The sequence below is a fragment of the Alligator mississippiensis genome, chromosome 2 (genome assembly GCF_030867095.1).
Source record: "Alligator mississippiensis isolate rAllMis1 chromosome 2, rAllMis1, whole genome shotgun sequence".
Taxonomy (NCBI): domain Eukaryota; kingdom Metazoa; phylum Chordata; order Crocodylia; family Alligatoridae; genus Alligator; species Alligator mississippiensis.
Window position 1 is genome coordinate 170,541,605 of NC_081825.1, and position 71,608 is coordinate 170,613,212.

The window sequence follows — 71,608 nt, forward strand, 5'->3', positions numbered from 1 at the left end:
GTTGGGGCTGGGACAGTGGCTGGAGCTGGAGGGTAAGTGGCAGTGGGGATGGGGTAGAGGGGTTCAGGCAACTTGGGAGGGCAGGCACAGTGGAGGGCAGGTGCCAGGGGGTGCAGGTATGCGGGGCAAGTAGCAGGTTGGCAGGCACCCTGGGGGTGCTGGGGTATGCAGGCATGAGGAAAGGCAGACAGCAGGGGGTAGAAGTGGGGAGGACAGGTGTCAGGGGGCAAGGGTCAGGGATCAGGCTGCTTGATCCACTGCCTTCCCAATTTCCTGCCCACTTGCCACTGCTTTCTCCATTGCAGTGAGGGTTGGGGGGTAGAGGAGGAAATGCTATTTTTCAATGCCACCAAAGTCATCTATGGCCCAAGCACTCGGACCATCCCCCTTGAGACATAAGGATGGAAGAGACCGGATCAAGGAAAGGGGAGCCATCAATGTTCATTGGAAGGAGCATTTTGAAGACCTTCTTAGTTGAGGTTGTTGTTGACTAGTGTCTTCTCAACTCCATCCCTCAACACCCAGAGAGGATCTTGGAATCCCTCCAGCCCCTGATGAGGTGAGGAAAGCCATCAAGCAGATGAAGAATGACAAGGCATCTGAAACTGATGGAATCCCCACCAAAACCTTCAAGCAGGAGGGAGAGGAGTCACCATCACAGCTCCATGTCCTCATCTTAAGGATTAGAATGATAAGGAAATGCCAGATGACCTCAAGGATACCTTGATTGTGACAGTTTTTAAGAAGGGATACAAGTCAGACTGTGGAAATTACGGAGGGATCACCCTGCTGTCTCACCATTGTGAGAACCCTTCTGAACCGTCTCTCCGTCCACTTGCTAAAGAGCTCCTTCTGGAATCTCAGTATGGGTTTTAAGGCATCAAGAGGCACAACTGACATGATCTTCACCAGCTGCAGGAGAAATGCCAGGAACAACATAAGCCTTTCTACATGGACTTCTTTGAACTTATGAAAGTCTTTGACTCTGTCAACCAAGAAGTACTGTGTTTGGGCTGATTTTTAACAAGCCATTTGGCCAATACCAATCCGACTGCTGACATGCAGCCTGGCAGCTTGGAAAGCAGCATCGGGCTGGTAAATCTGTTGTGGGGGAAGAGGTGGGGGGAGGGAAGGAGTCGGGGGTGAGGGCAGATCTAGGCACAGAGCAATCCTAGGCACCTTCTTCTGGAGGCTGGATCCATTGCTCAAGAGTCCCAGGGCAGCATGGAACAGACAGGATGAACATGGGTTCATGCAGAAAAAATCTTAGGCTGTAATTGCTTGAGTGGGTGGGGGAAGGGAAAAGGAGAAGAGAATGACATGGGTTTCTGATTCCCTTGGTTCAGCAGCTGAAGGGCATGGAGTGAGCTGCTGTCCATTATATATTCACACTCTGAATTTTGATTGGCTGATGGCTAAGACAATGACAGTTTTTCCCAATATTCAGTCCAAAACTACCTTGTTGCAATTTCAAACCATTGCGACATCTCCTATTCACTTTTTCTCCACTGCTTCAGAGTTCTCCATCTTCTTTATTGCAGTAGTCTTCAAATATCTGAAGGGCTATCTTCTCCCCTCTTAATCACCTTTTCTGCAAGCTGAACACATTTATTTCTCTTAACCTCTCCTTATATGGTTTACCTTCCAGGGCCTTTAGTATTGTCACCTAGTTTAGACCATCTTTAACATCTCCACATCTTTTTTAAAATGCAGAGCCCAGAACTGCACACAATACTCTAGATCAGTGGTGCTCAACCTTTTTGGCCTGTGAGCCAAAGGAATAGTGCTTGATCCCTTTGCAGGCCAGATCCAGCAGGTGGACCCAATCCAGCGCCCTGGATGAGCACGGCAGGGCCCCATCCAGCCACACAGAGGAGAGCAGCCCAGCCCTGTTTCAGCTGTGCAGAAGAAGGGGGCTGGCCTGGCACAGTCCAGCTGTGTGGGGGAAGGGGGCTTGGCCTGGCCCCATGCTGGGAGCAGGGAGGGGGCATGGCCCAACCCTGCAAGGGGAAGGAGATGGGCCCTGGCCCCAACCTGACTGGGCAGAGGGAGCAGGGCATGGATCACCCCCAATGTGGCCTGGTTCCTACCTGCCTTGCAGGACTTAGGATTTTGCCAGCAGTGAGGGGTGGCAGTACTACTACTAATCCCCCATTGCCAAATTGCCTGACCCAAGGAGAGCCCTACTAGCTGGACTCCAAGGCCGTTTATAGACATGATCCAGGAGGCAGGAGGGGGGGGACTTTAATTAGGACAACTCTAAGAGCCACGCTAATTACAAGCACCCAGAGTATCACATGTATCAGTGTCCCCACACTGAAAAATGGCAGCAGGGCACTTTGAACTAAAGCTTGTCAAATGAGGCTTAAAGTCCAACACTATTTTTCAGAGTGGGGATGCTGATGCACATGACACTGGAGTCAGCTGGAGCATGTTAATTACCATGCTTCAGCAAACTTGATTAATCAAGTCTGCTCCAACGCACCGTAATTACAGCACATCAGAGCAGCCTCCCTGCATGTGTATAAGATCCCCAAGGCTCTGTAGGCCGTGTTTGGCTTGTGGGTTAAAGATCTACTCTAGATTAGACCTAACCAGTGCCAGGAAGTATTATCACCTCCCATGTCTTACATCTAGTACTCCAGATGATGCAGCCACAAATACAGTTGCAAAAAAAAAAAAAGGCAAATGCATCACGTAGCCAACTCATATTGAACCTGTGATCAATTAAGACTTCAATCTCTTTTCCCACAGGACTACCCTTCAGTTACCACCCATTCTGCATTTGTTCATTTTTGCCTGTGTAGCACCTTTTCATTGTTGACAATACCTTTACCCTTTTCATTGTTCCTTTTCAATATCATGATCCTTCTGTATTCTACCCTATTGTCCTTTCTGTTTACAAACATTCCCAGTTTTGCATTGTTTGCAAATTTGCTAAGGAAGCTCTCGATTCTGGCATCCAAATAATTAATGAACATACCAATTAGAAGTCTTTTACACACTACCTGGAGTGCAAAGGCATTGGGAGTACACATCTGAAGTGCTTCCTAAAGCTAAAACCACCAAGAATGTGTTAGAAGCTCCGTCTCTAGCCAGGCAGTTGAGAAGAACTAAAAAGCAGGAAGCATGTACCACCTTTTATCCTTTTGGTACAGAAGTAGAAGGAAGGGTAGACCTGAGGCATGCTCTCTAGGTAGTCAGAATGCAAAAAGTCTCCAGTCAAAGCAGAGGGTGGGAGATGCATCCAAAATTGAAAATGTGTATGCAGACAAAACTTGGAGAACCAATGGCTATATTAATAAAAATGGAGACATCTCTTCTGAACCTTGGGACTGTGGAAAGTGCATGGCTAAGTTAATCAAGATTCAGATAAGCAAGAAAGAGCCAGAAACTTTAAAATGGCCATTTTATTATTTTTCACTCTAAATTAACATAGTGGCAAGAAATTATGTGGTCCAGACTAAACGAACAGATGCTTTACTCCTCAGGTAATGCTATAAGTTGTTTCTAACGTTGGTTGAGAATTTTCTTCCACCAGAAAGTAAATTCATACATAAAAAATTAACTGAATTTAAACAAGATATGGAGAATTATAGAAAAGAAAGATACAAAAAGCACCAAGACAATGACAGTTGATTCTTCCAAGTTATTTTGTTGCTTTGATTATCATATTACAAATCCGATTTCAAACACCAGGAATTAAAAAAATTTAACGGAGTGTGACCAGCTCTTCTGCTGAAGTAGGATGAATGGCAATGGTGTTATCAAAGTCAGCCTTTGTTGCTCCCATTTTGATAGCCACTGCAAAGCCTTGCAGCATTTCATCACATCCCAGTCCCTGCATATGCAGTCCTACCACCTTCAAAGAATAAGAGAAAATTTGTATCCATGAGTATGCAAGATCAGTCATAAGTGAAACAGCTGGGGAACCTATACCAGAGGTGTCAAATATACCACCTGTGAACCAGATTCAGCCTGTGGAGCTCCTCTATCCAGCCTACCAGGCTACCAGAGGGCACTGAAAGCTGGGCTTCTGCCCCCCACCCCCTCCCCAGGTCCTATGCTTCTGCCACCACTGGACCACGTATGGCCCCAGTCCCCACCACCATCGGACCCTGTACTGCTCTGTTTCTGCCCCCCCCCCGGTGCCTTTGCTAAGGCAGCCCTCATGCCCCAGGTTGGATCCAGCCCACAAGGAGCCCTGCAGTGTGGATCTGGCCTGGGGCCCCAAGTGAGTTTGACACCCCCAGACCTATACTAATTAGCATTCATTTGAGCCTTCTAGCCAAAAGGTCTTCACAGAACAAGCATACAAGCCAATAAAACTTTAAAAACTTTCAGCAACCCTGACTATATCTGAACAACGCTTCTCTTCTAGAGTGTAGAAAATGGCTAAATTTAAATCTCCAGAAATCAGAAGATACACAGTTGGAAGCAGATGTTGTACCTTCCCTTGTCCCAAACACAACTTAAACTGTTTTCCTGGCAACTCTCACTGGGAATTGTGCCATAAATGTGGCCCAAAGGTTATAGCTGCTAAGGGAATTTGTAGATTCTCAAAACCTACAAATGCAGACTGAATGCCTTTCTGGAAGACAGACTTTGGTTGGATAAGGAGACTGCATTATTATGTAGGAATAATGAGAAATATGATACCTCATTCTACACATGCCAGGCTTTTTGATCTAATGCCCCCTTCTGGTTTTAGAACGACATGGACCTACATTAAGTAGATGTGAAGAAGAGCGAAGAATGTGACACTACTGTGTAGATTTGACTTCCAGTATGTATCTTCATGCCTGCTAACTACTTTCAGCATTAATTAGTGATCAAATTAACTGACCTGAAGCAGCTTGCCAGAGTCGTGACTGAGGAGAGGAGCATGTGAACTCTAAGGAATCAAGTATGCCTCATTTCCGTGCTCAGTTTGTGGGGGCAGGAGTATGATATTGCCCCAGGGATTGTCAACATGGCAGTGGTTTTGAGGGCTTAATAACAGCTTCAGAAGGAATTTTCAGGATCAAAGTGAAGGGAAAGAAATATTTAGCGAGTCTGGGATGGTTTGTGTGTTTAGTTTGGATGGCCATTATTAACTATGCCTTCATAGCCTCAAGGCTAGACTACTGCTCTGTTATCTACATAGGGCTGCCCCTAAAAAATGTTCAGAAGCTGCAGCTAGTGCAGAACATGGCTGTCTGCCTTCTGATGAGGTGGGAAGCTGAGGAACAACTCCAGCCCTCCACCATCTGCACTGGCTCCCAGTATCTTCTCAGGAGCAATTCAAGTTTTGATGATTAAGGCCCTAAATGGCCTGGGCCCTACATACCTAAGGGACTGCCTTTTCCCTTGTACCCCATTGTGATCCTTAAGGTTAGCCAAGAGCAACCTCCTATAAGTACCATCAGTATGCAAAGTACACTTGGTGAAAATACATGGGAAGCTGTTCTCAGCAGTTGCTCCTCAGCTCTGACACTCCCCCTTGAGGCCCTCCAGAGCCCAAGCCCGGACATCTTTTGGAAATACAAGACCTTTCTACTTGGGCACACCTAGCTAGACCCAGATGTTGTTCAGTGGATTTCTGCTTTATATATTACTTTATGATAGGTGCCCTTTTACAGTGTTCTGTTTCTCTTCCTGTAAGCTGTCCTAAACCTAAGCTATTAGATAAAAACACATAAATAAATGCTTCAAAAATATTTGAGTACAAGTCAGACGCAGGTAGCTCCTGAAGTTTGTGCCTTCCTAAACCCAAATTTGCATTAGGAATAAAAAGGTGTACTAGATTTTACTACATTAGTCATCTGCTAACAGCATTCTGTAGCATCTGTAAGAACAGAATACTAGCATGTGTATTATATATAAATATGTGCTAGATTTTTTTTCAGTCAGACTCTTCTGTGGTGTTAAGTCAAACACTTTACAACAGCTGAGGTCTGTTTCATCTACACCAGAGCTATCCCAACATACGGCCCACAGGCATACGCTTAATGATACAGTTTGAATAAAATAAGCATGTGCTATTTTTATTTCAGTGTACAGGTTAGAAGAATAAGGGAGTCAAATCCATGTTGCATGCTGATGTTTTCTAATTTTGTGCATAACTTTGCAATCTAAATAATTTTCTGTAAACATTCTTTTAAATGTAATATATAATATACATTATAAAAAGATATGGATTTATCTGGCCCAGCAGGCTACCAGAAGGCGGGCTTCTGCCACACCCTCCACCACTGGACCCTGCACTGCTCCAGCTCCTACTGCCACCGGACCTTCATAGCAAAAGATAATGTATGCATACAAACATATATAACTAAAATAAATGAGAGGGCTGGAATTAAACTTTCTAAATCAACTATTTTACCTTACACTAAGGGTGTGAAACTCACTTTGCACCCCAGACTGGATTTGGACCATAGGGCTTCTTTGCAGGCTGGATTTAGCCTGGGGCACAAAGGCTGCTGACAGATGTAAACCACACCCCAATCAAAAAAGCCCCAAAAAAACAAGCCAAAACCCTAGCATTTTACCGGAAGAGGAAGCACTTTAGTTCAACCCAGCTCCCCAGCATTTGTATAGATCAGGCACTCCAGCAGGGCGTTGGCATTTTTATCTAAAGCTGATTCAATCAGCTATCAGAGAAAAGTGCCAAAAAGCCCCATTGAAGCGCCTGATCTATACAGACATTGGGTGAGCCAGGTCAAAATAATGCGATGCTTCTTTTGGGCATGCACTGTGCCAAGCTTAAAGTAAAGCATTGTTTTTTTTCATGTCTGTAAAGCAGCCAATGTGTTTCCAGCCCAGGGCACATGGTGGCAGCAGCTTTAGCTTTGACACAGGGCATAAAGTGGTGGCAACAGCTCTGGCAGGGGGCATGCAACACAGCTCTGGCTTCCACCATGTATCCCATGTCAGAACTGGAGTTGCTGCTGTTGCTGTCCTGGATCAGAGATGTGTGACCTGTGCTGTGGAAGAAGCTTTAGCTCCAGCATGGGGCCACAGGCTGAGGAGGCGGGGCTGTGGCAGTGGCAATGGGCAAAGTGGCTAGAAGGTGATCAGGACCTGATCAGCCATTGCTCACCCTCCTTCTGCCAACTGAAATGTCCACTAGAGCCCAAGAACTTTGGGTTGCCTATATGCATGCTCCGACTCATTCTAATTAGAACGTGTCAGAGCAGACTCAATTAATCTTTTAAATGTAATATTTAATATAAAAAGATGATTAATCACCCAGATAAATCATTAAGTCTGCTGGACATACTGCAGTGTGTCACATATGTTCAACATCCCACATTTCAATATGGTAGTGGGCAAGCTTTAACTAAAACTTGTTGAACAAGCTCTAGTTAAAGCGCTCCCAGGGCCATTTTGAAACACAGGAAACTGAATTCACATGACACCATGGTGTTTTAATTAGAGCAGCTGTCTCGGAGCTGTTGAAATTAAAGCGCACCCCCCCCATGCCCACAACATGTGTATAGACATCCTTGGATTCTGCAACCCATCCCCTGGTGACACCCCTCAAATTCTGGTGACCTGCTGTTAGACCAGCAGGTGGGACAGAGTAGCTCCATAGGCCAGATCTTGCCAGTGGACTGTACATTTTCCATCCCCCGCTTATACCAAACCGACTTGAATAAGAGTGGAAAACAGCATTATCCACAGGCATCATTAAGTGTTTAATATTTTAGTTATAAGCTCTTATCACGTGTTTCTTACCTTTTCTTCTCTGTCAGCACAAACCAGTTTCATTACACACTTAGTTTTTCTTTTGGTTACTGCATGATACATCGGAATAAAGGAGGTCGTGTAGATCTTCACATTCCCTGTTCCATACATAGAAATGGCTTCCTCTGGAACACACGTAAGAGATGCTGGTCTTTGAAAAATAGAAACATTACATGCACTGCAGGAACTTAAAAAGGAGCAACAAGAAGAACATTTTATGAACCTGAGACAGGGACATTTTCTGTACATTTCATTGTAAAGAATTTTATGTAAGCGATAAAAAAAAACAGTTAATCATTAAGTCAAGTCAGGGCCCAAGAATATTTTTAATGACTGAAATACTACATAGTGTAAAGAATCATACCCAAGATTTTAAAAGGTAACTAGTGAATCTGGACCATCAACCAGAAATATTTTAGAAAAAAATGATGCTTCAAAAGATGCCACCATCTCCTATTCGAAAAATCCTTTTATATTATTAAAATATAACTCCTAAGTCACACAACTTTAATGGATTTTCAAGAAAGAAAACAAAATACATCTTAGCTAGTAACTCAGACTGCTCATAGACATTAACCCCCACCTCCCAAAACCTCCCCCACACTTTACTGGAAGAAGCAGTGTGTTAGCTTGACCCAGAGTCTGTATAGATTGGGCGCTTCAGTGTAGCTTTATGACACTTTTATCTAATAGCTGATTCAATCAGCTGGTAGATAAAAGCGCCAAAAAAGCCCCACTGAAGTGTCTGATCCATACAGATATTGAGCGATGGGTCTAACTAATGTAATGCCTTTTCTGGGTATGCACTGGGATCGGTGTGGGAGCACATCAAGTTTAAAGTAAAATACTTTTTTTTTTAAATGTCTTGAAGCAGACTCAGTTACAGTGAATTAACAGCAGCCACTTCAAAAGAAAACTAAGTGTATTAAGGTTAAGAAATGCAGTTACGGCCAATCACTTTAACCCAGAGGCGGGCAATTATTTTGGGCAGAAAGCCGCTTACTGAGTTTTGGCAAGCCATCGAGGGCCACATGACAGGCAGCCAGGGGCAGATAAACATTAATTTTCTAAATTTTTTAGGGGCCCCGCAGGCCGGATAGAATGGCCTGGCGGGCTGCATCCAGCCTGCGGGCCGCATTTTGCCCACCCCTGCCTTAACCCTACCCTGTGAAAGACTCAGAGTATGAACAAACATTCTTTTGAAGTGCTTCAAATCCTACCCCATTTCAAAATATTTCAACTTTGGAACATTTTAGTCATAATGACTTACAGGGCCCTCCAATGTGAAGTGCTAGGAAATAGTCACAATGCCATGGTGCGGCAGAGCTCTGTAGTTAAGAACCTGGAGAGATCCCTGCGTGCCTTTCAAGCCTTAAAAAGCCCAACCCCCTTTTCCCTAGGGTAGTGGTTCCTATTACAATGCTGACATCTTCCTGTGTACACTCCTGCTATGCATGCAGAAATCCACCCCTAAAAGGTCAGAGCAGGCTTTGCAGCCATTAATGCCTCTACCACCTCTACCCCACCCAGAACCTGCAAGAAGTGCTCTGCCCTGGGGAGGGAAGGAATGTTGCGAGGAACAAGCAATAGGTGGGGAGGAATTTGGGGTCTCAAGGGGAGGGGGGGGGGGGAGGGGGAAAGAGGTCCCTAGGAGGGAGTTCCCCAACACACTGTCTCAGATGCACACTACTCTCCCCCTTATCCCTACAGCACACCCAAAGCTGACTACCGCTGCCCTCTACCTTCAACATATAGAAAGGAACAGTTAGGTCTTGGGGGAGTGTCTAGCTTAGGGGTGGGCAAAATATGGCCTACGGGCTGCATCTGGCCCGCCAGGCACTTTCATCCAGCCTGCAGCACCTCCCAATGAATTGTGCCCTGCCCAGCCCTTCTTCCCACGAGGATGGGAGCGAGGCACCTAAGCCTGCCCCCAGCAAATTCTATTGTGCCTCATTCCCACTCTCGTGGGTGGAAGGGCCGGTCCGCCAGCATGGGAACAGAGCTACTGCTGCAGGCTTCCCTGGTGTCCTGTTCCCTCCAGGCAGCAGGCAGGGGAAGGGTGGGGGTGGACAGGATGGCCTGCAGCTGGGCTGGAGCGCAGAGATGGGACTGGGGCTTGCTGCAGTGTGGAGCCTGTGCCCAGGGGGGTGGCAGCAGCACAGAGCTGGGGTGGGCAGCGTGTGAGGGGGGAGGGGGATGGGAACCCCCCACACTCCCCTCTCCCTCCATGGTGCACAGCCCTGGAAGGCACTAGAGGTAGCAGCAGCAGGGGGGAGAGGGGGGGAAAGAGGGGGCGGGCCTCTGCTCGGTGCCTGGCTCCTGCCCCGCTGGGCTGCTTGTTTCCCCGGCGCTCCCCGCACTCCTGGACCACAGGAGGGAAGCCCCAGGAACTGGAGCAGGCTGGGGCAGGGAAAGCAACTGGCTCCCGTGCCTGGGGCTTCCCTCCTGTGGCCAGCAAGCACGGGGAGAGCTGGGGAAACAAACGGCCCAGCAGGGGCTGTGCTCCTTGCTGCAATGTGCAGTGCTGGCTAGAGCCAAGTATCAGTGCCCCTGCCTGCTACTGTGCCATGAGGGGGAGTGTGGAGGGAGGGGTCCCCATGCATGCTCCCTCTAAGCTGCGCAGCGTTGGTGGCCACACAGGTGCACCTGGCAGTGCAGCATGAGTGAGCCTGCGTGGCCGTGTGTGCCACACAGCTTAAAGGGAACACTGGTCCTCATACCCTCCCTCATATCTCACAAACCACACAGACACAGACCACTGTTGCCTGCACTGACTGCAGGAGAGGACAGTGTGTTCCAGAGCCACACACCCACACCCCACAAACACCACACAACCCTCCCCAACATATCCTGTGCCCCCCACACACAGCCACACCCCCTCACAAGTTTCCCCACACACACCCACCCACACCTCACCATAAACACCCCTACATCCTCCACCATGCAGTAGCTGCCCTAGATAGTTATCTTGGCATGCATTATTCATAATATTTATGTAGCCAAGGGGGAACGCCTTTCTGGAGGGCAGAGGAAGCTCAGCACCCTGAGGGCTGCAATGTACCACGCAGAGGCTGAGACCCTGCAGCACAACTGTCAGGGTGTTCCACCCTGGCAAACTACTTTAAGCGGTGCCAGGGTGCACAGTGGGAGAAGGGCATGACCAAGTAAGCAGTAAAAAGGTATGCAACACAATGTGGTTGCTTTGTGAACTTACAAAAAAAAAAAATCTATCAAATAGTGCACATAATCAAAAATGTCTATGCTTTCTTTACTGAACTAAGAAAAAGCACATTACAAATTAGGGATGGGGATGATGTATGTCCAAACTGTGGTCTCTTGATTCAAAGCATCTCAAAGTGTGCCCAGGACGGAAAAGGGAATCCTCTGGTGTGGAATGACAAGGTAGCATGCCTTCACATTGACCTGACGGATCAAAGGGCATTGAGTCCCAGGCCATTGGCCCCTCACTGGAGAAGAACTGACCTAGGACCTGTGAAGTGGAAGGGAGCTGGCTCCCTGACTCCTCTGTAAAAGGTCACAGCTCTAAGACTGGAAGTTGAGTCAGAGTAAGGGATGCCAGTCCTGGAATAGGAGAATCAGGTTGGGGCAGGGTAAGAGGGAAGAATCCGGTGCAAGTGTGTAAAAGTATGACCAGGCTACAGTCATGTGCCTATACCTACTAGGACTTGTCTCAGGCCTCCCACAAGCTCAGGAGAAAGATCTAAGCATGGGAGCTTGAGGACCAACCAGAAAGTGGGACTGGTAGCAGTGTGAGCTGAATCCCAGGAAGCAAATGTATGCAGATGAATAGGAGTTTGGGGCTGGGAAGAACCCTGAGATAAAGAAATCTTAGGTGGTGGGGGTGGAGCAGGACATAAACACTACTGTTGGGGATCAGCCTTAAGCTGGGCTTTAGTGCTGTGGGGCAGCTGCTGCCCCATCCCTTGCTGGAGCTTAATTGAGCCTGTTGCTGGTACACATGGACTGGAGGCTGTGCCACTAAGGTAGAGGAGGGCCACTTGGGCAGTTTTAGTGAGTTGCTGTGGGCCGACTAAGCCCCTGTCCCCCAGCCATGCCAGGTCAGTAGCCTGCCCTTCTTTCCTGCCTCCCCCACGCAACAGCTCACCAAAACTTCCTAAATGGCCCCTGCGCTCAGCTGGGTGGATGGGATGGGGCTGCAGGCAGGTTGGCAGCAGCATCTGGGAGTGGGATGGGCAGGCAGGGCCAGGTTTGGGAATCATGACAGCAGGGCAGTAACAACCTGGGGCAGAGCCACGATCCGTTCCCCACATGCTCTTGCCCATGGAAACAGCACCCATTGAAGGGACACGTGGGCAGCGAATCGCAGCTGTACCCTGGATCCCGGTCCCATGCTGTCACCACCCCATGATCCTGGCCCCACCCAGCTATCCCGCTCCTGGACACTGCTCCCCCCACCTTGCCCACAGCCCCATCCCATCTGCCTGGCTGCCCTTCCTGTGGGGGTCCTGGATAGATCCTCCATGGAGATCCTGCCTGCCCAGGTAAACCCAGCGGTGGGTGCAGGCTGGGATGCCAAGGCAAGAGGGCCAGGTCTAGTGGCTATGGTCACACTGGCAGCGGGAGCTGGAAGGAGCCGCCACTGTGGGAACCTCCAGGAAGCAAATCCAGCTGCTGTACTGCGCCAGTCCTGCTGTGCCACAGATCCACTGGTGGGCCAGATCTGGATTATGAGCTGTATTTTGCCCACCTCTGCACTAAAGGCTGGAAAAGTAACTCTCTGGCAGAGGAAGGCTTGTCAAGATAAGTCTGACCCTGCTGAGATCTAGTGTAGGCCTTAACTAACACCATTTTGTGCCTTGCATAACAAATGCTATTAGCTGAATATTTGCAAGGCAAGCATGTAGCAGCTTAGGGCTGACCTATTTAGCAATAAGAAAGTTGAAGGACAGAACATGGACAAGAAAGTAACGGAGGAATAACCGGGGAATAACCATTGTGAAGGGGTGATTGGTGGAAAACCTGTGGCATTAAACATATGTGGAAGCTTGTCGATCATATAGAAAAAAGGTTGTAAAAAAATTATAAAGCAGCCAAAGCAGCAGCTTAACACTTGGGAAGTGAGAGAAACAAACAACACCCCATTACTTTGACTGCGACTCCTGATACCGTGACAATGCCTGGCCAGCTGAGTCGTTTGAAAGGACTGTGTAAGAATACCATTGTTGACGATTAGGATTGTTTGGGTCAAGCGTTCAATAAATTAGGATTTGAGACCAGAATATAGTCTCATGGATCATTTTATTTCTGTTCACACCCACACCTTGATCAAAATTGAGCCCAACACCAGATGCAGGCTGAAAGGGGTATCCCAGGCTGTGGTGTCCCAGGTACCCTAACCATGCTGAGGGTACTACTGATGCAGGACCAGGGGGACTATGGCTGAGGCTACAGATGTAGGTCCTACCACACACACACACACACACTCTCTCTCTCTCTCTCTCTCTCTGTGTTTTCCCTCTGCCTGGTGAGCATGGCTACAACAGTCCTTTGGGTATCTCCCTCTGTCCCAGAGGATGTCAATAATCTGCCTCGCCATACCATTGCCTCCCCAGTGGCCTTAGCATTCCTCTTGGCCTGAAACAGCTGTACACCTTGCCTGAGAGATATCCTGCCTCACTAGGTCAGCACATCAGTCCTAGTGAAACTTCATTCTGTCTCTCCATTCATCAACAGTGGGATTTTTCCATTTTGATGAGTCGTTCCTGCATCTTCTCCTCTTCTACTACCTGGTGAGTCTCTGAGCTGTGGTATTTGGCTGTGGTCTTGGGACCTCCATGACTACTGCCACAGAAGCTGTACTTGGAGCAGGTACAGACCCTGAAATTACAACAGTAAAACAAGCATTTTTTTTTTAGTGTCGTTAAGATAAAAGTGATGTACTTCCCAGGCAAGGTTCTTTGGGTAGATGTGATATCTTTTATTAGACTAACCTAGCCAATAGAGAGTATGCCTGAATAAGGGTATTTGTGCCCAAAAGCTTGTAAAGAACAATTTTCCCAACTATTTAGTTGGTCTAATAAAAGATATCACACATATGCAAAAAACCTTGTCTGCCTATGTCCTTAAACCAAAACAGTTGCAACCAACGACCCTATGTACTTCCCAGCACATCTCAGCATCCCATTTGAAGAGCCTTTACATTTTTCTCCTGGTTCCTGAGATGGTAATTTCTGTTGCCCAAATGTTCCAGGACAGGGGAAGGTATATGCCTACATGAGCAGTATATCGACCTTTCCCAAAATCAAGCAGGAAGCTGGCATTTGAAAGAAACATGAACTCTTGTGATAGTGGAGCAGGTGGGCACTTGTTTGCAACTTTCTGGGGCGTTATTGGTGGGGACATGGGGTGCCAGATGAATTCTCATAGCCAACTGTGACCAGTGAGAGGCAATGACTTTACCTGCAGTTCTACTGTATCAATTTCTTTACCTCATGTTTACAGGCTTATGTGCCTGGTTGCCCTGGAGAGGTGCGATTCAAAGTGCCCAAGGGAAGGGGTTGGGGGCCAGGTATTAGTGGCCAATCCACATACCAGTACACAGCAATGGGAAGATAAATGGGGCAGTGACCACAGATATGGACTCACCGACCTCAGCCCTCCCTCCACAACTGACGGAGTCCCTGGGCTAGAAGTAGGTAGGAGCTCCATGGTTTTATCGCTGTCTGAGAGTTGAGGGATGGGAATGATCAGTATTAACCCCTTCAAAAGGACTGAAACAGTGAAGTGCTAAGCTGCCCGTTCATGAAGTACGTGACAAATGTCACTGAAGTCCACAAACAACAGCCTGGAATGAGCAACAGAACTTTCCAGAGACCCCCATTGTCCTCCCCCAGAAATCTGAGCTTGCATTGCTCACCTTTTCAACACAGCTCTATACTTTGATGATTTTGTAGGGAGATATTAAATTCACCCTGGTGACAGGCCCCTGTGGACACAGCAAGAGACAGCAGGAGAGACTATAAGTTATAATATGGACCCCTCATTCTGCAGGTAGCCTTATGATGCAAGGGATCCATGGGGAGGGTGCGTATGGAAAGAGACCAGGACTGTTGCATACTAAACCACTGAAACTTACCAGGCAGTCAGGGGGCTGTCCATCACGTCCACATTGCCAGGTGATTTGGTCCTGGGTGCTGGGAGGAAGAGGACTGGCTGGTCGCAGATGGCTGTAGGGGGATTTGTCAGTAATGGTGGTAGGACAGTTGGCATGAGTAGAGGTGGTATAGTCAACAGGAATCTGGAAAAAATTGCTGGCTATGATGATGAGGGAAAAGAGGGGCATGATGTTGAGGTCCTGGTCTGGTGTGAAATCAAAAGGATGATCTGCCATGCTGTTTGACATCAGTGGCATAGGAAGTTTCACATACAGATGGGTGGTAAGACCACCCGTGAGTGATCCCAAAAGAAGGAACAACTCTATTTCTTCTGTGCCTGCTTCTTTGCTGTGATGGAGGCAAGGACTGCAGGGTCTTCCCACTCTTTCGGGTCAGAGCTCTCCAACTCCCCAGTAGCCTCAGGGCTGGCTCCAGAGTCAGCAACATAACAGAGCTCTGCTGAGTTGTCTCCCACAAGAATCCATGACAGCTCCTTGTAGGCACCAGCCACCTTCCAAGCACCTGACATCCAAATGGCATCTTGAACCTTGTTATACCTCACCATCAGAACTTTGTCCTTGACCTGGTACTGGTGCCAATCACAGTTGTGCCTCTGAGCAGCTATTTTGGAGGCAATGCACTTAGTTTGGTTGTGGTGGACTCCCCAGGATGAATGCCCAGCATTCTCACACCCAGATGGCAAGAAGGTGCATTATCTCTGCCCACTTCCGATTGGTAGATCACCTCAAACAAAATAGATGAGAGTGGCACAGACATTCTGGGTGTAGGCTGCCAGTGACGTGTTCCAAAAAAAATCCTCAATCCATAACAGCAGAGACTGAATCCTTAAGGCGGATGTTCAACAAAATGAGGTGTGCCAATCCTGTGACCTCAGAGCAGTAGAGTTTAGCACAGGGACGGGCAATTATTTTGGGCAGAGAGCCACTTACCGAATTTGGGCAAGTTGTTGAGGGCCCCATGGGTAGCCCCACCGGTAGACAGGTGCCCTGCCCCCTGGTCGCCATCTTGTGACTGGAAGTCCCGCCCTCTAACCCCTGACCTTTCCCACCAAAAGTCCCTCCCCTTGCCCCCAGAGGTACTCCTTTCAGCAAGGGGTTTTGCCATCTCAGAACCAGAAAAATACCAAAGTATATTCTAAAAAGCAAACATCAAACCATTCATTAATTTGATTTCCAAAAATATTTTTGTCCTTTCACATGCATCTGTGTAGTGTACACAGAGGTAACTGAACAATAGCTTAAAATGAAGTCTTATTCTTGTATATCGTGAGAGATGTATATAGGTTTGTAGGGGGCTGTGGGTGTGTGGGTATATGAAGCATGGGTGGGTATGGGTTTGTGGGGGGCTGTGTGTGGGGAGGGTGGCTGGGATGTATGAGGGGGTGTGGGTATGGGGGTCTGCATATATGGCAGTGCGGAAAGAGATGTGGGTGAATGCATATGGTGGGGTGTGCATGTGGGACTCACCCTATGAACACACACACACACACACACACACACACACACACACACACACACACACACACACACTGCCCCTGCCTGCACACATACCACACTGCTCCTGCCTACACACACAACGCACATAATGGTGGGGCCTCGTGCTCCCCAGTCTCGCAATGAAACCAGAAGCTACAGGGTGCCAGAGCAGGGTGGGGGCAGGAAGAGAGTGAAATGGCTGGGGGTGGACTGCTCAATTCTGCTGAGGGCTTCCCCTGGGTCCTACTGCCCCTGCCTCCTGTCAGCTTTGGACAGGCATCCAGGAGCAAATAAATATTAATTTACTCATTTTTTTTAGGGGCCCCACAGGCCAGATAGAATGGCCTGGCAGGCCGGATTCAGCCTGTGGGCTGTATTTTGCCCGTCCTGGTTTAAAATAATTACCAGAAGTGCTATCTTGGAGCAGTAGGGGGTGGAAAGCAGAGCAATGTAGGATGCCAGAGGGTCAATCAACTCCCTATTGCACCCTGCTGGAGGGTGCAAATACAACACAAAGCTCTTCAGAGTTATTCCTCTTTTTCCTGGGGTTATTTTTGAAGTGGAATGGCTATATTTCAAATGCTTCATTGACTGAGTACATCTGTACCTTCTCTTTTGGAGTGCTTTAAAAGATACTTAGAGCATTTCAAATGTTACATGTTATACCCATCTGTGCCCTCACCGTCTTCCCAGATGTTTAAATGCAACTAATAATAGCATATGCACAAAGGTGTTTTATTTTGTTTTTTTTTTAAAAAGGGATAAGTGGCCATTTTCCTGATAATTCCTCATAACTTAAAATATTTTCCTTCAACAGAACACATAACTGTGCCCTACAGTAACATCATAAAAAAAAGTTATGGTTTGGGCATTTTAAAGACGGCTGAATCTTGATCAAACATTTTCAGAGAATACTTCCCCCCAACTTCTTCCCCCCCCCCCGAGTGAAGACTGTATTTCTTGGTTGAATTTAAATTTACCATTTTGTACGAATGTCCTGGATGGGATAGCTCCAAAATCCCTGTAATGTAGTTTGCCCTATGTTACTGAAAAGTGCACTAAATTTTAACATATTTTTAGCTTAATGTAATTTAAATGCCAGCCTGAACAATATTAGATAAAGTACAAATGACACCCAACTGCTCAGTAACAACTGCCTCCCAAGGAAGGAACCAAAACTCCTCTCCCTCATACAGAAACAAGCATGTTCAAGTAAGAAATCAATTTCACAGCACACCGCTGTGAGATAGGACACTCAATAGCATAAAGTTTAGACATGATCCAAAGCCTAGTAAAGGCAGTAGGGGTTGGCCTTTAGACACACAGCTGGACAAGTTAATGTCATGGCATACCCTCTTCCCTACGTGGAGGGCCTGCCTGGCAGGGCGAGTAGAAAGTGTCACATCTCTGCTGAGACTGATCAAACATCAGTTAACACCAAATTATAAGGGTAGATTGAAACATAGCACTAACTGAACTGAGGTCATCAACCCATTCCAGAGAAGTCAAACAGTGTCAAAGAACAGCTACATAGAGGTAAAGGGTTGTCATCTCTTGTTATCTCCCTGAACCCTTAAAACAGATCTTATTTAACACCAAGTTATTCTGTCAGTTATTGGAGCTAACACTGACCAATATAAGGAATATTAAGGATAAACTAGAGCAGTGGCTTCAGCTGGGACTTACCTTCTGTGAGACCCACCGTTCCAATGGGTGGATGACTGAAAACCACAGTAGGAATGTTGCTGTAGTCAAGCTTGGAATCCTTCTTGCCTTCAAAAAGTCGATGAGCCAATTTTCTTCCAGCTGCTATTGCAACTGTAAGTAAGGAAACAAAAATTCAGGCTAATAGTCTATTACAAACACCACTATGGGCAGTACAGAATAAAATCAGTTATGTACCCAGTAAGTATTTGTATCTAATGTCAGAAGAGGCTCCAGCCTTAAGGCCTGGTTACATGTTGCACTTTGAACTACTCAATGCTGATCAGTGTTACTGTTAGCTTGAGTTTGGAGCAGTCACACGCAGGGGCCTGGAGGACTAAAACACAATAAACAGCACCTCCTCCAGTTTCCTTCCAAGCTTCCCCACTGTTCCTTGCTCCCCACCCTGAGCTCCTACCCTGCCCCCGGCTTGCTTGTGGCTGCCAGTACTGTCCTGGGGAGCAGGCAGGGAATGGGACCTGGCTGTCTGGCTGCTGCTGCTCTTCTCTGGGGTGAACCCAGCCCAGAGAGTGGCAGTGGCAACAGCAGCTGGGCAGGCAGGTTCCCCTTCCCTATTTACTCCCCTAGGACTGCACCAGCAGCCATAAGTAAGCCAGAGGGCAGGGGACAGGTGAGGTGTTTACATTAACATGTAGCCTACGACGGCCATACATTAGTGTACCACAAGCTGGGTAACATGGATCAGAGATAAACCTGCCATGGATTGGTATAACTTTAGCCCTCCTAAAATAGGTGTTAAAAACTAGTCTCGTGTGTTAATACATGGACAATCCAGCTACCTAAAATTAACATGCAACAAAGCCCCTATTTTCATGCTGGGCTGGACTGTGGAAGATAAAAGCACAGGAGGATTATAACTTAAGGGGAAAGCTATATTGCATCAGTTTGGTACAAATACAATTACAAAAGGTAAGACCAGGATGGAGTTTCACCACTATTTTCAATAAGGATGTCATTCTTTTCTCATCAGTAAGTAACTTGTGTTGATTTTATGAGACTTAGAAGCCTAACTTGCAAAACTACTTGGGAAAATAGGATTTTGGTGTGGTCAATGCTTACATGATACGAGTAGAGCCATATAGGTTAGGAACACAATACATTTTTGTTTTTATGTACATAACTATGCCACTATAAAGACCTCCTCTAAAGGCAGTTATACCAGCATAACGGTGTTTGTGGGATAATTTATGGTGGTTCAGGGCCAATGCAATTACATAGGTGCGACTTGACCCACACTAGCAACTTTTGCTGATATACCTGTACCTGAAAATCTTGCAAAATACCTGAGACATGTCTCCAGTAGGAAAGTTTTCCTTCCAGACTTTGCAATGTAGTTAATCACATCCAAAACAGGATGGTTCACTGTTTGTGTGCAGTGCCTCCAGAAAGTGTTTTCCTGCTTAAAGCTTGCTCTTTGAACCTCAGAATGCAAGTCATCCACATAAAAATCGTTATGTTGTTTGTTGTATTACAAGTCACAGTGACAGCTATATTGCATCAGTTTGATACAAATACAGGCAAGACCAGGATGGGGTTTCACCACAATTTTCAATAAGCTAGTCATTCCTTCCCCATCTCTTCTGCAAACTTATTTGCCATTAAAACATCTCTCTCTCATATTTTTTCCCTCTTAAGTGAGATTGCACAGGACTTGGGTACTACAGGGCCTTTCTTTCTTTTACTTCTTTGTTAGGGTTCTTAGGAATTTGTTTTGTTAGTTGGGGGGAGGGGAAGGAATTTGGTGTTTTTGGTGGATGGGGAAGAAGAGGGAAGTGACAGTAAACAGCCCTTTTGTGCCATAGGAGGTTCAGGCTTTCAAGGCATATTGGGAGAAAGCAGAAAGAGATTATTGTATTTTGTATCTATATATGAGTGGTGGTTTAGAATTGGTACGAGGGTTTGCTTGTGTTGGGGTTTGGGCAGGGAGGAGTGGTGGCTGGGGGAAGGAAGGGAGTTAAAGGTATCAGTTTTTTTGGTGGTGTTTGAGGAATCCTATCTGTGGATTGTTCGTTTAGTGTTAGCTGCTCTGTGACTGTCAGATAAAGAGAGAAAAAAAACTAATACATAAAATAAAATATTAGTACTCCAATATAACTACTAATCTGTATAACTCATAGGGTGCCCATTCTGTACAGCTCCTTTGCATACATGCTCTGCCCCTCTCCTATTCTTCTCACTGTCTAATATGGACTACAAGTCTCCTGCTCCCCCAGCTCTTCTCACTATCCCTTCACTTCCTCACCTTACTTTACCTACAGCTGCAGCTCGTTTTGTTTCCTTCCCCAGAGGCAGAGCATAAAAATTGTTAGCCTAGGGTGGCAGAAGAAGAGAGAAAGCCAGTAGCAGCTGTGGCTCTTACAGGACAGAAGCAGTAGCAGTGGTTTTGTAGAGGTAATTTATGTAGGGGCAAATGGAATGTCAGTCAAAACAAAAAGAGAGCATGTGTTTGGTAATTAACTTGTTTTAGTGCACATGCTCGTTTCAATATTAGTCACACAATAACAACAGGAAAGGACATCTTAAAAAAAAATATCTAGGAAAAGGTGACACCACAAAAATGTGCAAGGAGGCTCTGGGACAGGTATAATATTTTAATACAAAACTAAGTCCTATTGCATTGATTTTTAACATGTGCCTGACTTGAGATGTCCCGACTTCTGTAGCATGGCATCCCAGGTGGCTGTCAAAAGATCCAATGGCAGGAGAAGAGCTAGAAGGTATAACATACCATCTCAGGGGAACTGACTGGGACAGGTGAGGTGGATTTTCCCCTATACACAGACTTTAAATAGGAGAAAGGGAAGAGATTTCTATTTGTTTGTCAGGTTCCATTTTTCATTCTCATTCAGATAAAAGCTGTTTGTTCTTCTCTCTGCCATCACCACATCGGGCTAAATAGTATAATGTAAGTGAACATACTTTATGTACAGGGGGCTCCATAATCAAATACAATATACACACGTTACCTGGTGTAAGAAGAGCTTTTCCACAGACATCCCCGAGGGCGTAAATCCCTTTCCTGCTGGTGTTCTGGAACTCATCAACTATAATGTGGCCTCTAGCATCTATTTGAACACCCTGATATTGGAAACAGCAACTGTGTTGATACATGAACTAAGCATTATGAATAAACAGGAGAATCTTAAGGAATGTCTGGTGGTCAGGTATGCCATTTAATGTGACATGCACATTCTTAGTCAGGTTACTGATCTAAGAACTTTAGAAACAAAAAAACTCAGGGTAAACGTAAATCCTTTCCCTAAATCAAAACTCCCAATTAGTGAGATAACTTTTTCATGCCTGTGAAATAGTGAAGAAAATGGTTTTGTCCCATCTTCTGTTTCACTTGCAACATTTTTAGCACCAATTTGGGAACATTTATTCAAAGACAAAATCTTCACATGTAGACACTGTGCTGTTTTTAATACAGAAATGTTTTCGCTATCAGAAGCACTGAATTGAACTATGTAAACTGAGTTAGGGTTCTACCCAGTCTCCAGCTAGTGCTTGACGATAGTAGTAAGAACTTAAATATCTTTGTGCATGAAATATGATATTTTCAGGCTACCCTCACTCTACCCAAGGGTTTTTCACTTTCACAAAATTATGCAGTTTCCTATATACCATGTTTTCCTGCATACCTCCCCCACAAAATAAGACATGAACTTTGTTTAAGGAAGGCAGAATGGTGGCATCTTTTCTCTAGACATTTACATGCCATAGCATGGCTGACTGCTCCCAGCCAAATGTAGGAGGAGTGGAGTCCAGTTCCCAGTGGGCATGTCTATACATGTGCTTTACTGTGCAGTAGACTAGACTAATTTACTGCATGGTAAAGCATCACCATCTATACACGCACAGCAATTAGTCTGGTGTAGACTAGTTTACTGTGCCGTCGGATAGTCCCGTCAGACACAAGAAATATCCAATGGTAGAATAAATTATTGTGCTTAAATGCACATGTAAATAGTGACATCCAGATTAGTTTACTTTGGATCAAATTGCGCTAGAGTTTATTCAGTTGCATTGATTGCACATGTAGACGCACACAATGACTAGCCAAAAGTTGCTCTCAATGTCACAGCTGCTGCTTAATTGAAGAAACAAGGCGAAAACTGGACTCTGTCCCTCCTGCACGCAACCAGGAAGGAAGCACAGTCCCTAACAGTCATTCCAGCATTCTAGTTCTTCCATTCTAGCATGGAAATCAGCTTCCTTGCTTCAAAACTAAAACTCCAATTTTAGATAACTAATTTTGTGGGAATGGGGGCGCGTCATTTGTAAGTGAAATACAGTAACATGCACTGTAATTTCAGTTGTGATCCTGCCATTAGGGAACAAGCAATCCCAGTGACCTCCTCCCACGTGGCTCAGGGCAGGTCTGGAGTTGTATGTGCAGAACACAGATGCAACACACATTCCAATAAGTACCAGGAAATAAAAATGTTTTCATCTCACCATTTCATCTAGACAAAGCTTTTCAGTATTTGGGTCTCGTCCAATGGCCCATAAAAGACAGTCAACATCCTTAATCGTGCCAAAAGTGGGTTTTTGACCAGGAACTGAGGACATCACTTTTACCTCCAGCAAACCTGAAGGGGATTTTGTGACCGATTTGACCTATTGATAACCACAAATTGTAGAACTAAAGATTAAAAGTGTGACTTTTGCAAAGAGATGTTGTAATCACAAATGGTTTAGAATTTATTTAACAAAAGGATTATCCAACCCAGGTCTTTGTCACTAGAGCAAACTCCAACTGCAAGGCTGTAATTCCAAAGCCTGTTTGTTCTCATGCACCAAAATTTTAGAATATGTGAGCTTTGACAAAGATTACTAAAAACACTTAACTTTTTATAACAACTTAAGCTGGTAGCAACACTGAAACTGCTGAACATCTTCCATTATAGATAGGCTGACCATAAATCTGGGATGTCATCCGGAAAATCCAAGATATTGCCCCCAGCTCCCCACCCACCATGTTCTCACAAGTCAGTGGGAGTGGGGCTCCACGCCAGGCACGCAGAAGCACCTGCCTGCTCACCTGCAAGGTACTTCATGCCACTTGAAATCCTGACCAGACTGCACCCCACACCCTTGCACTTCCAAGCACAGCCCCACCAGGGCCTGGGACTCAAGAAACAGACCAGGCCTAGACAGAGGACCGGAGTTGGTGAAAGCCAGACAGGGCCAGGGGTCCAGCAGCCCAGGAGGAGCAAAGGCCAGGGCCAGAGGCCTGAGAAGGGCAGAAATCAGGACCTGGGACCCAGGAGGGTCTGAGATTGGAGCCAGGGGCCCAGAGTAAAAGATACAGGGGCTGGAGGCCCATAAATACTTATGACTAAGGGCTGAGGCCAGGAGAGCTCGACCCAAATCAGTGGGCCAGGGCTGAAGGCTTGCAGCCAGAGAAAACGGGTGGTAGAAGATGAAAAGGCCAAGGCCCCAACAAGAGAGTGATTGTGCAGTGATATCTGTGAGGCATGAATGTGGTGTAAGGGGCAGTTGGAGCCATGTACTAAGCCCTTAAGGCACTGAGTAATGAGACCAAATCTCAGGAGTGAATGAAATCTCACTCATGAGATCCCAAGGGCAGCCATCAAGGTGTGGCAGGAAAGGAGAAGAGGAATGCTGAAGGGACCAAGGACATAGCAGAAGCAGGGTGACCACCAGGGGGCATCATGGCCACCGCTGGGGTCCTTGCCTGTTACAATATAGCTTTGGGCAGGACTGTCTCAGTTTCCCCATCCATAAAAAGTGGGGAATATATTAATACTCAACACAAACTTCCTAGGCTATGGTCACTCTAGCACTGATGTCAGTGCTGCACATCAGGCATGTCTTCACAAGACGCTACTGTACAGTCGTTACTGTGCATTTGTTTAGTACTTGTGTAAGCAAGTACTAAATAAAATGTGCAGTAACCTGAGTTACTGCACAGTAGTGCCAGAGAATGCCCTTTTGTGACACTACTGCACAGTAGCCTAATACTACTGCCCAGCAGCATTGCGTCAGTTTTTGCCACATGATGCTATTGTGTAGTAGCTTGATATACTTCACAGTCAGCATCTTGTGTAGATGTGCTCACTGTGGAGCAGGGGTGGGCAATTATTTCAGGTGGAGGGCCGCTTACTGAGTTTTGGCAAGCCATCAAGGGCCGGGCCCCACAGGCCAGATAGAATGGCCTGGCAGCTCACATTTGGCCTGCAGGCCGCATTTTGCCCACCCCTGCTGTAGAGTAACTAAGGCATGTGAGAAATCACCTTTATTAAATGCACCAAAAAATGCAACACTTGGCCCCTACACCTACCACAGCAGGTCCCAGTGGATAAGGCCCAACAGAATAAATCCTTTTCTGGGACAGAAGCTAAAACTAGGCTGTGTTACAGCTGCCCATGATGGATAGAGGGCCTTTAAAAAACAGGCAGGGCTTGAAGCCAGAGATCAAATGCTTGGTCTTGAGGTGGGAAAGAGATGCTTTAGAACAGCATGCTGCCAACATGGCAAAAACAATATGCAGAAGGCAGGGTAGATATGCACCTTAGAAAATTGGGGTTGGAAGGGACCTCAGGAGGTCATTTAGTTCAATCCCATGCTCAAAGCAGGACCATTCCCAACTAGATCATTCCAGTCTTTATAGAATAAGATATATAGAGACAGCACAAGCTTTCATGAGCTGAAGTTCACTTCATCAGATGCTTTGAAAGGATGTGAAAAGAAAGAAAAGAAAAAAATTAGAATACAAAAGACAAGAGATTGGGGTGGGGGGAGACAGAGAGGGAGAAAGAGATGGGGGTATAGAAGGCAGTGCTAGTAGAGACAAGCAAACAGGCAGCAAACCTATAGGAACAAAGTGGTCACAAAAACTAATCCAGTTAGTGAGATAAATATTCATAGTCCCTATTTACACCATACTTAAAGTCCAATTTGTGGATGATTTTTTGTTCTGCAAGTTCCTGTTCAAACAATAAGCAACACTGTCAAGCAATACAATACAAATGAGTAGGCTTTTTCCTCAGGAAGATCTGCTAGAGGGGCACAATTAATGCTGCTAAATTAACATTCACTGCCACTTGGACAGCAGAGAACTGGGGGAACTGAGATTGTACTACTCTGTATGTTCTTGGTTGTCAGACCAAAAGGGAAGTCTATGCACTGTATCTTCAATATCTGCTCTTGGCCAGAAAGCTCCAGACCAACTGATGAGACATGCATGAATTGTACATGGGCCATACATATGACTGACATGAGGTATACATGAACTGTACATATGGCATAAATACAAAATACTCAAAATAGGCATTTTTTCACTGCATATCCAATGATGTCTCCTCCCCCATCTTGTATTAAAATAAGCCAGTTATAAGAACCACTGTGGAATTATGTAGGAGGGAATGAAAAGCAGATCCTCAAAGAGACTGAATCTCTGACACTAGTGCTGTAATGTACAGACTATGCCCACAATCATACACCACAGGAAGGCTCTTGAGGAAAGCCACAGAATTCAGCAAAAGTGAATCAAAAAAGCTGATCAGATCACAGTGCCATAAGAGAGACCCTCAGAGCCACAGGTCAAAGTTGAATGTGCACGTGTGGTTATACTGTACCAGTGAATTCTTCCAGATGTTTATGCCAACATTTTCCAGTTCTTGTGTGCAGTTTGAACTGATCATGGAGTCAAAAGTTCTCAGTACCTGCATAGAAAGCCATATAATCAATCAAGATCTTATGCCATAAACAGTGGGTCTGACTGAATGGTACATCCCTGGTCGCCTCATCTTTCTCTCTTTATATTGTTCTGTTGCATCCAAAAAACCAAAAGAACCAGAATTCTTTGAAATATGCTGTCCATATACACCCCATCATTTTGGGAGCACATGCACCTCAAGCATTCAAGCTTAAATATTTTTTGCCCTAGGAATACCTATGTAGTGTTCCTGCACTTGTCTTTGTGTTCAGTGCTGAAGACAAAGGGTGGGCATGCTTCCCACACCTCTATTTCCTCCCAACTTGCAGAATCCAAGGCTGCTGACAGATGCAGGGGGAAAAAATGGCCCTTTACTTTCAGCTCAGTGCACCCCCACACCGAGCACAGCACATGCCCAGAAAAAGGTATTGTGCTAGTTTGACCTGACATGCCCAGCATCTGTACAGACCACGTGCTTCAGCGGGTCTTTTTGGCACTTATCTAATAGCTGATTCAGTCAGCTATAAGATAAAAGTGCCAAAAAAGCCCCACTGAAGCATGATCTACACAGCCACTGGGGAGCCAGGTCAAACTGATGCAGTTCCTCTTCCGGTAAAGCACCGTTTACTCCTGCTGCCATGTCTGTCAGCAGCCCAAAAATATCAAAGATTCCAAAGGAGATGGAAAGAAAGATATGTAATATACACAAAGTCAACACAGCTTAAAAGAACTTCAGTCACTAGTAAGTAATTTCTTTCTTCTTTAAAGTTCTTGTCTATACACAGATGTTCACTGTGGGGGGCTCAAAAAGAGTGCCTAGTTCAGCTGGAAGGGAATCTTGGAGTCCTAAATGAACTATGACTGTAAGACTGCACCCATAGTGCACACAGTTAGGGTACTGGCTAAGACAAAAATCTCTGGGATCTAGTGCTTGAATTGCACAGTATGACCACAGTGGGAACATTCATACAAACAAAACATTCAAAGGAGAAGTCATGGTGCTGGTCTATAATGTTTGTGACTTTGTACCTACCTACTAGTAATGGCAACTTTTATTTGATCAAACAGAATGTGCTTACTCTTTTGAGATTAAGCAAAGAAAATATGAACTCAAAGGTATATACTTCACTGCATGAGTGACTTTTCAAAAGTACACATTATAGGTAAGTCCACATGCAATTGTTCCCCAAAATGTTCCAGTTTCCACTGGGCAAGTCCTTTGTGCACAATCTGATCTTTCTATCCCATAAGTGGCAGTAGACATGTACTGGTTCTGCTCTAACTGAATACAATGCCATCACAGAAGCTGGAACATAGTTCTTCCAAGGCATTTGGAGCAAAGTTAAAACTTTTGTTCTGTATCTTTACAATTGCTACCTTTTCTAAATTTCTGATCCCATTTTCTCTAAAGACAAGACAAAACAAGACAAGACAATTAAGGTAATGTTTCTGTGATTCTGTTCATCCCCCTTCTTTCAAAGGTCACTGCTAGCTGCCCCACTGGCAGATCAGGGCAGGGGGCTGGGACCTACCCCAACCCTGCAGCTCTTTCCAAGCCCTGTACCTAGATCACCCAATCAGGGCCCAAGCCTGGAACCTGCCCCTGACCAGGACAGCTCCCAGCCCTCGAGCCACGATTCCAGGGGGCAGGGTGGAGAGCTTGTTCCCCACTCCGTGAGTGTGGAAATGGGTGGGGAACAGGCTGAGGAGGTTGTTCCCCACCCAGCTCCATGCTCATGGAGCGGGGCAGGGAATAGGCTCCCCAGCCCCCGCCAGCAGGGAGCTCCCAGTGCCTGTTCCGTGACAATCCTCACCCAGACTCCTGAGGTGGAGCCTGCCCTGGCAGCAGGCAGCTCCTGGGAGTAGGGAGCAATTTCCTACCCCCTGGCAGATGGCTGACCAGGAGCAGATTTATTCCCAGTCAGGCGTCTACACGAGTGCTACTGCGCCATTACTAATCTCAAGTAAATTTGCGACTTGCATTTGCATGCATAGATGCACATGCAACAGAGCTAATAGCATAGTGGGATGCATTAGCTGATGCATTGTGAGCAGAGCTAAGGAAGTGATACTTCCTCTCTATTCAGTGTTGGCAAGACCCCAGCTAGAGTACTGTGTCCAGTTCCAAGTGCCTCACATCAAAAAAGACATGGAGAATCTTGAAAGGGTCCAGAGAAGGGCCACAAAAATAATTAAGGGCCTAGAGGACAAACCTTATGAGGAAAGACTAAGGATACTGAGACTCTTCAGCCTAGGGGAGAAGACTGAGGGGGGACTTGGTGGCCATCTATAAGTATGTAAGGGGTGAATAATTGGGAGCTGGGAGAAAAACTGTTCACTAGGGTGCCCCAGGAGAGGACAAAGGAGCAATGGCCATAAACTGTTAGAGAATGGTTTCAGGTTGGACATAAGAAGAACTTGTCTATGGTAAGAGTGACCAGAATCTGGAACAGATTTCCCAAGGAGGTGGTGCAGTCTCCAACCTTGGAAGTCTTCAAGAGGAGACTGGACAGACACCTTGCTGGGATCACTTGATTTCAGCAGTATTTCGAGGTCCCTTCCAGCCCTTAATTTCTATGATTGTATGAAGCTAAGCAGGCTAAGTTCTAGCCTGCAGTTCCAGTGGGGTGAACTTTGGGGGCTCAACATGGGCTGGCTTTACTATAAATAGTACTCATAAACAATTCCTTAAATAAGTCATCTAGATGCCCTTTTCACCCCAGGGGCAGATCAGAATCTAGGCCTGACAGCAGGCCACTGGGACTGCCTGCTGACTGGTTCCCCAGGACAATGTTTCATTGTACAGGTACTCCTCACCTAACGTTGTCTTGGTTAACGTTGTTTTGTTATTACATTGCTGATCTATTAGAGAACATACTCTAAAGTCTTGCAATGTTCGGTTATAACGTTGTTTGGCCCCTGCCTGCTAATAAGTAACTAATTACGACATAATTGGATTTGCTTAACATTGTTTTGCTTAAAGTCACATTGTTCAAGAACACAATTACAATGTTAAGGGAGGAGTAGCTATATTAGACCAGTGTTGTAGCCAAGTCAGGTTTTGTAACTGTTTTGTTACAAGTGTGGACAAGCCTGGAAGCAGCCTTCTTGGTGAAGTTCTGCATTTAGAGCTTGACTCAGGGCATGTTCAGACTCCCTCAGGGCCAAGACCCCCCAGCCAGGCCCTTAGACACAATAATCAGTGCCATAGCCTAACTGAGCTCCTATTTGCTAACGCATGATTTCCCAGACTCTGCCCTGACATTTTTGTTAAATTCTTCAGGAATCATCTGGCAATATGAGAAGGAAGCACAAGTTTAGGAAAGGAATTTATCATTCGTTCAATACTAACTCTCGAACAAGTACCTGAACATAATCCCCCCTCAAGCTGATCTGAACATCTGAGAGTCATGGGTTTGCCCAACTCCTTAGCTATCTGGCTTCTGCTGATAGAACAGCTGTCCATCACACAGAGAAACCTCCTTCTGTCACTTCTCATGCCCATGAATTTCCACTGGGGAATTTTTCTGATCCCTTCCCAAACCTAACATTTCTCCCTATCAGCTGCTGTGAAGACAACCCATTCAAACTTAACAGCCCAACTAGTAGAACTTCATTGTTTCAGTCATCAGAATTTGTTCAGTGTTGATAGCCTGTAACTGCTCTCTCTTACTAGACAGTCTGTGCTACACAATGGAGAAGGATGATTACAACTATAAATCCACAAAACAAAATGGAACTCATAATATGACAGACATATCCCTTCCCCTCACCCACAGACTTGACACGTGGCTTGATATGTGGGCGCTGTTAAGCTAAATAAATAAAAAAACACTCAAACTGGAGCATGCCTGTACAGGGGGCAACTGCTAATGTAAGTTAGCAATTTGTAAACCCACCTATTTAAGATGGTAGAAAGCATATTTTTTTAAAATATAGCAGAATAAGATCACAAGAATGAAAGAAACAAACATGGAATAGCTGACAAAGAAGGGGAATTGTAGTCAGATGGTTAGCACTCTTTACTTTGTTAATATCTATTTAACTCTAGTACCTAATGAATATTTGTAAGGAAAAGTCTGTAAATATAATGCTCCCAAGTCCTTCCATATAGTGCAAGCACAAACAATGTACCTCTCCCAGTAGTCCCAACAAGACTTTCAGGAAAAACAGGGTAGATTAAAAATAAAAGGCATGTCATGTCTAAAGTAAAATCCAAGAGAAAGGAGGAAAAAAACCTGAAACTCTGAGAAGCAAAAAGAGCACAAGTGCAGAAACAGGGCTGGATACCATACCTTGTCATGACGGATCAGTAGGGATGACTCCGAGCCCAGTGTAGAAAGGATTCCAGCAATCTCCACAGCAATGTACCCAGCACCAACAATAACGCTGCGCCTGTGAAGAAGAAACAATACCAGCACAGCAGAGCTTTAGCATAGGTGTGTCTATACCCTGTATGAAAGCTTGAAGGGTCTCCTGTTAAGCCAGAATCACCCTGATTCCAGGGCTACTTTAGCTGCGACTTTCTACCCCATGACTAGTGCTTTTTTGTAGGTTCTTTCCTATTATATTAGAGCAGGGGTGCTGAAACCCTGGCCCATGGGACAAATGCAGCCCATGGAGCCTGACCTCAGGTGAGGGGATGGATCTAGCCCTGGGGCGGGCAATTATTTTGGGTGGAAGGCCACTTACTGAGTTTTGGCAAGCCATCAAGGGCCAAATGAGAGGCAGCCAGGGGCAGATAAATATTAATTTTCTACATTTTTTAGGGGCCCCGGGGGCCAGATAGAATGGCCTGGTGGGCTGCATCCAGCCCACAGGCTGCATTTTGCCCACCCCCGATCTAGCCTCTCTCTTTTGTTCTAAGCTCTGCCCTCATGACATGGGGGCAGGGGCTTAAGCCAATGTCGCTCCAGTAAGTAACTGTGATGTTTTTCAAACTGATTGGCTGGCATCAAATAACACCTGTCCCTGACTGGGTCCAGGTGGTATGGACAGGAGGGCTATTTAAGAGAGTCTCTCCAGGAAGAAGGAAGTTTGACATTTTAGAACATACACACAGAAGTGTGGACCTCTGCAGCTCTCTCTCACACAGGATGCAAGTCAGTGACTGAGCAGAAACCTAACCAGAAGTTTAGTTTAATGTACTCTAGTTGCATATCAAAAGGCTGACAAGCCACCTAGATTTGCTCAAGGTTGGTTTTCTTTCTATATTTTGCTACTGGCATTCCTTCCCAAACCTATCCCTCTTTGATCAATAAATCTATCTGTTTTAGCACACCTAGTTGTGTATGCTTAAGAGGGAAGGGACCGGCTAAGGTAGGCTCGGCTATTTTAGTTCCTCCTACAAGGGAGGCTGCTGGTGAATGCTTCAGGCTAATAGAAGCACCCCAAAATCCCAAGGTCTACAGGGTCTGTGTATCCTGGGTGGCACAGAGCCCAGACAAAGACATGAGTCCGGGTGGTGACAGAGGTACCCCAGGCTTGTGTGTGTGCTCCAGGAAGGGGGCTGGTCATAAGCTGGCACCCCTGGGGAGGCATCCAAAGCCTGGTTTTTGGCCAGGTGCAGCGAGGTGGGCAGCTCAGTACAGAAGCACCCCCGACCAGCCCGCCACACCCTCCACCCTTACAGCCAGATCAGGGCCTGGCCATGCCCCTTCCCTCTGTGGCAGCCCATTTGGGCAAGGCCATTTCCCTTGCCCCTGTCCCCCATCAGCCCACGCCTCCTCCTTCGCTCCTCCTGTAACCTTTACCGTAACCTTTTGGCTAGGGACAGAAGGTACACATAAACTGGTTTAAGTGATCAGAAACTGGTTTAAACCTGTAAAAGAACATAAGTTCAGTGCATCTACACCAATTTCAAAATGGCCAAAACTGGTTTAAGATAAGCCTGGCTGAATGTAGTAATCATAGATTTCATAGACATTAGAGCTGGAAGGGACCTCGGAAGATCATTGAGTCCAGCTCCCCGCCCAAAGGGCAGGAAGTCAGCTGGGGTCATAGGATCCCAGCAAGATAAGCATCCAGTTTGCTCCTGAAGGTGCTCAATGTAGGCGCTTGAACCACCTCTGGTGGCAGGCTGTTCCAGACCTTGGGGGCTCGGACAGTAAAGAAATTCTTCCTTATGTCCAGCCTGAAACGGTCTTGTAGTAGTTTATACCATTCAACCTAGTCGTCATCCCTTGGGGTGCTCTGGTGAACAAACATTCCCCCAGATACTGGTGGTCACCCCTGATAAACTTATAGGTGGCCATCAGATCACCCCTGAGCCTGCGCTTTTCCAGGCTAAAGAGCCCCAGGGCTCTCAGCCTGTCATCGTAGGGTCTGCTTCCCTGACCTCTGATCATGCGCATGGCTCTTCTCTGGACTCTCTCAAGCTTCTCCACATACTTTTTGAATTGTGGAGCCCAAAACTGGACGCAGTACTCCAGCTGCGGCCTCACTAAGGCCAAGTACAAGGGGAGAACGACGTCCTGGGATTTGCTTGAGAAGCATCTATGGATGCAAGCCAGCGTTTTAGTCGCTTTACTAGCCGCAGCATCGCACTGCAGGCTCATGTTCATCTTGTGGTCAATGATGACCCCCAAGTCTCTTTCTTCCATAGTGCTAGCCAACATAGCGCTGCTGAGCCTATAAGGATGCTGCGGGTTTTTCTTCCCAAGGTGAAGAACCTTACATTTATCAGCATTGAACACCATCAGATTCTCGTCCGCCCACTTGCTGAGCCTATCCAGGTCAGCCTGGATCACCCGCCTGTCTTCTGGTGTGGATGCTTTGCCCCAAAGTTTGGTGTCATCGGCGAACTTGGCCAGTCCGCTTCTGACTCCAGTGTCCACATCATTAATGAAGATGTTGAACAGTATGGGTCCAAGGACAGAGCCTTGGGGGACCCCACTGGTCACAGGACACCATGATGAGTGACTTCCATCAATTACTACCCTCTGGGTCCGACCCCGGAGCCAATTTTCCAGCCAGTGGATCGTGGAGGACCCAAGGCGACAATTGGCCAGTTTCTCCAAGAGGTGATCATGGGACACCAGATCGAAGGCTTTTTTGAAGTCAAGATATATGACATCAATCTCTTCTCCCTTGTCCAGGTGATAGGTCACCTGGTCGTAGAAGGAAATGAGATTGGTCAAGCAAGATCTACCCACAACAAACCCGTGCTGGCTATCCCTTAAGATGTTGGCATCGGCCAGTCCATTAAGGATGGCCTCTTTGATAAACTTTTCTAAGATCTTGCCCGGGATAGAAGTCAGGCTAATGGGCCTATAGTTAGCCGGATCCACTTTCCTCCCTTTCTTGAAGATAGGCACCACATTGGCCTTCTTCCAGTCTTCAGGCACTACACCAGAGCGCCAAGAGTTTTCAAAGATCCGTGCTAGAGGCTGGGCTATGATGCTCGCCAGCTCCTTGAGTACCCTGGGGTGAAGATTGTCAGGGCCGGCTGACTTGAAGGTATCCAGCTTCTCAAGATGTTCCTTCACGAAGTCAGCATTAATGGAGGGCAGGGGATCACCCTCACTCGGACTTCCCTGACCAGTAGCGGGCATGGGCGTCCCATGGGGCTGATGAAAGACCGATGCAAAGTACCTATTTAATAGGTTGGCTTTTTCCTGGGCGTCAGTTGTCAGTTGCCCCATCTGGTTCAGCAGGGGTCCAATGTTGCCCCTGCTTTTCCTCCGGCTCCCCACATATCTGAAAAAGGACTTTTTATTGTCCTTGATGCTCAAAGCTAGTTGGAGTTCAGTTGCAGCCTTGGCTTTCCTGGTCTGCTCCCTGCAGGACCGGACCAGTGCAGAATAATCCTCCTTGGAGGTGACTGCCATCCTCCATCCTTTGTAGGCCTTTCTTTTTAGCCTCAGGAGGTCTGCTAGGTCCCTGGAGAGCCAGGGGGGCTGCTGTGCCCTCTTGCTGCCTTTCCTCCGAGATGGAATAGACTTAGTTTGTGCATTGAGGATCGCTCCCTTGGGGAGCAACCACTCTTCTTGAATTCCCCTCTCCCTGTGGTCATGGTCCCTTTGGGCCTCACTGACAAGCCTCCTGAGCTTGTCAAAGTCGGCTTTCCTGAAGTCAAGGACTTGCATGTTGCTGACTGACTTGCCAGCTTTTTGGCGGATGGTGAAGGTGATCAGCTCGTGGTCGCTGTCACCCAGCTTCCCACTGATCACTAGGTCGCCGACTAGGTCATCCCCAGTAGCGAGTACCAGGTCGAGCAGCGCTTTGTCTCTCGTTGTCCCATAGACTTCTTGAGTCAGGTAGAGGTCATCCACGCACGAGAGGAAGCTTTGCGACTGCTCAGATTTTACTGAGCAATCCTCCCACGAGATGTCCGGGTAATTGAAGTCACCCATGACAACCATGGTCCTGGAGCATGCCGCCTCAGCCAGTTCCTGGGCAAACTCCTGGTCAAGCTCAGGACTTTGGGTGGGAGGTCTGTAGTAGACTCCCACCATTGTGTCCCCTGTGCCGTGTTTCCCACAGATTTTAACCCAGAGGGTCTCCAGTCATCCACCCTGGTCGCCAATATCGGCTTGCAGGGACGTGTAGCTTTCTTAATCGACTTAACTGATTTGGGTCAAACTGGTTTATGCAACTTCTGTCCCAGACCCCTTCCTGGTTTAAGTTAAACCAGAGTCCTCCAGCATCCCAGCATGCTCTGCAGCCCCAGTCTGGGCTGTGCTCTCAACTCCAGAGAGCAGGGCTGGACCTACCCCCTCTGCTCTCTAGCCCGAGCAGGGGTGGGGGCATGGTCCCATTAAGGCAGAGTGGACAGGGAGGGGTTTAATTTTTCACTCCTTCCCCCTCCCCCCCCAACACACACACACACACACACACACACACACACACACACACACACACACACAGCTGGGGTCTGCCTGTGTGCAGACAAGTGGCAGAGGAGGAGGTGGGGGCTGGGGCTACCAGACTCTAGCTGTGGTCCCAAGTGGCAGAAGGGAAGGAGAGAGAAATTAACCTCTTACCTTAAAGGGGCCATGCCTGGATGGCGGCTGGCCACACCCCTGGTGCTGAGCAACAAGGAGAGAGGAGGAGGGTTTTTAATCCCCCACCTCCCTGCCCTGTCCCACTAACAGGGACCACAGCTATCCCAGCATGGCCCCGTTACAGCTAAAGGAGCAGGGGACCACAGCTGAGGTGAATCAGCCCCCCCTCCTCCCTCCCCACCACTGCAGGGCAGTGAAAGAAAGCTTGTCTTGGAATTAAGTAAATATAGTAAATAATATGACACTTCCCACACGAACATGAAAAACAAGCAGCAATGATTCATACAGTGTCATGCTGTCCAGAATGTAGTTACTCAAAAAAGGAGAGATCCATTTTAAAGGCTGGTGTGAATCCAACTCCTCCCTATTCTTGTGCAATAATCTACCCTAGTTCCCATTCTACTTTGGCTGTGTTTTCACATCCACATTGTCCAGGAGTAACTGATTTCAAAGGGACATGAAAGGAGTACTCTTGAGTAGCTAGGCTAAGAGCAGCCTGAGGTACTTAATTTTGGTAATGAGAGTATTTTTCATTTGTTACCTGGGCAACTCTTCAAGGTCAAAAAAACCATCGCTGGTGATTCCCAAACTGGCACCTGCAAAACAAAGCAAAATTTCAAATGCAGCATAATACTTTATCTCCTTGTAAAAGTTAGCATTATTTTACAACAATCATGCATATAAATTTCTGCATTTCAGTTCAATGTTTGGGTTACAATTTACCTTTCTTGCAATTAAAGAATATTAGCCTTATGTACAAAGACTTCCAATACATACAAGTATTTTACTAATTATAAAGCACTTTTTCCCACTAGAAGAATGGAAGTCAAAGTGCATCATTTGCTTTGCAAAGTTGAGTTTTGTAGTTGTTCAAAATAGAAAGAAAGTAATGTTATAATAAGGCTTAAAGAACTTCACAGATACTTTCTTGTTTAAGGAGGCTACACCTGTGAGTTTGGGTGCAAGGAGTCATGCATATTTAATTGTCACTGCCACATCTTTACTCTTTCCCCAGCAATCACTTCTTGCCTTATTCAGTTCAACTCATTACTCCACCAATCCAATGAATTCTGCCTCAAATAACCATCCCTTGAGAAAGCCACTTCCACTCTCGCTTAATCAAAGATGTTTTCTCAGAAGTAAGCTAACTCTGCTTTACTTCCTTCTAGGCAGTGCTGCCACCAACTCTCTACATCCCTCTACGCACTAAGAAAACTATCTAATAACATGCATTAGTTAATACACTTTAAAGCAGAACATGCAATTCACATTAAAATCCTAGCATGGATAAGGCATATTATTGTTATACCATGCTAGGGATCTTCTCAATCTCCACTCAACCAAAACTAAATCTTACTCCTAGCAAGTTACAGAGTTTGCTTTGGAACTCAAGGTTTTAAGTAAAAGTCAAAGGAAGGATAGGTAGAAAAACTTGACAAATATTGTAACTGGAAATATATATAAATAAATCCACTTGACATTCGACCCTATTACATGCTAGAAAAAGCGAATTTAGGGTATGTCTACACTGATATTTAGGGTTGAGCTTGAGGTTGTCCTCAACCAAACTAAATCACAAAAGCTGGCCTTCTCTGTCTGTGTCACACCTTGTAGCCCACACCACAACTATCCATATTATGTTTCTTTATTTTATGGAGAACATCACAGGTTCCTTCTTAGAAAAAAGTTTCTTATTACTTGTCTCACCTCCCATGCTTGTCTCTATTTGTGGGCTATAAATGGAGAACTGGAATGCAGAAAGGACAGAAGACAAGAAAATGAAATTATAGGATTGCTTCAGGTTTACTTCAGCTGAGCAAACAGGTACAGCAAACAGGGAGAGCAGTTTGCAAGTCAGTTTGTTCCCCTCCTCTTTGAAGGGAAGCCTTTAAGCTTGGTGAGAGGAACCAGGGAAAAAAGGAACCTTTCAAGACCAAGGAGCAGTAAACAGCCTAACTTACAGAAAAGTTTGCTAGGAAAGGTCTGCTTGGAAAAAGGGCAGTAAAAGAGAAGAGGTGGATTCAGAGACCCAGAGAAATGGCTGGAGCTTGTCACAATGCCAGAACCACTGCCATTGCCTCTGCTTGCACCTCTGAGGTGTCTGTCCAGGCAGGACTGCTCACTGTTGAAGCTTCTACCTTGTTTGGTGCTGCGAAGACTGCGTCTTGCAGGTTCCTTTCAGTGACAGTCAGTTGGGGGAATGCCTGCAGTGTGAGTGGTACCTCTTCATGGTGTCCCTCAGGAAACAAGCAAGAGAGAGGGATGCAAGAGATGGCAAGGCTCCAAAGCATCCTCCATCATGAGACCATCATCAATTCAGTGCTGGAGGAGACGTCTAAGACTGTGGAGGAAGGACTGCCAAAGGCAGTGCTAGAAAAGGCAGAGGACATGGATTCCCAGAAAGGTGGAAGCTGGAAACTTGTGACCTCTGGCAGCAAGCAGAGATCTTCATCTCCACCTGCAGCAGTTTGCCTGGAGAACAGATATGGAGCCCTAGCAACAGAGGAGGAAGAACACATTAGATTGGTGGAAGAAGACAGACCAGGCTTCCCCAAGGTTGGAAGGATCAAGATAACTGCTACAAAGAACAAGTAACAGGTGATGGTTGTTGGAGACTTCCTTTTGAGGGGAATGGAGGCATCCATATGTCAGCCTGCCTCAGGAGGTCAGCCTCACCTCAGTCCCTGGAGAAATGATGGAACAGATCCTCAAGGAATCCACTTCTAAGCACTTGGAGGAGGTGATTAGGAACAGCCAGCATGGATTCACCAAGGACAAGTCATGCCTGCACAACCTGATTGCCTTCTATGATGAGATAACTGGCTCTGTGGATGCGAGGAGACCAGTGGATATGATATACCTTGACTTTAGCAAGGCTTTTGATACCATCTGTGACAAGGGGCCTTCCCAAGGTCGGTCCAATCGTTGGCCCATCCACCTGTCCAGGGCAGTCCGCCCACCTGACTTGTCTGCCATGCCTTTGTTGGAACTAAATAGTTGTTCATAGGTGGGAGGCTTCCTATTTATTGCTCCGATGCCAAGGGTGTAATGAACAGTTCCGACCTCCCCTTTACCGTGTTCCATGCCTCATAGATAGCATCCAAACAGTTGACTCTCACTTAGCCCTTTCCAGGGCCGAATTCTGCCCCTATGCTGGGCCTCTTTCAAGCCCCATAACTGGGTCCCACACACACTGCCCCTTTTACTGGGTCACACTCATTCTTGCCCCACCACGGGCCACAGACTCTGCCCTACTCCATACAGCCCTTCAGGTTTCCTCTCTGTCACATTTGGTCCTGACCCCTCGCAGACCTTCAGGCCACCCAATTCAAGCCCCCCTCTACAACACAGCATCAGACCTGCCACCCCAAATTCTGGCCTGACTCCAGCCCCTGGCCCTCTCTGGCCTTGGGCATCTCACACTCAGCCTATGGCCCACTCAAGCCCCAGGTGTCTGCCAACATACCTGGGCCCTAGACTGTCCCCTCTATGGGGTTACCCACCAGGTAGTGGGGGCTGGGGCTTTATGAAGCCCCATCCTTGCCTTTCATTGGGGAGGCAGAGGTGCGGCATTTCTTGGGGTCTGCCCTACCACAGGCAGCCCCACCACACTATCCAACCCCAGCAGGGTGCAGTTTCAGGTCTTACCCAGGACTAGAAGGAACCTCCTCCGCCCCATAGTTCCTACCCTAATCTCTAGGTGTTCCAGAAGCAGCAGATCTCCAGCTGGGTGATGTTACTTCAGCAGCATCCCTGTAGCAGCTGCCAGCTCTGCTCTCAGGGCCTGGACTTATACCCAGGCTGCCTAGCCCTCCACCAATCAGGCAGCCTCCTTACTGTCATGCAACTGCCTGATTGGGTCTGCAGCCTGCTTAAGCCCTTAAAGTGGCAGGCACCCAAAGGTGCACTACCACACTATCTCCCACAACATTTTTGCAAGCAAGCTAAGGAAGTATGGGTTGAATGGACTGTAACGTGGATAGAAAACTTGCTGGATCATTGGGCTCGTAGGGTAGTAGTCAATGGCGTAATGTCTAGTTGGCACCCAGTGTCAAGTAGAGTGCCCCAAGGATCAGGCCTGGGGCCAGTTTTGTTCAATATTTACATCAATGACCTGCAAGATGGGATAGAGTGCACCCTCACCAAGTTTGCAGATGACACCAAGCTGTGGGGGGTAGTAGATACGCTGAAGGGTAGGGCTAGGATTCAGAGAGACCTTGACAAATTGGGAGGATTGAGCCAAAAGAAATCTGAGGTTCAATAAAGACTAGTGCAAAGTCCTGCACTTAGGATGGAAGAATCCCATGCACCAGTACAGGCTGGGGACCAACTGGCTAAGCAACAGCTCTGCAGAAAAGGACCTGGGGGTTACAGTAGACAGTAAGCTGAATATGAGCCAACACTGCGTCCTTGTTGCAAGGAAGGCTAACTGCATACTGGGCTGCATTAGTAGCAGTGTTGTCAGCAGATTGAGGGAAGCGATTTTTCCCTTCTATTCGGCACTGGTGAGGCCATATCTGGAGTACTGTGTCCAGTTTTGCTCCCCCACCCCAGTACACAAAGGATGTGGACAATTTGGAGACAGTCTAGTGAGGGGCAACAAAAATGGTTAGGGGGCTGGTGCACATGACTGATGAGGAGAGGCTGAGGAAAGTAGGTTTATTTAGTCTGGGGAAGAGAAAACTGAGGAGGGATTTAATAGTAGCCTTCAACTACTTGAAGGGTAGTTCCAAAGAGGATGAAGCTAGACTGTTCTCAGTAGTCAGAGATGATGAAACAAGGAATAATGGTCTCACGTTGCAGCAAAGGAAGTTTAGGTTAGATATTAGGAAAAACTCTCTCACTAGAAGGGTAGTAAGCACTGGAACAGTCTACCCAGAGAGGTTGTGGACTCTCCATCCTTAGAGGTTTTTAAAGATCTGGCTAGACAAAGCCTTGGCTGGCATGATCTAGTTGGGGCTGGTCCTGCTTTGAGAAGGGGGTTTGACTAGATGACCTCCTGAGGTACCTTCCAACCCTAATATTCTATGATTCTATGACTACCTGTGCTGTGCTTGAAGCCTGGAGCTCATGGGTAATTTCCCAAACTGTAGAAAGGGCAAAGCTAGGAGGTGAACAGGGACAGGGTTGACCTTAGACCTCAAAGTACAGAACTTCCAGGCTTGGGATGGATTGTTGCCAGGGATAAAGCTTAGGGTTTAAGCTTGGTATGGGGTTAAGGGCAACCTTAAAGTCAAACCCTAACTATCAGTTAGCCTTACTGACCAAAAGGAAAGTACCTGACCAATAGAAAAGTACTCCCCCCAGCTTGGCATCATCTGCAAACTTGGTGAGGGTGCACTTTATCCCATCTTGCAGGTCATTGATGCAAATATTGAACAAAACTGGCCCCAGGCCTGATCCCTGGGGCACTCCATTTGACACTGGCTACCAACGAAATTATGCCATTGACTACTACCCTCTGAGCCCAATGATCCACCCAGTTTTCTAGCCACCTTTTGATTTTAGGAAAGCCAACTTTCATAAGCTCAGGAAGCTGGTTGCCAAGGCCCTGAGAAACCAGAATCTAACAGAGAGAAGAGTCCACGAAGACTGGTCACTCCTTAAGGATGCAATCCTTGAAGCATAAGGCATGTCCATCCCAGCCCAAAGAAAAGGCTACAAAAGGGTTGGGTGACCCCCCAAATAGGGGACTCATGAACCTCTTATACCTGAAAAGAGAAGCCTACAAGGGTTGCAAGTCAGGCAACATCACCAAGGAGGAATAATCCGCACTGGCCCACACCTCTAGGGAGCAAACTAGGAAAGTCAAGGCCGAAATTGAACTCAAATTGGCTACGGGAATCAGGGACAACAAAAAGTCCGTCTTCAGATGCATGGGAAGTCGGAAGAAAGTAGGAACCAACACTGGACCCTTGCTAAACCAAATGGGGCAGGTGACAACCGACATCCAGTAAAAAAGATAATGTCCTTAATGACTACTTTGTGTCAGTCTTCCATCAGCCCAAGGGGATCACCCTGCCCAACAAGATGCAGGATTGCCAGGACATGGGTGAACACACACGTATCATTGGTGGATACCTCGTGAAAGGAAACCTTGAGAGGCTGGACACCCACAAATCAGCTGGTCCGGATGGAATGCACCCACAAGTGGTAAAAGAACTGGCGGACATTATAGAGCAGCCACTGGCAAGAATATCTGAGAACTCATGGCACTTGGGTGAAGTTCCTGAGGATTGGAAGAGGGCCAATGTGGCGCCCATCTTCAAGGAAGGGAGAAAGGAAGATCCAGGGAACTACAGACCAATCAGTTTGACCTCAATCCCTGGAAAGATATTGGGGGGGGGGGGGAGGGGGCGGGAAAGCAAAGAAACCACTGACAACAGGCTAATGGAATGTAATATTCTGAAGGATAGCCTACGTGGCTTCATTGTAGGTAGGTCTTTCCTGACGAACCTCATTTCCTTCTACAACCAGGTGACACACCACTTGAACAAAGGAGAGGAGGCTGACATCACCTACTTGGACTTTAAAAAAGCCTTTGACTTGGTCTTCCAAGAAGTCCTCATGGTTAAACTGGAGAACTATGCATAACTCTCCAAGGGTACTTGGAAAGGGGCTAGGGGGTATGCGCGGGCAGGCAGGAACAGACAACCATGACCTACCACCCCACGCTGCTGCTTCCCAGGACGGGGGGGGGGGCAGCAGCTCCCCTCTGTGGGCCACACAGGCACTATCCATCCGGCCAGATTTGGGGGGTGGGGTGTGGGGGGGTGGAGCTCGCATGCGGCAGCCGCCGCCACCACCCACCACCCTGCACTGCTGTGTGCAAGCCCCCTCTGTCCCCCCAACTCCGCAACTGACCACTGCCACTCCCCGCGCTCTGTATCCAGCCACCACCACCACCCCCCTCCCCGCGTCCAGCTGCCACCACCCTTCTCCACCAGAAGTATACCCAGAAGAGGTACACTCCTTCAAAAAGGTTAAAAACCCCTGGGGTAGAGGAATGCACACAGGCAATCACTGTGAAACAGCTGATTGCTGTAAACTCACATCTGAGCTTACCTCACAATAATTTGTTTCTGTGTGCTTAGGAACTTTCAAAACCTCAAGGCTCATCTCACTTGGCTGGTGGGATGCCTAGAAATCTCAGATGTATAGTGATTGCTCCCTTACTTTTACTGAAGAGGGAAATGCCATGAATCTAACACATTTCCTTTTTTCTAAATTTGTGTCAAAGTTAATTCAATATGTAAAACGAGAACAATAATTCCCTTTCCTTAGTTGCTCAGCTTTTGAGCTTTTCCTTATGTTTGTGATTATAGCTTTCCAGTCACCAGAGGACAGGAGCATTAGGCATGCTGCTTGTTTGATATCTAAGGGTCAGCCAGAAAGTAATGCTTCCTAATTTTTAATCTCCTAAGCAAGCCACGGACATGGAAGATGTTTGTCTTGTTAACTTCTTGGCTATGAGAACTACAATAAACTCAAAGGACCATGTGAAAACCCTGAAGAAACTGAAAATATTGCATGCAAAGAGCCCAACAGAAGCATGTCTGAAGTACTGCTTCTGCATGACAATGCTCACCCAAACACACCAGCTTGCATACCAGAGGCAAACTCATTGTTTTGGATAGACTGTGCTGCCCCAGCCTTCTCACAGGTAAGGGGATGCACTACGAGGGTGAAATTTGTGGGATGACAGCTAAGTGACAGAGGCTGAGTAACTGACTGCACAACAATGACAAGGACTTTTACAAGCTCAAGGTTGATGGAAAAGGTGACTATGTTGAAAAGATAGCTTTATGTTTAGCAACATTGCACAAGTTTTTCATGCAAGTATAAGCAGACAAGGGTCTTTGGGTAAATGTGATATCTTTTATTAGACCAACTAAATAGCTGGAAAAGTTGTTCTTTACAAGCTTTCAGACACAAGTAACCAACACCCCCATGCAAGTACACTATTTTTTCAATAATATTTGGTTAAGAAAAGAAAAAAAAAAGAAGTGTTACTTTCTGACCAATCCTCATACTGAAAATGAAATGTGAGGTTCTGAACAAAGTGTAAGTTTCAAACATCTCAACTGTGAAAAAAAAATTCAAAATGTAAACCAGCACGGTCAGTCATTCTGCTCAAGTCTGCAGAGAGCCTGAAACAATAACTGAGAGATGAGAATTCTCCTTCCCCAGCTGTTCTTATTTGAGTGTCAGCTCTACAGCCCCAAAATGACATCTCATTGCTGTTGGGATAAAGTGAGACAAGCTTTCAAATGCAAGACATTTTTCATCAGGTCTTATTTGGTGAAGGGATCCACATAATAATTATAAACCAGTGGTGCTCAGTCTTCTGGCCCATCAGGCCCCAAACCACACCCAAATGCCAGGATTGGGCCTTCAGACCCTGCACCACTCCTAAGTGCCAGGTTTGGGCCTGGTGCTCAATCCAAAAGATATCACACTAAGAAATCCTTGCCCCTCATATATTTTCTGGACTATCGTAGCTATGATATCACTCTTATACTACCATCTCATTACTGGTCATTTTAGTGGATGGAACAGGGAAGATATCGGGAGTGAAGACCCTCAGATATAGCAACATCTTCCCACCAGCTACAGGGAAAGAGAAGACTCAAAAAGCCAGCAGAAAAAATAAGAAAAAAAAAAGTGTGGAAAGAAAATAAATCAAAGGGCAGAAAGGTTGACCAACTAATGGAAAGCAGATTATGTCTGAGATGCTGAACATGAAAGTAAAGAGCAATCAATAACTACTCTATTTATTAATAGATAAGGTACACCAAGAATAACGGGTTTGATGCAGACTATGTATAATAACAATCAGCCAAAGACTCATTGTGGAACATGTAGTTCTAAACCCATGCCCAATCTATTGTCCATAGTTATAACCAGCAGTGCTCAAACCCCAGCCCTCAGGCCAGATACAGCACTAGGTCATCCAGCCTGCAGGGCTCTCCACAGGTCTGAAGATTTGACAGCAAGGGAGTGGTGGCACCATTCCCCTGCTGCCAAATTTCCGGACACATGCAGTCCAGATAGCATGGTCCTGCGTACCGGATCAAGCTCTGGCACACAGAAGTGGTACTGGGCACTGTAGTCCCAATCCCAGTATGCGGGGCCCAAACTTGGTGTGTGGGAGTGGCACAAGGCCTCAGAACCTAATCCAATCATGTGGGGGTAGCAAAGGGCCTGATCCAGTACACAGATTGGCCCCATGCCATTCATCTGACCTGCAGGGCCAGAAGATTGAGCACCACTGGTTATAACTACTATTAAAAAACTATTACAAAAAGGCAAAGGTGCACTAGCAATTGCTGACTGTCATCATCAGTATAAAGGGAAAATCACTAATGTTATTAGCAGACTTACCAGGAATTTCACTTTCACGGGGAACTGCCGGTCGCCCACCTGTAGCTATAAGAATGTGGGGAGCAGTGTACTTTTTACCACCAACTTCAACTGTAGGCTCTGGATCAGATGTAAAAGTTCCATAGCCACGAATCGTTTCTATGTGACCCTACAAAAATAAATCACAGATTGTGCTTTTATTCTGTTAACCACAGAACTGGCTGCTAGGGACAGAAAGAATCCATCACATCACCTAGTCCAGGGGTGTCAAACATACAGAAGACCCAACCTACAAATCTGATTCATGGGACTGGAAATTCTGTGGTGGGGCAAGCAGCAGCAGCATCAACACCCAATGCTGCCAGTGCCACCATTTTGGCAGGGTCAGCATCCACGGGGTTAGTACCACCACCGCAGAATCGCCAGGTTGAGATGCTCATCGGGGATGCCTTTCAGCAGCAACACGGCAAGCAGCAGCAATATCAGATGCTGGGGGTTAAGTCAGCCCACAGCAGTTAATAGCACTGCTCTTCACCCCACCACTGGAGATGGGTCATCTGGCTTGTTAGAAGCCCCACAATCCAGATCTGGTCTACCAGCCCAAATGAAATAAACATCCCTGACCAAGTACATATCTCTGCCTATGCAGCATTGCCTAATTACAGGGACAGAAGACAGGCAAGTGTCAGGCAAACCCCCATCAGGTCAAAAGATTAGTAGATTAGCTCTTTTGTGTCAGACAAGTGCTACGCAACAGTTGGCATTCTTACAAACAGCTAGACATTTTGGGTGCCTGTTCTGGATAACTTAAAGGAGTGTCACAGAAAGAAAGTGCTCAGAAACCACCTTCTAAGGGTCAGATCTCTGTGGTATCCTAGGCCTACGTTTACTTTTTAACCTAAAATGTTTATAAAAGAGGATAAAAACTTTTATTCTGCTTCCAGAGCTATAGTACACTTTGGGGAGCTAAAGAAAATCAAAGTCCAGTAAACTAAAATACAACTAAGCTGGTAGTTGTGGTAGCAGTAGTGGTCGCCTTATGGCATGCTGAGGCATAGGAAAAGAAGGTCTCTGTGTCATAAATTATAAACCATTTTTTTTTTAAACAAAACATAAGATTTCTCTGAAACAAAAAAGAAAAAGGCTACTAAGTATAATACGAAACTTCAGACAAGCTCAAAATGAAAAAATCTTAGAAAAATCATGCTTTGGGTACTACAAAAAGAGGCAGCTTATAACAGAAGGCTGTAATCATAAACATGGTTCACATACAAGTAACAAAAAAGTTTACAGACCTTGTTTAAATTATTTTGATAGATCTCATTCAGGCGGCTCACATAGGCATCACGTTTTTCTTTAATTATTCTGGAATAAAAAAGTTACTAATATTATACAAGTGTTTTCTCTTGCTAAGTCAATTTTACTAGCTTTACAATGCACAGGTCATGGACCAGAGTCAATAAAGATACCAAAAAAAAAAAGATACTAGCCTTTCACCACATATGGAAAGTGCTCAACTATTTTTCCATCATTCCCACTGCTAAAATCCTGCTTTTTCCCATAAAGAATAAATAAGTGACCTTTCACCTGGTATGTCTTCCTTTTAAAAGCTATTACTCTTAATTATCTCCTTCTGGGAACAGGATTTGAATTATGAATATATAAGATTAATAATGAGGTCTGCAAAGGCCCCACAGATGCACACATTTTACTGCCGATTTGAGCCTTCAAATTCCAGCCTAAATATACAAAAACAGCCGAGAGAGCAAGTGAACCGAAGCCGTGTGTTCCATTTGAAGGGACTTCTCTACGAGAATTGAAAAATCTGATATTTCCTCTGGATTCTAATACTCACGTTCCATACAAACATTTTACTTGTTGAGAAGCAGGGTACATTGGTCTTTGTGGAGCTCTGTAGCACCATGGCTAGACTGCTTTCTGCTTTCAATACCCAAGCTAGCTCATTTAAAACCAGCTATATCCACATTACATCACAGTCACTTGGGCAGGCGAGCGCATACCCTGCCACCTCACTGCTCCAGGCAAGTGTGCAGGACAGCATCTCATCTCACCTGCAGTTCCCTGCAAGCTCCCCTGTAGTATCGTGCTTCATGGAGGATGTGGGCTGCTGGCTCCCCAAGCACTGTGGGCTGCACTGCACTATGCTGTGCCACGACTGCGCTAGGAGTATGCAGCATAAGCCAGGGGAGGGAGAAAAACCCCGAGATCTCAGCTGCTGCTACAATCAGAGTAATAGGGGCAGAAGTGGCTGCTGGGTGGGAGCCCTGAGGCTGAATGTGAAACTGTCATGGGCCACATGCAGCCCATGGGCCACCAGTTGGACAGCCCTGGATACAGGAAAGAGTCCGGTATTCAATGCCACTTTAATCTTTAACAGTGCCTGTCAAAAATACCACAGGGCATCCATTTCTACAGTTGGGCAGTAAAAAACATAGACCTCAAACCTGAACCTAATGTCAACAGCTTTTTGCTTTCCTGGATGAAGTAAACTGGAGCGCAGGATTTTCACATAAGACACCCTTGTACCTGTGCGGGCCGGGAGTGGTCCGAGGCCCTTTTTTTCGCACGGCGGGCTGTGGCCAGCAGCCCGGACACACCGGGTCGGGGAAGGCAGGCGGCACGCTAGAATTAGGCACGGACGCTTAATGGTTGATTTAAGATTGTTTACTTACACTGTAGATGGTCGCGGTGCAGGCTGGAAAACTTCCAAGAAAACTTCGCTTAAGTCCCAGTTTAAGGACTCGGACAGAGCTCTGGATTCACTCACACGAAGTTTGCTAGGCTCCGTGGAACTTGCGCACAGGGAAGGGTACATCGAGGGATTAGGCGGCGATGGGGAGAGGCGAGAGGCTGATCAGACCCCTATAGCCTTCTTGAAATACACGCTGAGTCCGATAGGCTCTGCAGCGCTTAGAGATCTTCACGAGACGTGAAGTCTCCTCCTCCTGATGTTCGTGGAGTCCTCCAACTTGGGCGGAAACCACTCAAGCCTCTTATACGGCTAGCAAGCCAATTGCTAGCCGCCACGTAGGAATAATTTAGAACTGGCCAATAGTGGGGCACAAATCTGAATACAAATGGCGGGAACTCCTTGCAACGTGCATTTCTATGTTGCAACAAAGAAATGCACCCTGCAAAGAAAGCTACAAGTGGCGGGAAATAATTTAGCAGTGCTGAAACACACACAAACAAAAAATCACACCCTTGGGTTGTGACAGTACCTTTGACCTAGACCTTGCCCAGCGCTACTGGACTACACCACAAGAAAGTTTATCACTCTGAGAAGACTGCCCAGTATAGGAACTAACACAAGCTCCATGTTAAATTGAGGGTGGAGGTATGACTAGCTGTTGTTGCATCAATTAGATTTCAGAGGATTTTGGCTACTCCAATCCTGCTTTTTCTCAGTGTTCTTTTCCAGAATCAAGCCAAGATACAGCTGGTAAAGGCAACAGCAGTAAGATTTTCTTAATCAAGGAATGGAGGGCTGCTGGCAGCCTACCGCCCATTTCATGTAGTATTCCAAACCACCTATGAGAGACATGGAAAAAATCTGCAGGCAACTGGATGAACCTTGTTTCTCCTACAGTGTGCCATGTACATTGGAATGAGATGGGGGTGCAGGAAGTAGTGCACTAATTGCTATTATACATAAAAGAAGGTACTCTGAATGTAGTGCACTTTAAAAATAAAACTGCTGGGCAAGAGGATAAATGCAAAAGAGTGACCTGGAATAATACACTTCAGACTTACCGCCAATTAAATTTCACATCTGGCATTTCATACCCATAGTCTGCATGATCATGGATGAATTCAAAGTGGACAGCTGTGTTCCACATTACCTATTCCAAGGACACAGAGAATATTAACTTAGGTACACTTAATGTTCCTTTCTCTTATGCTGTGCCTAGTAATTCAAGATGAATTCAATATATGATTTCAAAGGACATTATTTTAACAGTTGGTCTTGTACCTTAGATCCCCAAAAACCTTAAGAAGGAAGCTACAAGTAACCCTGTGCACGACAGTGATGCAATACTGGCCACAAACAGACATTTATTTCCCCTAGTAGAAATCGGAGGGGAAGCAGTATAGACATTCAGTTTGTAGCCCCTCCCTTTCCCCTGCGCTCTGTGCCTTCCCAAAACCAGGGTCATCTCATTCTGGGAAAGGCAAGGAGTGCCTGCTCCACTCCTCTCTGTCCCCAAGGGAAATATAACAGCAGAGAAAAACTCTCTGCACTTCCCCCGATCAAGGTCTGAGAAACATGGGGGTCTCCAGGAGCAGAAGGAAAAACTGGGGCATGGAGTCTTATATTGGGAATTCCAGAGTGAGAAGAAAGCAGGGAGCAGCTAGCAGCCCCTCCCAGTCTCAGGAAAGCAGGAGAGCCTTTCCCACAACTCCACTCCTCCTGGTCCCCTGGAGGCATCAAGCTGAGGGAAAAGCATATAGGGCATCTTTACATGTACTCTGGGAATGGAGGTGCTTTCTAAGAGCTGCTCTAATTAAAGCGCCCACCAGGTGTTGTGCATTCAGCATCCCCATGCATCAAGATGGCAGCAGGGACATTTAAACTAAATCTCACTTGACCAACTTTAGTTAAAGCACCCCGCCGCTATTTCTGAAGTGTGGGGATGCTGATTACATGAGATGTGGAGGCTGCTGGAGCATGCTAATTAGCACGGTCCAGCAGACTCTATTAATCACCTCCGCTTCAATGCACTTTAATTACAGCACGTCAGAGCAGCGTCCCCACACATCTATAGGCAACCATAGACTTTTGGTCTCCCAGGAGAAACTCTCTAGGGAGTTATTTAAGCCTGGTTGTGCCCAAGTTATTTTTCTCCCAGAGCAGCTATTTTTGCTCTGGGAGAAAAAGCTAGAAAGACTGCACACTGCGCAGTGATTCTCCCAGTAGAAACTGAACAGCTGTACATAGCCACTGTGCATACACATGGTGACCACTGCACACTTCAACGAGGAATACAATATACTGCTCCCTGAATAGCCTCAGCTCTGCCCTCTGGTACAGGGAGCAGGAAATGATAAAGCTATTTTGCAACTTCTGTGCTTGAAAATTCATGAAAATTCTGAGCAGAAACATCTCTCTCAATTTGACAAAAACAGGAAGAAAGGGAAAAACACTACCTTTTTTGGTACACATCCAACGTTCACCTACGAGAAAAGAAGATTAAGTCTTAGTCTGTATTTATAATAAAAGCAATGGTTTAGAAAATGCTAAGTATTACAGAATTAACTTAAGGGTATTTCTGTTAAATCAACATTTTTTTCCTCAATCAAAGCAGAAAAAAACCCAACTGTCCTTACAATGCAGAGGCATCTACTTCTTGAAACTGAGAAGAGAGGTCTTAGGTTGGCTAGTTCAACTCCAATGACCAGATCCAAAGATGCAAATTCTCCAAGGCTTGTTCCAATATGAGATAGTAGTTAAAAAACCTCATATGCTGCTCAATTTTAAAGGTGTTTTCTTTCAAAAGTGTAAATAACAGTTTAATAACTAATTGATGGCACTTTTTATAGGGAATTCTGCTCAGTGTTGCCTGACTATCATGCAGCATCATGCAGAAAGCCACGCTGCCTCTAATCACAGAACTTAAGAGACAGGAAATCTGGATCTGGTCTCAGCGCTGCCACCGGCTTATACAAGGAATGTCTTTACATCTCATTTCCTCCACCTGTTAAAGCTGCCTTTCAAATTACTGGGTCCATTTCTATTTCAAGGACAAAAGGTCTGTTGTCAAGCACACCACCAACTTACAGAACAGGCACACACCAGTTAGTAAGCTATACACTGGAAAAGAGCTCTGGGTTTAAAAGTGTTTGAAGACAGCGATTCATCATCAGACATTGCCATGCCAACATGAGTGGCATCTAGCCTGACAATGTAAGACAAAACACGTTAAATGGCTGCTTAAGTCTGCATCCCAAAAGTGATCAAAGCCCTGTGTGCTCTTCCTTCTACAGGCACAGTAGCTCTCTCTACTCTTCGCTCTTGCAGTCAAGGATGAGAAGAGTAGTCCTGATGAAAACAGCTGTGCCAGGCAAAGCCCAAAGTGTTAGGTGTAGTTACTGGCAGCTTGTCTTCCCCTAAAGCAGGGCTGCTCGACTTTTGCTGAAGCATGCAGCAGGCAAGAAAATATTTTAGCTGCTATGAAGACACTCCTCTCCTTTACTTCCTGCTTAAGCCATCCTGTCTTCTTCACACTTCAGCCATAGTGCTTCTGAGGTACTAGCTACCTTGTCATCAGTAGCACCAGAGGTGGGTCATCCTAAACACGAAAAATAGTCTGGGAGTACAATTCAGCGCCGCAGCCTTCAGGTCTGGCTGAAAGGGAAGTTTGGCTTTTCCCTTCCAGTTGTCGCTGAAGTGTATTCATATCGCCCGAAGGGAAGTTTTCAACAAAAATTCCTAGCTTTTTTTAAAGTAAGAGGCAAGCAAGCCAGGCAGAACCCGCAGCTAACCCGTCCTCGATTCTCCCACTTTCGCAGGGGCAGGGAAAGGAAAGCTAATGGACCTGCTCTTCCCCGCTCCAAGGACACTTGATCCTTTCCTGCCTGCAGAAGAGGGACGGTCCCGCCCGGCTTCCGGTGCCAACTGCGCCTCCCCGGGGGGACTGGGCAGGCATCACCCGGCCACCTCCATGTCCAGAGGCTCCCGCCCCCGCTGCCCACTCACGCAGGTGCCGCCCAGGCGGTGAGCCTCCACCACGGCCACGCGGGCCCCGAGCTCGGCCGCCCGCCGCGCGCTGGCCAGCCCGCCCGACCCGCCGCCCAGCACCACGTAGTCGTAGGCAGCCGCCATGGCGCGGCCCGGCAGCGAGCGGACAGACATGCCCAGCGCGGGGCTGCTGAGTCACCCCCGGGGCGGGGCCGCGGGGAGGGGCCGGGCCGGGGCTCCCCTCCGCGCTCCTGCCCCGGCTGGGGGGAGCTCGCGGCACGCGCACAGCGGCAGCCCCACTCGCGGGTAGGGAGCAGAAAGCAGAGCAGCAGTTCGGGCGGGAGAAGGGGCCCCGAGTGGCACGTGGGGATGGTCGGGGGCTAATTTGTGGCAGGCCTGGCAAAAGAGTTGTCCCCACCCCCAGGACCTTAAGGCATGAAGGATGTGTAGGGGGTGCTCGTGCACCCCCTGGCAGCCCGCGCTCCCCGCTTAGGCGACGGGCAGGCGGGAGTACCAGTGCCAGCCCTGTGGGCACGGGCCGGGGTGTGGGGGCGCCGGGGTGTGGGGGCGCCAGGAGAAGTGCCCTGGCACTGCCGGGAGCGCGGCCTCCTGGCCGCTGCGGGGAGCTGACTCAGGAGGTACCAGTCACCCATGAGGATGCGTGCCCCTGGAGCCTGTGGGGCACAGCGACCGCCTGCAGGCAGCGCAGCAAGCAGGGAGTTCCGGCGGGGGGGGGGGCAGCATGGTGAGTGCCAACTGGCAACTGCCCACAGAGGACGAGTGAGGGGGTGGCGAGCGGCAACCACCTGCAGACACCATTGGCAACACTTTTCTTAGGGGGTGCACATGCACCCCCTACGCATCACCAGTGCCTTAAGGCATGGGTATGGGTCAATGCCTCTGCTGATCTTAGCGGATGTCCCCCAGGTTGGAGGGAGGAGGCTGCAGGGGGGTGAGGTACTCCACAGGACACTAATTAGTTCTGAGTAGGGGGCAGGATGAGTCTGTGGCTCTGAAGTGTAACAAAAAGGGGCTGATCTTGAGAAAGTGTGCTTCTGCAGCAGTAGATACAAGAGAAAGGAGGCGGGGGAGGACTCATGGTTGGATCTATAAAGCAAATCTGGGCCTAACTGCCCCTTTAGGAAACGTAGGTACTTGGGTAAAGGCAGAAGTTCTTTGGCTGAAGATAGACTGGCACAAAGTCCAAACTCTGTAGAGTTGCCCTTGGGCTTATATGGGGCTGTAGCATCATGTAAAGAGGGGGAAAACAAGGACAAATTATCATATTGTTTCCCTAGGATTTCAGCCTCTTGGCAAGGGTTTACTTCCTCTGGAGTGCTGGGCAGAATAAGCTGCTGTATCCACATGAGCCTCCTCTTAGCACTTAGAGCAACGAGAAACCAAGCAGTCGCAGCAGACACTGGGCATGTCTACACGAGACCTGTACTGACAGATGCCTAATTAGCTTGGCAGTAAATCTCTTCCTCTACTACCCTATTAGGCCACAGGAAAGTAATAAACTCCACAGCCGGGTAGTACTTGTAAATACAAGTACTACCCTGCTGCAGAGTTTTTTCATGTGCAGTGGTCATATCTAACACTGACCTGGCTGATAGGGACGCAAGGGTGCTTTGTTGAGGGGGCTGCCTGCTTGCTGCCCTGTACTGGAGCACCCTCGTGCTCCATCCAGCCCATCTACACCACATAGAGCTAGGTTGCAGCAGCCCTGGGCTGGCAGGGTGACCTGCCCAGGGCTCCTTGTCAACTGGGGCTGCTTCAACCTGACTCAACGTGCTACAGTCCTGGGCACATATTCAAATGGCACACCCAAGAGCAATAAACTCTGGCACAATTGCTTCCAATTAATTGCACATATAGATGTGCCCAGTGTCTCCAAACAGAGTGCCTTGCTCAGACACAACTTGTTCTCTGACTCCACTTTCATTTTAGCAAAGGCACTGACCCATACTGCTGCCATGTCACTAGGGTTGCTAAAGCAACTATCATGATGGTAGACTTATTTTACAGATAGACTTCATAGAATCATAGTGTTGGAATGAACCTCAAGGGTCATCTGGTACAACCTGCTACACTTAAATCATCCCTGACAGTTTATCCCACCTCTTCTTGAAAGCCTTCAGTGAAAGAGATTTCACAGCTTCCCGGAGCCGTCTATTTCACTGTTATATCAAGAAGTTTTTCTTGATATCTAATCTAGGCCTACATCTTGAAGCCACTGCTTTGCATCCTGCCCTCTTCAACAAAGATAAAAAAAAAAAGTGTTTTCACTTCTCTTTATTGCAGCCTTTCAGATGTTTGAAGATGCCTATCTTCTCTCTTCTTTGCAGCAGCTTCATGTTGCTTTCTCAATCTGCCCAGGCCTCTCCAGACAACTTTAGCAAATACTTAAGTAGTATATAGGGTACGCCTCATGTCAAACTGATAAGCCCTGCCCCTTGACAGGTGCCCGGCCCCCCTGGTCACCGTCTTGGAGCTGGAAGTCCCACCAGGCCCCCTGTGGCACTCCCCCTCCCCTACAACCCCTGATCTTTGCCACCAGAAGCCCCGCCCCCTTTCCCTGGAAGTACTCCATGGGGGGAGGGGGACAGGTTCTGACCCTGGAACCAGAAGTCCCGGCTGTCACATGGCCTATGACACCAGAAGGCCTGTCCCCACGTTGCCATGTTGATCCCAGAATCCCTTGTTCCCCATCACATGGCCTTTGACTTCAAAAGGCCCACCCACATGACCTAGCCCCCGCCCTCCCCACACCTCCACGTTGGTCCCAGAATCCCCTGCCCCCACCTAGGCCACGAGGCACAGGCATGACCTATCTGGAAAGCGTGGGGTTGTGACCCCTCTAACATCTTTCCCCACTGCCCTCGACCAATCAGTGGGGGTTTCAGGGGTGCCAGATCTCCCCAAGAATAGCACTAAACCAACTGGAGCAAACGTAGGGGTGGGACCTAGACTGGAAGACTCAGCCTGTCTGTTTTCCCAGGCCTGTTTGGGGAACCCTCCAAAGCACGCTGCATGTTTTCTGAAACCACGCTAATGCAGACAGAAGCAAATATGGATCCTTACACTATGCTGGTAAGACCCTTTGTTCGTGCTATACCGCCAAGGCTTGCCAGCTATCTGCCAAGAAAATGCTACCGTAGTGATAGCTCTGAGAGAGGGAGATGAAGGAGAACACCCCTCCTAACACAACAGTCGTTTGAAGTGACTGACCCTGGGCAGGACACCTGTGCAAGTCTGCAGCAGGCTGGGGAGCTGGCTGACCAGACTCCCAAAGCAAGCACTGAGGATTTGGGAGAAGAGGTGTGCCTTGAGTTGGACTGTGGGTGGGGAGAATATGGTTGGAACCACGAGTGTGGAGACCCTTAGGGGTTTGGTGGGTTTCCTGTAGCCAGGGTGGGAATTAGCTATGAGCTGATTAGACCATGACTAACTAGAGTTTTTCATTTGAAATCCCTCCACAGCTAAATGAAGCCTTTCTAATGAATCCAGAAAGACAACACACTAGAAGTCCTTTAACCCTGGTATTGGAAAATGGAAGCTGTTTTTATGAAGAACAGAGGCTCCATATTGAAGAAGATTTCTCTTCATCTTTTAGAAGAAAATTAGGAATAGAACTAGTAGGTCCTGTTTCCCATCAAAAGCATGAAAAACTCATGAGCGCTTATGCAGGCTTCGTTTTATGGCATAATTAAATATTGTTTGAGAATGAGGTGTTGAAGAGTATGTGGGTTGTTTTTTAGATGAACCAGAATAAGGAAGCCACAAGAGTGTGAACTGGACGGCTGAGGATATAAACCAAACAATTCGGGAACTTTGTAGTGAGCTGTGTATGGAAACCATTTTAAATATTGTTCATAGATTCATAGATCGTAGAGCCTGAAGGGACCACAATGGATCATCGTGTCCGACCCCCTGCCCCTGGCAGGAAAGAGGACCAAGGTCAGATGACCCCAGCCAGGTGACTATCTAGCCTCCCCTTGAAGACCTCCAAGCTAGGTGATAGCACCACATCTCTTGGAAGCCCATTCCAGATCCTGGCCACCCTTACTGTGAAAAATTTCTTCCTAATATCTAACCTAAATCCACTCTCAACTAGTTTACACCCATTATTCCTAGTCACTCCCTGGGGCGCCTTAGTAAACAGCACTTCCCCTATTCCCTGTTGACCTCCCCTAATAAATTTATAGGCGGCCACAAGCTCTCCCCTCAGTCGAGACGACTCAAGTCAAGAGACTTGTGAAGGCTGAAGAGATTCAGCTCTCTCAACCTCCCCCCGTAGGGTCTATCACGAAGGCCACTAATCATGCGAGTGGCCCTCCTCTGGACCCTCTCGAGATTCCCCGCATCCCTCTTGAAGTGCGGTGCCCAAAACTGGACACAGTACTCCAACTGCAGCCTGACCAGTGCTGTATAGAGCGGGAGCATCACCTCCTTTGTTCTATTAGTCATGCACCTGCTAAAGCACTACAAGGTACAATTGGCCCTGTTGATGGCCTTGTTATGCTGCCGGTTCATGTTCATCTTGGAGTCAATTATGACTCCAAGGTCCCTCTCTGCCTCCGAGCTGCTGAGAAGGACGCTCCCTAACCTATAGGTGTGCGGGGGGTTCCTCCTTCCCAGGTGGAGTACCTTACATTTATCTTCACTAAATTGCATCCTATTTCTCTCTGCCCATTGATCCAACCTGTCCAGGTCAGCCTGAATCTGCTCCCTGCCCTCCGGTGTACTAACTTTGCCCCATAACTTGGTATCATAAGCGAACTTGGAGAGGGTGCTCTCCACATCCTCGTCCAAATCGCTGATGAAGATATTAAATAATGTTATTGCATTAGCTTATAGCCTGGGTTGTTTGAAATTAACTGAGAGGCATTTTGCTTGGTATAGCCATTGTTAATGTCTGCTAATTTGTCTAGAGACCCAAATTCTGCTCCATATGGAATTATCCAGGAAAAAAATAGGCCTCTCATACCCTATGTTGGAACACTTAATTGGGACAAGAGCTTATAAAACCGTGCTCTGGAGAAAAGTTTAGCCAGGATATAGTATAAAACTAGCAAAAAGCAGTACATTTTATACAGAATTTGATGGAAATAAAGGCTGTTTTAAAATGAATGCTCACTGTTGTCATAGAATCATAGAAGTAGGGTTGGAAGGGACCTTGTAGATCTTCAGGTCTGACCCCCTGCCTGGGCAGGAAGAAAACTGGGCTCAAATGACCCCAGCCAGGTAGGCATCAAGCCGCTTCTTAAAGACCCCCAGGGTAGGAACCAGCACCACTTCCCTTGGAAGTTGGTTCCAGATCCTAGCTGCCCTGACTGAAGTAGTTCTTATGGATGTCTAATCTAAACCTACTCTCCAACAATTTGTGGCCGTTATTCCTTGTTATCCCAGGGGGCGCTAAGGGAAACAAAGTCTCCCCCAAACCCTTCTGGTCCCCCCTAGTGAGTTTATAGACGGTCACCAGGTCCCCATAGATGGTCACCAGGTCATGTGCTGTTCAGTCTCTTGGGGCCCTGGGTGCATAACACTGGCAAGGGTGTGGATGGGTGAGGGTTCTGTTAACCTACAAAACACAACAAAACGTTGGCTGGGGCATTGTACTCTACCTTCCCTGCACAGTGAGGGTAAACAGGGTCCCCTCAAAAGGACATGTTGGAACATGCCTGAGGAAAGCAGGAAAGCTATGGAAAATTTGGATGGGCCATCATCATCAAGTCATCAGACCTATTGACTACAATAGGGTGGGATGTTTTCACCTGAGAACAATGAGGACCTCCCTGAGAATAGTGCTGAACCAATCTGATCAAGGAAAGGTGGAACCTAGATTGGAAGCCCCGGCACTATTCACACACCTCTCGCTCAGAAACACTGTGAAAGAGGTTCAGGTAACTGAGACAGATTCCCAGACGCCTAAAACTGGCCCAAGGACGATAACAGAACCCCAGCAGCCCATATCAGAGCCTTTCGTGGAGAGCACAGAGCTGGTGGACAGTCCTGCTCCAAGGGACACTGTTGAGGTAAGTAGATAATTTGGGGGGTGGCTTTCTATTGTCATCATGTAGGTCTGTGCTAATTATGCTTCCTTTGCAGGTAGGTGCTTCCCATACAGAGAGCTTTCAAAATCTACACATTGGCACCCCACTGAGAGTAAAGGTCTTTGCGTGAACTGTTTTTGCTCATGTCCTAACAAGAGGCATTCAAAATAAGACTGTTGCAGCTGTTTTGTCCAAAGACAATGGCAGTCAAGCAAGGTGTTGAACCCCTGGAGGTCCCTGAGCAGGGGTGTATGGGGCATTATTTGAGAATTTAAAAAGTAGCGCCCCCACCCCTGCTCAGAAAAGGTTTCTTGTGTGACCTGGTACAGTGTTTATGTTTTGTTAGTGTTTGTTTTGTTTCTGAAGGGGTGGAGACTGGTAAAATCATAATAATGAATTTGTTCACTCAGATTACTTCTGTAATAGAGACAGAGATGGTATTAGTTCTTCCCCCAAAGAGTTCGTCCCTAGGTGCCAGAGGAGAAGGCAGCTGGGTTCTGCTTAAGAAATTTGTGAACTCCCTGACTGATTCTAACAAAGTCCTCCACTCATGCTCCGAAATGGTCCTGACAGTAAATCCTAGTCTCTTAAAATATTTGCCTTGTACTGTGTCTGACAATTCAAAAAGCCATAGGTTGTCCCTGTCAATGGGTTCCATTCATTTTAATTGCAGCAGGAGATACAGCCATGGAAAAAGCAGCCATTAAGTTCAAAGGCTGCATGTTTTCCATCAATTTCTGCATAGCCATCTAAAAAATAGTCCCCCGCTTGAAATTCCACACCCTGTAAAGTATGCTGGATTTGGATTTTTTTTCTTTCTCGGAGGGGTACATTAACCACTGAATAGATTGGGATAAAAAATCTCTTTGTGATAATTGTCTGGGGGAAGAAGTACTGTGGTCAGGGGTTTCAAAAACATAAATCTGTACATGGCCATACAAAAAGATGCCAATGTGATATATTGGAAAGGGTCTTTGCAGAGACTTACCTATTTGAGTTTACCCTGTTACACCACCTCTACCTGCCATGTCATTTTCATAATCTCTTTCCTGTAGAGGCAAGAGGCCTCCTTCAAAATTTTTACATCCAGCTGCTGTAGCAGAAAGCCCCTTTTCCTCTTGCCTGCAGTTGCTCTCCCCTTCTTGGATATGTTTTTCTTCTTCTACCTTTTCTTCCTTCCTCTTTCTTTCACTTTAAGATAAGGAATTGTGTTTTGAAATTTGTATGTGTGCATTTTGTATCTCCCCTTGTATTTTGGTATTTTTATCTATTTGTGTGCCATGGCATTACTTTTGTAGCTTATATTTTATACTCCTCACCTTTCAACTTTCAACTAAATGTGTTTAGTTTCATAAGTAAGTTAAACATTGTAACAATGTTAACATGGGCAGGAATCAAACTGCCCTTCCCTGTGTCAGGCGGGCCCCTGAAAGAGCGAGTGAATCAGTGATTGAATGTGTAACACGGTAGCAGACAGTAATTAACACCTAAGGAAACTGCAGATCAACCAACGGAAGACCTCAATAGAAGACAATGTAACAACCGGAAAATCTCTAAACCTGAGTGATCAAGGGCTAGAAGCCCTGGCCTAAGTTAATCAACGCTGGGGACCAACTTTTGGGCTGAATATCTCCAGATTGACTGCTCCCAGAGCCCTATTCAAAATTCATCAACGGACTTCCAAACCTGCATGTACATGCGGACGACCCCTGGGGCTAACAGATGCTATCCAGTAGCCACTGAGGGGGAAGTCCCACAACCAAGGGTCAACAACCCCTGGATTGAGGGGGAAGTCCCCAATCCAAGGGTCAACAACCCCTGGATTGGGCAAACCTGAAAAGTGGGGAGTCACCAAAGTCTGCCAAGGACAGATAAAAAGCAGTGAAAAGTAACCCTCAGTGGCGCCCTCTTGATCTCCAACTTGACCAGCACCTGACCTGTCCAGCCAGAAGGACCAGCCAGCGACCCCCTTCTGGAAGATAACACCATGCTGAAAGAAGCCTCAATGGCAGACTCCAGTGCCTGTGGGATAGGTATACCTGACTCTTGTAGCTTGCTACTATGTGTGTGCATGTGTGGGGGGGGGGACCAGCCCCAAGGTTTATGATTTAACTTCATTACAGTGCTTCAATCCGCCTAATAAACCAGAATTTTAAGGATCCTGAGTTGGACATTTGTAGCCAACACTGCCAATAATAGGCCAATTCCTTTTGCATGTCAAAGGTCTTATCACGGTTGTTCTGATACCATTCTAAAAATTGCCCTTCTCACCAGGTGTCATACTTTCAACCCCACAGTACTCTGCTTCCAGGAGAAGTCCCACATAATTCTGTTTTTCCTGTGTGTTAAAATAATACGGGAAATGCCCTCTGCATTCTTTGAGTCCCATTGCTTGGGGGAGCTTGCTGCATTTCATTAACAAAAAGTTTAAAGAATTGTGACGGGCTGGCTGGTCACAAGCCAGGGGTTTTGCAGTGACTTAGCCCAGGGGTTTTGAAAGGGCAAAAGATGATTGGAGGACTTGGGATTCCCTTTCCTCACCAATCAGGCCCCAGAGACTCACCCTCCACGTCCCCTGATTGGCCCTGTGGGTCACCTGGAGGGGGATAAAAGGGGCAGTGCGGCTGACTCAGGGAAGAGACCAGCGAGGAACCACAAGGAAGGAGCTTCAAGGAGCTGGCAAGAGCTGAGCTAGCGGGGCAGGAGCAGTTGCCCCAGAAGAGCCTGAATGAGTGGGACCTGCAGGCAGCACTGGGGTCCTCAGCAGTGCGATGTGCGGCTGGCAGGAGAGGCTCCCCACTGGGCTCCAGGATCCCCTATGAGAGGCTGTGGCCAGCAGGAGAGGCTCCCCAGCTCCAGCAAGATCTGAGCAGCAACCTGAGAGGTTCCCAGTGAGGCTGGGGCTCCAGGAAAGTCAAGACCTCTAGCAGGATAGCATTGTACCAGCACTGGTGGCTATATGGCAGAGTTTCTGCCTACTATATGGGAGTTCTGAGTTCAAGTCCCAGAGTCCTAGTTTTGGTGACTTGGGGTAAGTGAGCTAACAAAGAAAATTCCTCTTGCAGTGGAAAGGGGCCATTGTGTTTTCCCCCTCTTTCCCCCTCCAGATGCCTAGGCCCTATATTCCTTGTAATTTGACATTTTGTATTTTGTGCCTTTTATATTTCCAGTAATAACAACCAGTATTGTTTGTTCTGCTTTTTGTGTTTTACATGTTGGTTAAACCTGTCTTTTGTCAACTGAATGAATATGTCTATGATTGTAAGTGTCTAACCTTTGTTGAATCCTGCCCCTTTGGGGCATTGTATTGTCCCCTATACCCCCCTGGTTTATACTGGTTATGTTCCCAGTATTGTTCCCTCATTAAAAGGAATATGGTTAAGTCCCCATTGGTGGTTTGGCTCTGCTCTGTAGGGGGAGGAGAGTCCCTACACCTCCCACAGCGCTTGTGCACCTGCTTTGATCCCTTCAGTTGGAGAGGGGGTACCTCTTGGAGTACTGCCCAGGTTACAGAATCTACACAAGCACCCATGTCACAAGTTTTGCCTGTCAGCAGCTAGAGGTGCAGGGCCCCAGAACCACCCTTCACCTATCTCCTTGACAGCTGGCAGGCTTCGTGACCGCAGCAGGGGCTAGCAGGCCTGCACCTTTCACCCTACTGCACCTTAACACACACAGTGTCACCCATGTCATGAATTTTGCTTGTCCGCAGCTTGAGGTGCAGTTTCCCCCAAACCCCTGCACTTATCTTCTTGAAACTTGGCAGGCTTTGTGGCCTCAGCAGGGGCCACCACCCCTGCAGTTTTCAGCCTGCTGCACCTTAACACACACAGGGTCATCTATGTCATGAGTTTTGCCTGTCAGCAGCTTGAGGTGCAGTTCCCCCCAAGCCTCTGTACCTATCTTCTTGAAACTTGGCTGACTTCATACACTCAGCAGAGGCTACCACCCCTGCAAGTTTCATCCAAATCAGACAAAAAACAACAAAGTTGTAGATATTTCATTGATTCCCCATTATACCCTATGGCTGGATCTCCGAAGCGGCTCCGAAGCTTTTCTGAAGCAGCTCAGAAGCTCTGAACCGCTTCGGAAAGCCTAAAGAAGCCAGTGCTTCGATCCAGACATGCTCCTTCGTCGTCCAAAGCATTCAGATCTTCTCCAGATCTGAAGCATGGTCCGAAGCCTCGAACAGCCCTACTAGCTTTATCTAGAGATGTAAAACTTCCCAGAAATTTTGAAGTCATGGGAAAAAAAAAGTTTTTTTTCTGGGAGAAAAAATGGAAATTTGGGAAAATATTGAAATATATGTAATACTTATTTTCTTAGCACCCTTTACAGATCTAAATTCACATTGCTACTTTAAGAACATAAAATGTATTATGTATTGCTCATAAAATCGTTTGGTATACATATTAAATTTAAAAATATAGTTTATTCAGACAAGAATTACAAATTTACTCATTGAATTTACTTTAAAATGTTTTTAATTTGTGTTACAAATGGAGCTACAAGCTGCTGAACTCTAAATAACCAAGCATCTCTTTCTTTTTGCCAGTTTACGAGAAGCAGACAAACGTTTAAGTTGAAAATAGAAGAAACCATCAACATCATAGTAAAACAAAGAACGTTATTATGTATTCTGGACTTAATCTCAAGCAGATAGAGAAAGCACTTATTTTTAGAAAAAGAGCTGAGAAAGAATTGGAAAAAAAAATCAAGACTCATTGAATACAAATTTTGCTACATGAAACTTTAATCAATGTCCTTTTCTGAATTATCACTGTCAGCAGTTTCTGATTCTTCTGATCTTTCATTTTTATCATCTTCATGGACTTCTGAAAACTGGAGGCTTGCCCAGATTGAGGCAAGCTTCTCTACTCTTTCACATGTTTGTTAATTTATTTCTTGATTTGGTGTGAGTATTCCAAACATAGATGAGTTTCTTTCACATGCTGCAGAAGATGGAGGAATCTGAAGCAGGCAAGAAGCAAGAGGAGCCAGAGGCTGTGTCATGTGAAGGCCTTGCCACCATGTTGCAGGAGGGATATGCTTGGCAGAGTCCCAGACTGCATTCCTGGACTGAATAACTGAAGATGTTCTGTAGTCTGCAACATTTGAAAGTACCTTTCCAACATCAAGTCCTAAGTGTGTTGCTTGTTTTGTAAGTCAGTCAAATGCAGTAGCAGGTACTATCATCACTAACATTTCTGCCTTTGAATCTTGAATCTAAGAGATTTGCAGCAGCATAAATTGATTGGCAACAACATTCTTCCCGTCTGTTAATAAAAATAATAAACTTTTCTTTCTTCTGTACTTGTAAGTTGAGATACACTTAGATTTGCAAAAACAGTTGATTTTATCTGGGCCATGTGGTACGGAATGTCTTACAAAAGTGCACTCTCAGATTAACCACAGCATTCCTTACACTTCCGGGTACTTTAAGATGCTCAATTATTGCTATGTCTTGAAGAGCTTCTTTGTTTTTTAGTAAACTTTCAAATGAGATTACAACTCCACCCCATCTAGTTTTACTAGTTTGAGTGTCACTATTTGATTCTTTGCATTCTTTTCTTTCTGCTGCTTCTTAAAGACTGCAGCTACAATATGAGTAGCTTTTACATGTTTTATAACTTCTTTTGCTCTTCTATAGATCTTTTGCAGAGCGTCCAACTTCATGATGTCATTAAGAAGCAAGTTTAGACCATGGGATGCACGTCCTAGTGCAGAAATATGTGGATATTTATCTATTATGATTTCCCATGCTGCTTGCATATTACTTGCATTGTCAGTCAGCAAAGCAAATACTTTACCACTACCAATCTTCAATAGGACATCACATATTTTACTACTGATGTACTCTGCAGTATGCCTGTTCTCACCTGTTTCAATGCTTCTGTAAAAGACTGGTTGAGGTGTTATCACAAAGTTTATAATTCCTTCTCCCCTCACATTTGTCCATCCATCTATAAGTACTGCAAGACACAGTTCTTCATTGATTTTTCCTTGCACAGATTGCATTACACGTTCATATTCTGACTCCAAAAGAGACTTGCTCAAAGAATGTCTGCTGGGCAAACAGTATGATGGTCTTAGTAATTTAAAAACTTCCTGCTAGTATGCATTTTCAGTTATTGACAATGGCGTCCCAGAAGAATATATTGCTCTTGAAAGAGCGTGGTCAATTTTTCCCTGATCTTCAGGTGTCATCTTGTCTACAAATGCAGCTATTGAGAGTCTTTTGCATAGTTGGTTGCAATATTTGGTTACTTGAGGATGTTGATTGGGCAACCCTTTGTGATGCTGATGTTATGGAAGAAGCAGCAGCAGCAGGAGAACTTATGGATCCAGAATGTTGGAAAGAGCTACTTGCACTTTCATCATCATGATCTACCTCCTCCTCACTTACACCCATTAAGGATTTTTTTAATATCTGCAGGACGCTTCTTACATACAAGGATGTGTTTGGTCATCCTAGAAGCATTTGGAAATGCATATTTCATTTGACAGTATTTGCAAGTCACATTTTTTTCCTCAGACTAACTTGCAGTATGGAAATGCTTCCATGTGCTAGAAGTTGGTTGCACCATTTTGCTGAGGGAATAAAAAAGAAAATGTAATTTAGCAGCTAGCTTGCATATATAAACACTACGCTACAGCATGTACAAATATAGTAATGGATGGAGGAGAGGCCTCCTCAGAGTTAACTGTGAACAACTTCCCTGCCCTGCAGTCCTCACCTCACTGCTAGGCTTGGGTGATTTGTCACAAAACATCAGATTAGTAGGAACTCAATTATGAATTACATAGGTTATGAAAATATACGAATGCAGCTAAAATATAGTTTAATATACTGAATTCAGAGAAATTTAAACTCTTACCTTTCAATAAAGAAGTATACGTTCTTTCAGCTCCTGTGTGCTGCTTCTGTATTTCTGTGGATCTCAAAGTCACAGGGCCAGAAGGAGGCAAGTTCCTTCCAACTCAAAAAACCTTTAGACTTGCTATGTCTCCTCTCTTGAGGTTTTTGAGCAAGCAGGGCAATAAGCTCCTTGTTTCTAATCTCTACAGGAATTAATGGATGCTGCTGCCAGTGTCCACTCCCAGTCCTTTGAGACCTAGTCAGGAGGACAGAAGCAGATCCACCAACCTCTAGATCAAAAGTCAACAATAGAGGAAGTCCACAAACAAAGAAGGCACTGAATCCTTTTTCCTTCTCTTGTGAAAATGGCAGTGCCTCCTTGGGGCAGAAATGCATCTTGCTCTTGCATCTGAGAGTTGTACTGTACTGCATGTCCTCAGTGTACAGGAATTGTAATGATCAGATGCTGTAGATAGTATTTCATAAAAGTCTTCCTATTACATAGTTTTTAGAAAACATTTTGGGGAATTAAAGGTAGCAATATATGAACACATTGTCTTAAACATTTTATTATCATTCTAAAAGAAATTATTTCATAAGAGGTTTTTAATTTTCAAAACATTTTCAATTTTTCCAGTTTTTCAGAAAAAAACAAAAAAAGTCCTCAGAAAAAGAATGAAAAAAAAAATTCCCCCCCCCCAATTTTTTGGTTTTTTTGTGGGCCTTCACATCTCTAGCTTTATCGCAGAAATGTACCGTATTTTCTCACATATAGTCCACGGGTTATATAAGTTTTTACAAACATGACAGATGGGTGCAGGTTATACAAGGATGCGGGCTATGCAGAGCCATTTATGCAAAAACAAGTGTAGCAGAAGTTAATAAGTGCATTAATAATTGTTTGAATAGTATTTCCAGGTTATACGACATACTGGACGATGATGATATGAGTGCTATAGCTGGTCCACCCAATGCTGATGGAAAAAAGTCAAATTCATTAAATTGACTAAATTATAAATATAAATGTATATAGTTTGTTTCAATTTATAAATAAAGGATATGGATTGTTAAATGTACCGGTATTTTTTTAACTGTTAATGTAGCTCAAAAAGTAAGTAAGATGCCAGATAGGAAAAGCAGGGAAGTGTTGCTTAACTATTGGCTAAAGGCACGCTATCACATTAATAGTAAAAAACTTATGCTACAAAAATCAAATTTTTTATTGCAGACGTTAGAACAGTCTTTAATGAAAATTAAAACATATAAATGTCTAAATAACGTTCAAACCCAATTGGGTGCCTCTTCTTCGCTGGCTGGAAAACCTTCAAAGTCCGTATCGTAATTTGATTCGCCGAAATACGCTTCTACAAAAGCAGCGTCATCAAGTTCATCAGCGTAGTCTTCCGAATCAGCGTAGTCTGACTCCTCACCCGATGTGCCATCCAGGATTCCAGCTTTAAAGAAGCCGTTGATTATAGAGCTTCATTTCACAGCTCTCCAGGCCACAACAATCCAGTTACAAACTTCTGTATAGGTGGCTTGTTGCTGTTTTCCAGATGGGGCGAATGAATGAACACCCTGACTCACCCATTTTTCCCACTCCTTTCTCATGAAACATTTGAACAAATGGTTGACAGAGATATCCAATGGTTGGAGCTTGCAGGTTAGTCCTCCAGGAATGATAGCAGTATGCGCTCCGGCTTTATTTATTTGTTTCTGAACACTAGAGTGCTTATGCGCTGCCATTGCATAAAAAATTAGCAAAGATTTAGGCGCGAAAAACCCGCCTTGCCGTGTTCGAAAACAGCGTTCTGTCCCTTCTTTCATTTTATTCTCCTTCATCCACCCTTTCTTATTACAAATAACTGCAACTCCATTTGGGATCTTTTCTCAGGGCATCGTTACCCATTTGAAAATAACCATCGGTTTTAACTTTACACCACTCGCAGTGCATGCTAGCACAACGGTGAAATTTGTTCGTTCATGGCCCATTGTTGATATTACAATCATCTTTTTACCACGTTGATCAACTGTACGAGTTGCTGGGATGTCGAACAAAATCGATACTTCGTCCATGTTAATTATGTCTGCAGGACATAAATTAGGCACTCTGCACTCCTTACGCACAAAATCGCGAAATTTTGTTAATTTTTCTTCCCAGTCATCTGGCAGTTTTTGCCCTACGGTAGTTCGTGAATGAACAGCTAAATTATTTCTGTGCATAAATTTATGTACCCAATTGCATCCACCCCCAAAGTCTGTTATTTTCATCTCATTTGCCATCATGCGGGCCTTCTGCTGAATAGCAATGGTTGACACAACCATTTGTTGCTTTCTAGTTGCACAACAGTCCACTCTTTCAGGTTAGCTTCTAGAGTTGGTCATTTACAATGCTTACCTCTGCGAGCACGCTTTCTTGGATTCAGAGTTTTCAAAATGTCTTCTTGTTTTCGCCATTCTCGCACCGATTTTTCATCCACAGAGAATTCTCAACCAGCTGCGTGAATGCCGTGTGTCTTGGCATAATCGATAATGGACAATTTGAAGTCGAATGTGTACAATTTTCTCTTGAGCATTTTCAAATGAAGTATGCAAGGGTATGATTGAACCCTGTGGTAGTCGTGTAATTACCCTGGGAATCGCGTAAGTCCAGGTTTAAAAGAGACTTCATATGTCTTTTGAAGTCTGAATACTCACAGCTATACATGAAATTAGTGAGATTGGGAGGTCGGGTAAATTTGTAGGCAGCCAGTTATCTTTACTGACTGGAGTTTCTAAACACACTTGAGCAGATGTTACAAATTGATAGTAATAATTAGCACTCAAATGGCAAACATTCTGGTAATAAATGACTAAAAGTTACTGTATAAAGGCATGTAGTAGGCAGAGCACCTCTCAGGCTTAATAGGCTTTAAATTGCCCCCAGTATTGACACTATCAGGTGTGGGGAATACATGGGTGCAGTCTATACACAGACTATTTTCCAAAAATACAATGTTCCGCGGGTTATACATTGGTGTGGGTTATATCAGTGTATGGGCTATATGCGAGAAAATACGGTAATTGGATATGCAGGGGTTTAGGTTGTAGCCGTGTTGGTCTAAGGATATAGGCAGACAAGGTTCCTTGGGTGAATTTGATATCTTTTATTAGACCAACCTAAATGGTTGGAGAATGGTTATTAAACAAGCTTTCGGGTTCAAAAACCCTTCGTCAGGCTAAGGAAGCTGCAGCAGTTAGCGTGTGCTCTTCCTGGATGGAATGAAAAGTAAAGTAAAGAAGCCAGGGGCTGGGCTGGGGAGTCAGTTGCCAGGCAGATTGTAATGTATCAAAAATCCAATGTCTATGTTTAGTCCCTGATCTCTAGTATCCAGCAGGTTGATGAAATGGAGCTCATAGGCTCGTCTCTGGGAAGTGTTGTGTAAATTTCCCTTGAGGATCAGGACTGAGAGATTGGAGAGAATGGTCCTCCTGTGAGAAATGTGCCCCCACCGGTAATTGAGTGTTTCTGTCTTTGATGGATTTCCGGTGTGCATTCATTCTGGTGCGCAGTTGTTGCTTGGTCTCTCCTACATATCTTCCATCAGGACATTTGGTGCATTGGATGAGGTATATTCCATTTCTGGAGGTGCAGCTGTAAGATCCTGGGATGCTGATGGCTCTGTTGTGGGGTGTAGTAATAGTGGGGGTGGTGATGTGTGGGCAGGTTTTGTATTTCTTGTCCTGGCACGGTCTGGATCCTTTTGGTGTGTTCTGGGCTTGAGGAAGTTTGCTTCTGGTGATGAGGTTGGCGAGGTTCAGTGCTTGTTTGAAGGCTAGGATGGGTGGCTCTGGGAAGATCTTTTTAAGAATAGGGTCTCTGTCTAATATGGGTTGCAATTTTTTGAGGATTTTCCGTACAGGTTCAAGGGAGGGGTGATACATCATAACCAGCGGTGTGCGATTTGTGGGTGTTTTTCTTCTGTACTGCAGCAGTTCTTCACGTGGTATCCAGGTGGCTCTTTCAAACGTGCGATCTACCTCTCTGGAGGAGTGTCCTTGCTGGGTGAAAGCCTTTTTAAGATTGGTGAGGTGGCGATCCCGGGTGTTCTCTTCAGTACAGATGCGGTGGTATCTGAGGGCTTGGCTGTATATCACAGCTTTTTTGGTGTGTTTCGGGTGATTGCTGGTTCTGTGCAGATATGTATGTTGGTCTGTGGGTTTCTTGTATACTGTGGTCTGTATTTTACCCTTCTGGATACTGATCCTTGTGTCTAAAAAGGGGATGTTGGTGCTGGAGTATTCTAAAGAAAGTCGGATGGAGGGATGGTGACTGTTGAATTTCTGGTGGAACTCAATCAGAGATTGCAGGTTCTCACTCCAAATGATGAAGATGTCATCGATATATCTTAGGTATAGTAAGGGTTTGATGGTGCAGTTCTTGAGGAAGTCTTCTTCCAGGTGGCTCATAAAAAGGTTGGCATACTGTGGGGCCATTTTAGTGCCCATAGCTGTTCCCATCATCTGGAGGAAGTGTTGATTATTAAAAGTGAAATTGTTGTGTGTGAGGATGAAGTGTATAAGCTCAGTAATATCTTTGGGTCTGTATTCTGGATTGTAATCTTGTTCCTGTAGATATATAAGGCAGGGCTGGATGCCATCCTGGTGTGGGATGTTGGTATATAGGCTGGTAACGTCCATGGTGGCTAGGAGTGTGTTGCTGGGAAGGTGGTCTATGTTTTTAAGTTTCCGTAGCAAGTCTGTAGTGTCTTGGACAAAACTTGCTCTGTGGGTAACAAGAGGTGGTGGTGGCTGGATGCGGAGCGCGGGGAGTGGCAGTGGTCGGTTGCGGAGTCGGGGGGACAGAGGGGGCTTGCACACAGCAGTGCAGGGTGGTGGGTGGTGGCGGCGCTGGGGGGTGGGGATCCAGGAGCTGGCCCTGCCCCCACCTGAGCAGGCAGCAGCAGTGGGGGAGCCAGCTTCATGCTGCAGCTGCCTGCTGTTGGGGGCAGGGAGCTGCAGAATTGGGTCCTTGGCCCCATAGCCCTGGAAGCTGGGGGCCCCCTCTGGCAGGGCTGAGGGGCAGGGGCTGTGGGTGGAGGGCAAGAGGCATGAGTAGGGCAGAGGGGCTGTTGTGGGGGCAGTGAAAGGCACCAGCAGGGCTGGGGGAGGCATTGGGAGGTGAGTGAGGGGCACCAGCAGGGCTGTGGGGGGCTTTTAATTTTAATAATGGATTTGGGGTTTTTTATCAGAGAATTTGCCATTTTTATCAGAGAAAACCAGGATCCCTGCTGTTAACACAAAGTTTTAGACTGACAGTTGATCTGCTTTTCAGAAGCCAGAGCCACATGCCTCTATTCTTTGGACCAACAGACCAATTTATAGTTAGAACACCTCTGTGCTTCACCCACATTGTCTGCGCAGTCCAGGCTCAGACAGAGGCAACATCAGAACCTGCACCCGTGGCTATGGCTGTACAATGCCTGACAAAGATCACAATAATTTCTTGCACCAAATACCTTTTTCACATCCAGAACACCATCATAATGTTCATCATGCTACAGAAAGAAACAGGTATTTGGGTACTGGGGCATGTTGTGTGTTTTAAAGAAACCCCACCCTGTTTTCCCCTTATAAATTACTTTATGAATGTTAACCTTTACAAGGTCTTCAAACAATGCTACATCCTTCAGCATAACCTGTTTCTGAGCTGACCACCCCAACTTCTAGTGCAGCTGGTTTGCACCATGTAGCAATTCTGCATCCCTGACACCTCTACAGGTGGTCAGAGCTAGCAGACTGTGATGGAGCAGCTTTAGTGCTCCGTCACTTTAAGGGATGGAGCAGGCAGCTGCCAGGTAGCTGATTGTGGTGGATATTTTCAAACATAGGCCAGAAAGGCAGCAGTCTGAGTTGAGCAGCCAAGGAGGCAACACTAGGCTGAGGTGCTCCTGGAACACTGGGAGGTAAGGGCAGGAGCTATGGAGATGGTTTGGAGGCTCCTCATCCTGGGCAAGACCTAAAACTGCACCCTGCTGGGATAGGGAGGCCTGGTGGGACTGCCAGTGGCATGGCAGCCCCCATGTAAATACCAGGACTAAGAACTTCCCTGGTGTAAGGTGGGTCAGGGTGCCTAAACCCCAGCCCCCACAATCTGGTGGGTTGAGAGAGTGTGTGGTGGCAGTTAGGCCAGGTAAGCTTCTTGAAGTGCCTGAGCCTGTAGGGGTGGATGAGCCTGGTGAGTTGGGCCAGGCATGCTTTAGGAAGCACCTGAGCCTGTAAGGAGGGGAACCCCAAGCCCTGAGAGGGAAAGGGCACAGTTGTTAGGCCAACTACACTTATGAGGAAGTGGCTGAGTCCAAGAGGGCGTTTGGCCCCAGGCCTCAAAGGAAGGGGTGGAATGTTGGCTCAGGAAGGGGCATAGAGGCTTGGTGAGGGGCCAGGGCAGAGTTAGCCCAGAGTTAGGTGAATCAGGCAGTCACCACTCAGATGAGGGCTCAGTGAGCAGCCCAATAAGCTAAGCTAGGGCTGCTTGAGGGGTGAGAGTGAGTGAATCAGGCAGTCGCCACTCAGATGAGGGCCACAAGATAGGCCCAACAGGCTGGGCTACAGTTGCTTGAAGTGTGAGAGGACAAACCTAATGATCTCCACAAAAGTAGGGCAGTGTGTATGCGGCCAAGAGGACTGAGTGAAAGAGGCCCTTGTGAGAGGGGGCTGAGTGAAAGAGGCCCCTGTAAGAGGTGGGCAGTATGCTAGAGACCTTACAAAGGTCTAGATTCGGTCCAGCTGTGAGCTGGAGTGGTTTACTATAACAGCATAACATTTGCAAGGCATGGGACATGTAAGGGGTGGCTGGAGTGTGTAAACATTGCCCCATTACAACTGGGGCACTCGAAGGGCAGCCTCCCGCCTATTTAACATCCTGATTATTTAACAACAAGGTGTGGCAGGCAAGCAAGGCAGGCTGTTTTCTCAGAGACAGGTGGACCAGAGCTAACATCGGGCCTGGAAGCCGACTTTGTCACGCAGACTACCAGCAAAACAGAGCTTATTATCAAGGATGTTCAAGTCAATTAAATACTGCCTCTTTTTGGCAATGAGTTGGGAATAGAACTTATGACTATGGGCACCACCACCCACACCTCTTACAACAACCACAGTCAGTTGGAATTGTTGACAAACAGTATTGCTCTCTGACTTTGTAACAGCTTACTGTTTTTAGAGTAGATCAGGTCAGGGGACATCTCTTTTAAATTAATAGCTGGAGAATATAAGCAGTTTCTCATACAGTTTGCCTCAATATGGAGCTGGACATAATCAGTAGGTGTGAATAGCTGGTGGAGATTTGCTACAATTTGTTCTACCCTTCTGCTTGTGGTTTGTGACAGGGGCCAGGTTAAGGCTGGGTCTCTACTTCCGCTCACCCATCTATCTATGTGGGGCAGTCTGCCCAATCTCTCCTGCCATGACTTGCTGTTAATAATCTGGTGTAAAATGTGGGAGGCTGCCTATTTTAAAGCCCTGATGCCAGGGGGTGTTGTACATGGCTCTGTACCATCCCTACACTGTGTCCCATGCCTCACAGATGGCATCATAAATAGGTCAGAATGTCAGCCTGAGGCTGGGACAGCTCTGCCCCTGGCTGGGTCTCTCCCATTCTACTCAAGCACTCCACCCCTTCTTATAGGGCCTCTTACATACTGCCCCTCACTGAGCCACTCTCAACCTACCCTACTCTTTTTGAGCAATCCCCTCAGCCATCAGGATTACCTACTCTCACACTAGTTGGTGCATGGGCAGCACTTTGGGTCGCTCAACCTTCCCTACTGTATGACGCACCAACCTTATGCCCTGTCCTGGGCAGAGCTCAGCCTCTA

The 71,608-nt window shown here is 46.4% G+C and overlaps 1 protein-coding gene and 1 long non-coding RNA gene across 8 annotated transcripts; one reads left to right on the top strand and one right to left on the bottom strand.

Moving 5' to 3' along the window:
• Positions 1 to 3,392: 3,392 nt before the first annotated feature.
• Positions 3,393 to 51,011, bottom strand: GSR (glutathione-disulfide reductase). 7 transcript variants are annotated; one of them, XM_006266908.3, is made up of 13 exons: positions 50,856 to 51,011; positions 49,307 to 49,333; positions 47,912 to 48,000; positions 45,433 to 45,502; positions 44,159 to 44,306; positions 35,316 to 35,370; positions 30,065 to 30,164; positions 25,690 to 25,776; positions 22,544 to 22,705; positions 21,052 to 21,163; positions 18,047 to 18,178; positions 7,720 to 7,853; positions 3,393 to 3,862 (listed from the first exon to the last, which is right to left on the bottom strand). In XM_006266908.3, exons 1-13 carry the CDS (start codon positions 51,009 to 51,011, stop codon positions 3,713 to 3,715), a joined length of 1,422 nt encoding a protein of 473 aa, XP_006266970.2. In that variant the 3' UTR covers positions 3,393 to 3,712. The 7 variants fall into 7 exon arrangements, 6 of the variants coding, with proteins under 6 accessions (XP_006266970.2, XP_019349694.1, XP_019349695.1 ...); XM_019494149.2 differs by having other exon boundaries at positions 7,720 to 7,874; XM_019494150.2 differs by lacking the exon at positions 50,856 to 51,011 and adding an exon at positions 50,417 to 50,603 and having other exon boundaries at positions 7,720 to 7,874.
• Positions 51,012 to 51,053: 42 nt separating this feature from the next.
• On the top strand, positions 51,054 to 60,280 carry LOC106738337 (uncharacterized). Its single transcript, XR_001371795.3, has 4 exons — positions 51,054 to 51,143; positions 53,839 to 53,930; positions 54,320 to 56,875; positions 56,949 to 60,280. It is a non-coding gene; the product is annotated as an uncharacterized LOC106738337 (long non-coding RNA).
• Positions 60,281 to 71,608: the final 11,328 nt, after the last annotated feature.

What these genes read in the sequence shown, in the direction of transcription:
- GSR (XM_019494149.2), bottom strand. Translation starts at nt 51,011, where the DNA reads ATGTCTGTCCGCTCGCTGCCGGGCCGCGCCATGGCGGCTGCCTACGAC. An exon ending in ATCAAAATAATTTAAACAAG is followed by an intron (nt 44,307 to 45,432) that starts GTCTGTAAACTT and finishes TTATTTTTGTAG; the next exon opens with GGTCACATAGAAACGATTCG. An exon ending in ACATCTGGAAGAATTCACTG is followed by an intron (nt 22,706 to 25,689) that starts GTACAGTATAAC and finishes GGTTATCAATAG; the next exon opens with GTCAAATCGGTCACAAAATC.